This window comes from Artemia franciscana, chromosome 18 (assembly GCF_032884065.1).
Source record: "Artemia franciscana chromosome 18, ASM3288406v1, whole genome shotgun sequence".
Classification (NCBI taxonomy): Eukaryota; Metazoa; Arthropoda; class Branchiopoda; order Anostraca; family Artemiidae; genus Artemia; species Artemia franciscana.
In genome coordinates, this window is record NC_088880.1 from 31745521 (window position 1) to 31817609 (window position 72089).

Below are 72089 nucleotides of genomic sequence, written 5' to 3' on the forward strand. Positions count from 1 at the left end.
CAACCCTATCCCCCCAAATAATTATGTGTCTTCCTTTAAATTACGTGGGGTTATAATTTCCTCTAATTTAAATTGGGATATACACGTTAAAGATATTGTATATAAATCTAGTACATCCATGTCTCTTCTTAAGCTCTTGAATAAAATTAACGTTTCTCTTTCCCATTCTTTAAGGATCTATACTTTCTTTGTACACCCGCATCTTGAATATGCTTGTCCAGTTTGGTATCCTGGCATCACCCGTGATGAATCAGAAAAAAATGAATCCATTCAAAAAAGAGCTATTTTTCATAATTTTATAAGAAGCTAAGGTAACATAGTCGCTGCTTATAAAAAAGGCCAAGCTAGAAACTCTCAAGCACAGGAGAGCACAGGCAATATACAATGACAAATTTTAAAGACTTTAGGTTTATACCATCAAAGCCTGCCAAATCTGACTTGATCGTTTTGGCCAATTTTTGAACTTTTCCAGTGGCACATGGCTAAAATTTGCATTCACCAACATTTCCTGATCGGAAATGGTCAGCTATTGGAAACTCATCATTCATAATCTTGCCCTGCATTGACAAAGATTCGGTTTGTGATTGTTTTTTTTTTCTGATAATATCATTACTCACTATCCATATCTCTTTTGAATATCTTTTCACCATGTGATCAATTTTATAACCAAAACATACTGGACTTACGACTGGCAAGTCGTAACATAGCACATCAGCATAGATATGATTAAAAAAATGAAAGTGACAAAAATAATACCAATCAAGATTACTGAATGGCTAGTTATATGCGCAGGCAGAAAAGCTAAAAAAAAAAGATCAACAAATAAAATCGAGTCATGAACGAGACACCCCGCACATTAGCTCCTTAAAAACTTGCCAAAATTCATCCAAATAGCACATGGAGGTTTGTACACAACAGAAAAGATCCTCATATTGTGTTTTGCACTTCATTATCAGATGGTGCATTTTGATTAGCAACAGTGACGTCTATGTCCTTTTGCGTTGACAAGGTAATTTGGTCATTGGAGGTTTGCTAAGGGTCACAAGGGCGGATTTCGATAGCCACCGAGAGTTCTTATTTCAGCTTGCTATAAAGAAATCTTTAACCTCCAAATAGCCTGTCAACACTTTAATTTGATCGTTCTTTTCCTCTATTTCTGAGAGAAAAGTTGAGTGCCTTGTTCGGATTTCTAGATTTTCTGCTTGACATACCGATAAAATTGCTTCCAGGGTCTTAATTTACTCACTTAGACGGATTGTTTCGGATTCATAGTTTGGAATTTCTACACTTATCGCAAACGGCTTAATCCCTTTCTTCATGTTCAGAGTTAGTTTTAGGTCCCCTAGTAATTTGTGGTGAAGAGGTGCTGATTCCGCTTCCTCTTATAGGTCTCTTCGCACTAGGCTTTTGTGGGGCTTGAGAAGCTTGCGACTTCGGAGTCACGAGAATTCTTTTGCAAGACAGCCCAAGCATAACCATTTGCCGAAATGATCGTTTAGCCCGATTTGGGCGCATTTATTAACGCTTATGTGGTGCCAGCGGCCGCATCCTGACACACATTTGACGGAATTTGTGGTTACCATCAGTCATATCCGACATATCACAATAGTTGCTTTGGGACTCGAGTGAAACAGTGGTAACACTGAACAGCACTAGTAATGGTAGTTAATTGTACACAAATTTCAATTCAAATTCAGCTACGGTTGCCAGAAGTTCAGTCAAATTCAATCCTCTAAGTTATTTAAATCTCTTAGTCCAAGTCTTTGCAGTTAATAAACCACTAAACCCCGAGGGAATTTATAATAAGTAGCAAAATGTCAATAGCAAGTAAATAAGTAATCCGATCATAAATGTTTCCGGGGAAATCACGCAAGTTGAACATTACTTTATTAAAAGGTTAATATAAAAAACAAGGTCTTCACGCAACGAAATCTCAATCAATACTACTAGAATTCAGTTGTGAAATCTCTAAGACCAGTGATTATTTTGCTCTTTAGAAACTGCTACCAGTGTCTCATTAAACTCTGATCTGCAAAGTGAAAACTATTTTCCTTCTCGTGAGTCTTCTCATAAAGTATTTTGCCCAAAGAGAATAAGTAATCAGTTTTGAAATTAAATCGTTCTGTCGAGTAAATTGAACTCCTCTGAGACTAATTTTGCTTGGCTAAAATATCAAGTGTACATCGTTGGGTTTTACATTTGGGTGAGAATTTTAGCATAACTTGAGGAGACAATTCCCTAAATTTATACTTGGTTCATTTATGCTTCTTGCTCCTAATTCAGTTACAATAGTTTTTTTGCGCACTTTCAGTATTTTTCGTCACAGATTAGACAAATAATCATCATGGACAAGAATTGATTATCTGAAAATAGAAGAGCTGGAATCAGAATTGTTAGGAGAGTCCTCAAAGAGAAGGGACGAAAAAGAGAATATTAAGTATTTGACAAACCAAATCTTTTCCTGCTCTAAAAAAAACTTAAAAAGGAGAAGTTTCAGAAAAAGAATAAGAAATGAAAGTCTTTCAAAACTTGTAGAAGTTGACAATGGGAAAAAAAGAACATAAGACTGACAAAGAATATGTGAGCAATTTAGAAAGCAATAAAAACAAACTTGAATTAAAGTTGGCTGAAAGAATCCTAGAAAAGGGTTAAATAACAAACGTTAAGAATATGACACGTTAAATATCATTCTGCTCCAGAACAATCATAATTTACCTAGAATTAAGTTCTTGCACTTGAAATCCACTTCTATACAGATTGTTGATTATCAGCCTTTAAATCAGTTTCAAGTGAAGGTGTCTGAGAACAATTACAATTAGGAACTAGCCTCACATCATAGCTTTAATTCCTCTGTAATAATGATAAAAGTAAGATAATACTTCGTTAATATCTACTATAATAAAAAAAACAGCCTTTTAACTATAAAATAACCGAAATAACCTCAAAATGATAGTCATTTACATTGAAACAGATTGAACTAATTTGCAAAAGAAAGATAAGTCAGTGATATGAAAAAAATAGCTATGGTTTGTTTGTGCTTAAGTATTCCCAGGAGCATCAAAATCAACTAAATTACTGAATAAAAACTGGCAGTTGGTTGTTTTTATGTTAGCAACAGTTCATGTTAAATTATTATATTATTAGGATCCTTTTATCAGAAATTAACTTTGGTAAACTATTCTACTCGACACATGGCACCAATTTAACCTTAAAGAGTTAAATGTCAACTTTGCAATACTAGATTAGAAGCGATCTTAAGTTTCGCCTTCATGTTGTAATAGAAGAATGGCGTTTTTATAGATTAAGTATAGTTTAAAACAGAAATTGGAATTGTCAGTGCAAATAAAGATTTTTATAAAACTGATTGTTCTTTACTAGCGCACTTGTTGGAATCTTAATCTAGATTATAAATTCAAGATCTCCATTGTCAATGGAACAATAATTTCGTAATACTGACTTTCAGTCGAACGCCAAAATTACTATCCAGATTGCTGTTTGTCAATGTACAAGGCCTGAAATAAGCCGTGTACCCGGATAAAAGTTTTTTTTTGGCTACGCCGCTTTTTTTTATAAGAGGAAAGAGATAATGCATAGGCTATGTAAACAAAATCATAAATAAACAAGGAAAAACACATACAGGCTAAACATGAGACCTGAAGAGGAACTTACTGAGCCTTTGATAGAATATGACAAGTATACCTTTTATTATTATTTTTCCACAATTTAATTAAAAGCTTATTTGATTCAAAGTCTAGGCCTAGGCTAGCCTATATATTTTTTAGGTATTACTGCACATAAAACTAATAAATTAGATTGCCAGTGCAGGGGCTCTTCTGAGGTAAAAAGGTTAGGCTAGGTAAAATAGGAAATTTAGTAGTTTCAAATTTAAAGGTATATGCAGTGTAGTGGATCTCTAGAAGTACATATGCTTGAAAGAAGTGATGTATTTTCAGATTGCTAATTCTAGGCCCTCTTTTGATAGTGAAGTAATGTTTGGACCATTTCACCTACTTTCTGATGTTCTAATATCACCTATAGGCTGGGTATAGGCACATAGACTATATATATCAAATTAAAAGAAAACAATTAAAAGGTGGTAGTTTTGTGGTTACCCTCTTAGAGCAAAACGCTAGGTGGTAAATTTTTTGCAGTTCATATAATTATTATAAGTAATCTTGGCACTGAGAAAACATAGTATTATTTTGTTAAAGACAACCAAGAAATCAGCACTGAGAAAACATAATATTATTTTATTGAAAATAAGCAATAACTCATACTTTAATTGAAAATTTGTCATTTTTAAGAGCTCAAAAAGTGCTTAAATTTGAATTTTTGATAGAAGTGGTTATAATATTTATAAAGAACATAAAAAGTCATTGAGTGGTAGGCCTATGTTGACTTTATTGGTAAATCCATTATATGAACTGCAAAAATTTTACCCACTAGCCAACAAAATTCTTAAAACAGCTATGAAAATTTCTGGACATCATTCATAGATATAATTCACTTTACATTAAAATTGCACAATAGCAGCTCTCTAGAAGGAGACAAGCTAGAACAAAAGAGGATTCTTTAATCACTAATTTTAAGCTCACTTTCATGGTTTTTGTCATGCTGTTGACAATCTATCCCCAGCAACCCGTCCCCCCCACCTCCCCATTGCTCTCTTATAGGCTATAGTCTTTGGCTATATAATTCTGTTGCTTTTCTGCATTATTTATAGATAGGACTGTCTTGGAACATTGGGTAAGACAACCAGTACTGGGACACTTTGATAACTCTGCCTATCCTGGGACACCCAAACCAAGTATTGGACAGACCCAATCCATCCAAGATTAAAGTCTTTTGTCCCAATATTGGACATGTTGCAATCCAATCAAAGCTTCTGTCCCAGAATAGGCAGAGTTATCAAAGTGTCCCAGTACCAGTCATCTTACCCCTCTTTTCTAAAACAGATAGGCCCAAGTCAGAACTTTGCTCAGTTTTCTTTTATTTTGCAAAGTATCTTCCATATTTCCCACCCATGGACTCATAAACTCTTATCTTGTAAGAAAATTTAGCTTAGCAGACTATGTTATATCTGCCGAAAAGCATTTCTCTGTATATAATATGCATCTTTTGAAACTAAACCACCTTGGTCTCTAATGCTATCATAGTGATTTTTAGAAGTGTTTGGTGTGCTCTGCATTTGTTTATGTTCAGTTTTTTTTTAATACTCTATCTTTCTTTTTTTGTATGACAGGTTTACAAATAAATCATAATAATAAAAACAATGAAATTTTTACTTTATAATGTGCTATAAGTGTTAATTGGCCATTTCCTTCTTTTCCCATTTTCATCCTTTTCAATTATCACTATAAGCTTTTGGATTGTCACTATTTTTGGGGTTGTGAATTCTTTGCAGAATTTGAAACTTAATATAAGGCAATTGTGAGACCTGTTCTTGACTTTGGAGCCTGCCCTGTTGTTTCTTTTTACAAAAGTGATATGCAGCTGTTTAAGGTGTGCAAAAGCAGGGCCAAGTGCATCTCTTGACTTAGTGAGAAACCATCTACTGAAAGGCTATCTACACTAAAACTCTCTTCTCAGACCATCCAACACAGGTGCAGTGACATGCTACTCACATATAAATATGTTGACCAACCTCAAAATAAGCTCTTTACTCAGCCCTGAGTTTGTGTGAGAATCAGACAAAACTTTTTTAGACAAAAATATCCTCAATGATAGGAACTATTTGAGTGAAGAGAAACTATTTGAGTGATTACATATGTACATATATATATATATATATATATATATATATATATATATATATATATATATATATATATATACACTACAGCTGGGAGTAATCTAAGGATTTTTCATTATACAGCTCTGGAAGATGACTTGAGTTGTATACAAGGTTCATTTGTGACCAGGTACTATTTCAAGTTCAGTAGCATACAAATTGAGTTCACACTCTCTAGAGGACCACTCAGCATTTAGCCTTAGTTTTAAAACGTCAATGGATTCAGCAGTAATTATTTCATAAGCTAGTTTTTTCCAACTGTTGACAATATATGATGAAAAGAATTGAGTGTGGACACTATATATTGTAGACTTCTTGACAACTTTCAGGTGATGACCTCTAGTTCTTGAGTTGGTACCTACAGTAGGGAATAATAGAGGGAGAGTGTTAGTCCTCAATAACTTATAGACTAAAATGGCCTTGAGGCCAAAGTGGAGCTCCTTAAGAAACTCTACTCAGAACATCTTTAGAGGAAGAAAGGATACTATTACCAGAATCATCAAATAACTGAACACATTAAGATTGCAAATAAAGAAGCTCAAGGATCTAGAGCAGGGATTTCTCTTCAAGTTTGACTGCACATACTTTAATTGCGAGTTGCTTGTGACACACTTTGTCAAAAGCTTCAGAAAAGTCAAGTGGAACCATGCCATGCAAATTCAACAAAAACCAATTGACTGCCTAGAAAACGATTTATTGTATAGACCCTTACAAAACATAATTTTTGGTCTAAAGCTGTGTTATAAAATATTTCCATCAGTAAGCCAAGTAATTCCAGTGGATCTACTGAGAAAGAAATTGTTGGGAAATCATGGTCTTTTTTTCCAAAATGTCTGAAGCAGCTGAAATATGTTGTTAATACATGTTTCCATGAAATTGCAAGTTTGTACTAAGCTTATTTAAAACTAGACCTCTTTGTCTTATTCTCAAAACCCCTGTAACAATTCATAAAACCAAGGATATGAAGGAATGAAACAATTTTTAATACTAGATTTGAACACTTTGCTGCTTTGCAACATGTACTTTTAATATACAAACTTTTTGTATTTCTTACCTAATTTAATTTTATTTTTGTAAGCTACAGGGCAGTCCTGGTAAGTGGTCATCCTTTACAAGGCTGGAATATTGAAGTGTCACACGTTTTAGAGATATTAGACTTAACTTAAATATGCATATTGCATAGCAGTATTACTATGCTGCTGATCTCTACACATTTTAGCTTGCTGTCTACTTTTGGGTTCTTTACTCTCTTTCTGTTGTAGTACATTTTCAAATGGAACTCAACTGGATCAAAGCATACCAAATTGCCTCCAAAAAGCAAGAACAACATAGTTTTGAAATTAACTTTCAAGTTGAATAGGTTTTAGACAGGTTTCCATATAAAAGACTTCAAATTTGGTCCCAGCTTTTTATTTTTTTCCAAATACATGAAATAAATACAGACAAACAACTCTGGTATAATCAAAGTAATAGTTCAGACATCTCTTAAGGAAGTTTGTCTTGTTCCATTCTTCATAAATATCATATTCTCAATAGAAGAAGATGCAATGGAAAAAATCAAAGGTCTCCTCAGATCTGATAGTGTGCAATCTCACAGAAGAAAAAAAGCACTGGGCAAAGTCCACTGTTCAGAAACTGATCACAAAGAAACAATAGAAATCAGCAACATCTTTGCTCTTCTTTCTTGTATTGTTGGCTATACCAAGATAGCAATAAAACTGATGGTTGAAGTTAACTTAAATTCTTTCACTAACAAATTAGATGCTGCAATACCAGCCCTAGATATAGGGTTATCAAACAGCAAATGTAGAACTAGACTTTTTAGCCAACTGGAGAAATTAATTTCTAAGAAAGTGAATGAAACAGAAAGAGTAGAATACAAAGTCAAAAGTTCACTGCAAGCTAGAATTATAAGTGTCAAGTATAACCATGAACTCAGGGAAGAAAAACTTTCAGACTCAAAAGCTGAAGCAAATTGAACTAGGGTCATTTCAGGCAAAAATCAATTTTACAATAAGGGTCATTCCATGTCAAATCACCCAGCAAATAATTAATTTGAAACCCACCTCTTTAGATTTTGATGAAACTTGGCACAATTATTGCATTTGCTATCCTATTGATAAATACCAAATTTTACTTCTCTATCTCTTATAGTTTTTTTTCTACAAATTCTTTAATTTTCTTAATTTAACGTGATTTTAGGCCTTGAATTTTGCATCTTGCAATGTAACTTGTAGCTTAAAAAATTAATATCTTGAAAACTATTTGAGATATCACCATGAAACTTTGCATAATATTTAATTAATATATTTAAAATAAAGAAAAAATACATTCACTAACCTATCTCAACTCCAAAAAATAATAAAAATATTATAATCAGAATTTTTTTTTTATTTGTAAACCATTGTTAGGATTTACTAAAATTGCAATATCTCAGGTCTCAGACCTGGTAGAGTGTTCATATTTTTTTTTAGATGCTCCTAGATACATAGGCTAACAGATAAACAAAAAAGATGTATGGCTTTTTCAGATTATTATTCGATCTTTTTCAAAAATTATTTGATTCTTTTATTATCTACTATTTTCTCAGGTATGGAACTCTTTTCCGACCTGTCGGCATATATCCCATTTGTGGAACTCCTTTCCACCATGTCAGCCCTTAACTCCCCTTCCAAAAAACCTTACACCTTCCAAAAAATTACGATCTGTATCAGAATTAACCGAGGAAGAAAAAGAATTAATTCAACTTAGATCTGGAATCGATTTAATTGAATTTAAAAATGTTTGTTCCCATCACAGCTACTACTTTCTGAGTGTGTTTGAAAAATATCAAACAGTATGCATAGATCCATTAAAAAAACACAAAAAGCCAATAAAAAGTCACTAAGAAATGTATCTTTAAGTTTTTCAAAACAATTGTGTGAAAAAAATATTTTTATTAAACCTGGACAAAAGATATGCCCTTCATGTCGAAACTTATGTGAAGAAAAAACTAAAATCACTGAAAATGAATCTGATAACGAACTAATGATTGAATTGGATTCGTTTGAATCTAGAAATGTCTCCCTTTCACAAACAAATGCAGCCTTAGATGATTTGGGTTTAACTCCAATTAAACTTCATAATTTGCCATCACATAGTAAGGGATTGTATTGCAAAAGAAAAGTTGAAAAAGTAACAAAAGGAGTAAAGAAAAAAATCTCCAAAGCTCTAGATTATGACATTGAAATATCAGAAGATGAAAAAGAAGACGAAAGAAATTTTATCGAAAAAGCAGAAGATTTTGATAGGCTCGTGGGCCTTTTAAAAGAAAAACTTATGTTTGTTGGGAGATCCCAAAAAGTCCAGATTCTCACTTTGGAGCCAGAAAAAAGTTGCTACAGAATTTCAGGTGACTGAATATATGGTAAAACAAGCAAGAAAACTTAAACGAGAGAAAGGTATCCTAGCTATCCCTGACCCTAAAAAAGGTAACACACTCTCCGAAACACAGTTAAACCTGTCACAGACTTTTACCAAAGTGATGAGAATTCCAGAGTTTTACCTGGAGCAAAAGATAAAATGAGCATTAAAAAAAAAATATTTATAGGCAAAAAAGACTTATTCTCAGTAATTTGATAGAGCTTTACTCTTGTTTTAAATGGGAATGCCCCGACTTGAAAATAGGATTCTCGAAATTTTGCAGTTTAAGACCAAAGTGGTGTGTCCTTGCTGGGTCAGCAGGTACCCATACGGTATGTGTATGCAGCATAAAGGTACAAAGATTTGATCAAGATGTTGGTTTGTAATGTTGAAAACAGTGAGTGTATGCTACGCCATTGTGACAACTGTCCATCTGATGATGCCCTGATTGAATACTTAACTGCAAAATTGAGTGAAGATTATGATTTAGAAGAAAAAATAATCATAAGCCAATGGGTTAATACTGACAGGACAGAAATAGTTAAGCAATCAATCAGCGTTGAAGGCTTTATTAATTTACTGAACAAATCTGTAGAAAACCTAATCCCACATTCATATATTACAAAATCAAAGTCTAAAACTTTCAAAAAAATGAAAAAAGATCCGCCTTTGAATACAGCAATTGTAGTAATGGATGTTAGTGAAAATTATTCTTACACCATTCAAAATGAAATTCAAAGTTATCACTAGAACAGAGGTGGATGCACAATTCATCCAGCTTGACTCTGCTTGAGAAAGGATGATAAAGTTTTAATTTCCAACCATTGTTCTTGGTCACTAAACCAAGTTCATTATTTCACTGACGGCTGTGCTGGTCAATACAAAAATAGAAATAGTTTCAAAAACCTAACAAACCAACATGAAGAATTTGGAAGGAAAGCTGAACATTCATTCTTTGCAACAAGCCACTGGAAATCAATATGTGATGGCTTGGGAGGAACTGTAAAGAGAATTTTGAGAAAAGCCAGCCTTCAACTTTCAGATGAAAATCAAATCAAGACAGCAACTGCAGTTTATGACTTCTGTAAAGTCAACATTGAAAGAATAAACTTTCACTTTATTGACAAAAAATGCTGAAGCTTTCAGATTGGAGTCAGCGTCACGATGAACTTAGATTTCCTTGTTTATAAACAAGGAAATCTAAGTTCATAGTTTCAAACTAAAATTGTAGTTTAGAACTGGTAAAACAAGTATCCACACATAGAATATAATTTTGAGAAGGATTTAGCTTACTCCCTTACCTGTCTGTAGTTTCCAATTGGACCTGGCCATAAATATAGAAACAAAAATAACAGGAACTAGAAACTGGCACAAAATACAAAGCAATGCTTGAATGTTCATCACCAACTTTCAATCAAATGGTCACAGAGCTTCTGTTGGTGATCTTAATTGTTCTGTAGAGAGAGGAAAATTATTACTAAGCCTGGTTATCAAGGAGAAAGTACTGAAAAATATGGAGTCTAAAAAAGAAGGGAAGAGATGGTGTTGCAATATATACATATGTCATTTTCTGGGTCCTGTCCAGTTTTTTTGTAATGGGTTATAAATAAAATGATGCTATAAAAGAAAACATCAGTTTTCTATAGGGTATAAATCTACAATAGTGTCAACTATGTTGGCCAACATGAGAACCAAATGGTATTTAACTTTTTTTAAACCTCAACCTTATTTCAATTCAAATTCTACTTTAGAATAGTTTACTTGTAAATCCTAATTGTAGTAATTCACTAACTTTCTTTAATGCCTCAGAGAAGTTGTGAAATTCTAAATCCTTTTTGTAGTAATAAAGTGGCCAACAAGATTGGAGTCCTTTGCATTTGTTTGTGATTTTTATGGCACTTGGTATTAACCAAGTGACAGATAGCAATTGCAAAATCTGTTGGTCTGTTGGTCTGTCAGTCCTGGTTTTGCTACTTTAGGCACTTCCAGGTAAGCTAGGACAATGAAATTGGACAGGCTTATCAGGGACCTGACCAGATTAAATTGGAAATAGTCGTTTTCCCGACTTGACCATCTGGGGGGGGGGAGTGGGGGGCCTGTTAATTCTGAAAAAATAGAAAAATTGAAGTATTTTTAACTTACAAATGGTTGATCAGATCTTTATGAGATTTGATGTTTGGAATGATATCGTGTCTCAGAGCTCTTATTTTAAATCCCGACCGGATCTGGTGACATTGGGGGGGGGGGGGGGGGGGGTTGGGGGGACCTAAAATCTTGGAAAACACTTAGAGTAGAGGGATTGGGATGAAACTTGGTGGGAAAAATAAGCAAAAGTCCTAGATACATGATTGACATAACCGGAACGGATCCGCTCTCTTTGGGGTAGTTGGGGGGGGGTTAGTTCTGAAAAATTAGAAAAAATGAGGTATTTTTAACTTATGAACAGGTGATCGGATCTCAATGAAATTTGATATTTAGAAGGATATTGTGTCTCACAGCTTTTTTTAAGTCCCGACCGGATCTGGTGACATTGGGGGGAGTTTGGGGTGGGGAACCCCAAACTTGGTATTAAAAACTTGGTATTAACCAAGTGACATATAGCAATTGCAAATTCTGTTGGTCTGTTGGTCTGTCAGTCCTGGTTTTGCTACTTTAGGCACTTCCAGGTAAGCTAGGACAATGAAATTGGGCAGGCGTATCAGGGACCTGACCAGATTAAATTAGAATCTATTTTAAATCCCGTACAGATCTGGTGACATTGTGGGGGGGGGAGTTGGGAGGGGGAAACCTAAAACCTGGAAAACACTTAGAGTTGAGGGATCAGGATGAAACTTGGTGGGGAAAATAAGCACAAGTCCTAGATACATGATTGACATAACCGGAACAGATCCGCTCTCTTTGAGGTGGGGAGGGGGGGGGGGGTAATTCCGAAAAACTAGAAAAAATGAGGAATATTTAACTTACAAATGGGTGATTGAATCTCAATGAAATTTGATATTTAGAAGGATATCGTGTCTCAGAGCTATTATTTTAAATCCCGACCAGGTCTGGTGACATAAGGGGGGAGTTGGGAGGGGGAAACCTAAAATCTTGGAAAACACTTAGAGTAGAGGGATCAGGATTAAACTTGGTGGGAAAAATAAGCACAAGTCCTAGATACATGATTGACATAACCGGAATGGACCTGATCTCTTTCGGGTAGTTGGGGGGGAGGGGGGTTAATTCTGAAAAATTAGAAAACATTAGGTATTTTTAACTTATGAACTGGTGATTGAATCTCAATGAAATTTGATATTTAGAAGGATGTCGTGTCTCAGAGCTCTTATTTTAAATCCCGAACAGATGTGGTGACATTGGGGGGGGGAGGGGGAAACCTAAAACTTGGAAAACACTTAGAGTGGAGGGATTGGGATGAAACTTGGTGGGAAAAATAAGCACAAGTCCTAGATACATGATTGACATAACCTGAACGGATTCGTTCTTTTGGGGTAGTTGGGGGGCGGGGTTAATTCAGAAAAATTAAAAAAATGAAGTACTTTTAACTTACAAAGGAGTGATTGGATCTTCATGAAGCTTCACATTTAGAAGGACCTCGTGACTCAATTCTCTTATTTTAAATCTCAACTGGATCCAGCGTAATTGGGGGGGGGGCAGTTGAGGGGAACCGAAAATCTTAGAAAATACTTAAAGCAGTGAGATCAGGATGAAACTGGATGGGAAGAATAAGAACCTGTCTAAGACACTTGACTGACCTAGTAGGACCGGATCTGCTCTCTTTGGTTGAGTTGGGGAGGTTAATTCTGAAAATTGAGGTATTTTCAACTTATGAAAGGGCGACTAGATCTTAATGAAATTTGATATTTAGAAGGGTCTTGCGCTTTAAAGCTCTAATTTTAAATCCCGACCAGATCCTGTGACATTGGCGGGAGTTGGAGGCAGAAACTGGAAATCTTGGAAAACGTGAAAATTGGAGTATTTTTATTTTACGAATAGGTGATCGGATCTAAATGAAATTTGATATTTAGAAGGAATTCATGTCTCAGAGCTCCTATTTCAAATCCCGACGAGATCTTTTGACATTGGGGGGAGTTGGAGGGGGAAATATTGGAAAACACTTGGAGTGGAGGAATCAGGATGAAGCTTGGTGGATAGAATAAGCAAATGTCCTTGATAAATGATTGACGGAATCGTACTGGATTCGCTCTCTTTGGGGGAATTGAGGGGAGGGTTCAGTGATTTGGCGAGTTTGGTGCTTCTGGACGTGCTAAGACAATGAAAATTGGTAGGCGTGTCAGGGAGCTGCACAAATTGACTTGATAAAGTCGTTTTCCCAGATTCAACCATATGGGGGGCTAAAGGGAGAGGTAAAATTAGAAAAATTAGGTGTTTATAACATACGAATGGGTGATCGGATCTTAATGAATTTTGATATTTAGAAGGACATTGTGACTCAGAGCTCTTATTTTAAATCCTGACCGGCATTAAGCCTCTTATTTTCGTTTTAAATCAATCTATTGATTCATAGAATTTTGCTAGAGCTCATACCATATGATCTCTTGGCTCTTAGCTCTTCTTGCCTCGTCACAAGTGCCATATGCGCTCTTAGCTCTTGTTCTTCATTGTGAATTTATTTTTTGACTTGTTAAAAATATTAGACTACAGATGGCTGTGAAAGAATTTCAGAATTGTTGAATATCCATTATTATTTAAAAATGATTTATGTAGGTAAGCACAATGTGATTAATGGACATGCTACATGTTACAAGGTAAAAATCCCATTGTTCAAGTTAATTTTTTTCATTTTTGTATAAACCTATATATTGGACTATATATAGCCAGATAGACTTATTGAGCTTCTATTTCCTTTATAGTTAAATGGTAGAAAAACTGTTTTATTAGCCTCATTTCCTGCCTTAACTGTACCAATGTTGTTCTTGTGCATAGCACTAATCCCTTTATTATATGTGTCTGGTAGGTTATACCATATAAGGATAGAATCTTCACTTCAGCTATTCTGTTGGCTGAATCAAGCACACGTTCATAATTTATGGGTGTAAGGACTAAAGGGTTCTGATGACTCAGGATTTTTCAACTATTAGCCTTAGAGTGAAAATTTTGCCATTGCATCATCTACCTTTTCTAAAATCACCCTGTTTTTCTCTTTACAATTTATCCCTCAACTAGTTTTTGCTGTAGGATATTAGATCTTTTGCAAAGAATAAAAAAAAATAACAAAGTGACATAATACTCACATATAAATTTGCCAACCAACCCCAAAATAAACTCTTTACTCAGATACCCAACAAAAGACAAACACAAGATCATTCTAAGGAGCTTCACAAGCCCAGAGTTAACTGTAGAATTAGGCAAGATCTCTTAAGCCAGAGGTTTATTAATGATTGGAACTGTTTTAAGTGAGGAGACAGCACCTTCTGCATCAGCCAAAGTTTTCAAAAGGGGATTTAACAAGCAATGGAAAGCCAAACCTTCAGGATTAGCTGCCCATCATCTGTGTCTCATACATAGTGATTAATATGTATGTGTATACAAAAGAGTTGGGCTAGTATGCTGATGCTGCTTGTTATACCCAGCCAACTTGCATACTGTATCAGAAATTGACGTTGTGTGGTGTTGTCAACTCTTAATTACAGGAGAATGGTCCCCTTGATCATATCTATCTGTGGCCACTGTTACCAAGTGGGCCTTAGTTGCATCTATCCTAGCAAACTCTTAATCGAAAGGCGTTTCACTATAAACACAGTCAAAACCCCATTTTTTATATTGTTTGTAAAATATTTTAACTGCCATCTCAACAATGGAGCCAAACAGTTCCAAGATTGGACCTGATTTTCCTCCAAAGTGCGAATTCAGGTAATTAAAGTAAGGTAAAGAAGCTGAAGTCATGCCTCCATTATTCTAAAGAAAAGAGTAGATTTTGTTTTATGATAGCATGTTTTATTAATCAAGATTTGATAGTTAATGCTAATTGTATTTTAAGCAACTTTGGCAAGAAATTGAGACATATCAGAGCACAAGGAGAATGGTATAATTGCATTAGAGCTGCTCTTCTAAAGGAAACACAATGATAAGAAAATTAGAGCCATACTTAACTCTTTAAATGATGGTCTTTTTAAATATAATATTTATTTCTCTTGCAATATCCTCCCCCCCCCCTTTAAAGGTGCTAGAAATAGCCCCATGCTATATAGTTTGAAAATATAATTCGGAATTGAATGTAATTTAAAAACTGTATGAAGCTGAATTGGTTTTGACTATTCTTGCTGTATCTCACAGAAACCAATGTAGTACAAAGAGATGCAAGCTTTATAGGGTAACATGAGACTTTCTACTCATTGGCAAGAGAGGCATGAATACAAAGTATGCCGTATTTGGCTAAAATTTTTCAGTTATGTCAGGGAAAAGCACTTGAATTGATAATGGGAGCTTCTGTGTCTGCAGGCACATAAGAGCCAAATGTCTTGAATTTGTATTGATTTGTTTTATTTAATTTTTCTTTGGTTGAATTGTGAGTTTTTTTTTACTATTAAGAATAATAGTGGCCACCAAAACACCAGACTAGTCTTAACTTTGTTTCTTTTTACTGCAGCCTAGTGGATCTCAAGTAAGTTCAAACTAGTAGATACTTTATATTTTAGTTGCTAATTAATTTGTACATTAGCACATATTAACCATGTATGCAGGTACTTATAAGTTTATAGAATATGGAGGTACTAACAGTAGTAGTTAATGGAGGAATGCTCCTTCTTGAGGTCAACAGATTTTCTGGAGATTCATAGCACCTACTTAAGATGGTTTAACTCCTCATATAGGAAGATACCAATTGTAAAGCAACATATTTTTTTCTGCACATGCCAATTAGATTAAAAAAAGAATACAACACTGGACTTTTAAAGTCACTACTGGCAGTGCTGATCTTTGTTTTATGGCCTTTCAGCCAGGAAGTTTAACAGGAGGTTGGGCCAGTCATTGTATGCTTTTGCACACCCTTCCTGTTTAGTAAACAGTGTTTACCTTCTTCAGGTATCTATTTAGAACTGGGTCAACTCTGGCTGAGTTTACAGAGCCAAGTAAGTGATCCAATTCAAATAACCAGCAACACCATGACTTGAACCCTGTCCACATGGACAAGAGATCTCAAGTCTAGTGTGCTTGTTGTCATGATGGCGACTAATGAAGTCTAGTGTGCTTGTTGTCATGATGGCGACTAATGAACTTGTTTACTTTTCACGGGTAAATATACGTTAATTTCATTATCAAGAATATATTTGACTACACGTAACTCTTTGGGTGTGTTTTTGGTTGAGATCCAATAGAAATTAACTATAGGGTTTATTAGTAACTTGAAAATATGCCGAGGATAAAAATCCCAGTTCACCCGGATATATTTGCTTGTTTAAAGTTATAAGAGAACTTATTAGTGAGGATATAGTAAGTACAATTCAAAGCAAGTGTTTTCGTACATTTGCCCTGATGAATGAGATTATGAAGAACAACCGTTATGGAAATTTTTTTTATGACGAGACCAGACCGTAAATAACTAACATCTCTTGAGACCATTCTTCAATGGATTCAGCTAAGTCATCGGTAATCAACCGCGAGTTTGATGCAATAATATTCAGCACATCAAGTCCCCGTATGAATTTTATGTCGTTTGCAATAGTCTTTATTTTATCATTGGACTTTTGCCACACACTATAGCAATAATAGATATTTTTATGATTTTCTAAAAACATTTGGTTACGATTTTGTATTATTTTTGTTAAAAGTGTATTTTTGCCAGAGATTAATGGTCTGCAAAGAAATAATCTGAATTGAGTTTTATACTGATAGTTACTTCCCCATTGTCAAAATACAACTAACCAAACCTGACCTCAATCTACTAACCAAACCTGACCTCAATCTATTGAATAAATACTCAAAAAATAGAATACATGGTTTCTTCAATACATAAATAAATGCACTATAAATTTACATAAATATATTTAAAAAACAACATGAAACATTAAAAAACAACATTAAATTAGCGCATGAGTATATTTACAGACATTTAAAAAGGCGCTGACATAGTGCCAGTTCGCCCTGGCCCGCAGTTGGTGCTGCGCTTGCCGGCCTGGCCCAGCCACCCCACCCTTCTTTTGCTTGGTCTTAATTTTTGATAATTCATCGGGATTTCTAGGGTCTGGTCATGATTTGTGTGTATTGGTCTTGATTTCTAAGCATTGTTCTGGATTTATAGATGTTGATCTCTCGAATTTTGTGAGTTCGTCTGGATTTCTATGCATTGGTTATGATTTCTATGGGGTTGCTCTAGATTTTTATTCTAGATTTTTATTATTTTTATTATATATGATTTTTATTATTCATGTGGATTTTTATGCATTGATTAGGATTTCTATGTATTGGTCTGTATTTTAGAGGTTGTTCTCGATTTCTACAGTTTAGTTATTTTCTATGAGTTTGCTTGGTTTTCTATGGCTTGGTCATGATGTCTGATTTAGTCTGAGTTTCCGCAAGCTGTGGTAATAAGGAAAAGGCTTATTCAAGAAAATGATACAAAGTATATGTCCGTTTTAATAATAAAGGGGAATTTTTTGACAAAATCACTGGAAAACAAGGAGAGGGGGGGGGGGAAATATAAGGAAACATTGCTATCTAACAATGAAATCGTAAGTTTCCACTGTTCAAATAAATACAATAATCTTGTTTAGTTTATAAAGTTACTTTTGCAAGAACAAGGTTGAAAACCCTTGCATATGATAAGGTGTATCACAGGGATGTCACAGGTCTTCACCTGTTACCATGTTTCAGTGAATTGTCACAAGTCATCAGGAGAAGCGCTATTAGGGATTGATTTTAATTAAGATTTCATATAGTAAGTACAATTCAAAGCAAGTGTTCTCATACATTTGCCCTGATGAATGCAATTATGACGAACAACCGTTATGGAAATTTTTTTATGACGAGACCAGACCGTAAATAACTAACATCTCTTGAGACCATTCTTCAATGGATTCAGCTAAGTCATCGGTAATCAACCGCGAGTTTGATGCAATAATATTCAGCACATCAAGTCCCCGTATGAATTTTATGTCGTTTGCAATAGTCTTTATTTTATCATTGGACTCTTGCCACACACTATAGCAATAATAGATATTTTTATGATTTTCTAAAAACATTTGATTACGATTTTGTATTATTTTTGTTAAAAGTATATTTTTGCCAGAGATTAATGGTCTGCAAAGAAATGATCTGAATTGAGTTTTATACTGATAGTTACTTCCCCATTGTCAAAATACAACTAACCAAACCTGACCTCAATCTATTGAATAAATACTCAAAAAATAGAATACATGGTTTCTTCAATACATAAATAAATGCACTATAAATTTACATAAATATATTTAAAAAACAACATGAAACATTAAAAAACAACATTAAATTAGCGCATGAGTATATTTACAGACATTTAAAAAGGCGCTGACATAGTGCCAGCTCGCCCTGGCCCGCAGTTGGTGCTGCGCTTGCCGGCCTGGCCCAGCCACCCCACCCTTCTTTTGCTTGGTCTTAATTTTTGATAATTCATCGGGATTTCTAAGGTCTGGTCATGATTTGTGTGTATTGGTCTTGATTTCTAAGCATTGTTCTGGATTTATAGATGTTGATCTCTCGAATTTTGTGAGTTCGTCTGGATTTCTATGCATTGGTTATGGTTTCTATGGGGTTGCTCTAGATTTTTACATATTTGTCTCTGGATTTCTTCTAATTGATCTTGATTTTTAGAGGTTGGCTATGATTTTTACAGTTTGGTTTTGATTTGTATGTATTTTGTGATTTTTACAGTTTGGTTTTTGATTTGTATGTCTTGATTTCTACAGTTTAGTCTTGATTTCTAGAGTTTGGTCTTGATTTCTATGTATTGGTATTCATTTTTAAGGATTGTTCTGGATTTTTTACATATTGATCTTTCGATTTTTGTGAGTTTATCTGGATTTCCATGGGTTGGTCATGATTTCTATGGAGTTGCCCTAGATTTCTACATATTGATCACTTGATTTCTTTGGCTTGGTCTTGATTTTCAGAGGTTGTCCTTGATTTCCTTGGTTCACTCTTGATTTTTTTGAATTCGTCTCGATTTTTAGGGTCTGATCATGATTTGTATGTGTAGATCTTGATTTTTAGATGTTGCCCTTGATTTCTTCGGAGTGGTCTTGATTTAGAGGCTGACCTTGATTTCTAGAGTTTGCTGTTGGTTTTTCTGGTCTGGTCTGGGTTTCTATGTTCTGATTATGTTTTCTACGTTTTGGTCTTGATTTCTATGCATTGGTTCTGATTTCTAAGCACTGGTCTGGATTTCTACATATTGATCTCATTAATACTTTGGATTGGTCTTGATGTCTATGTTTGTTCTGAATTTCTAGGGCTGACCTTGATTTTTTATAATTCATGTGAATTTTTATGCATTGATTAGGATTTCTATGTATTGGTCTGTATTTTAGAGGTTGTTCTCGATTTCTACAGTTTGATTATTTTCTATGAGTTTGCTTGGTTTTCCTCGGCTTGGTCATGATGTCTGATTTAGTCTGAGTTTCCGCAAGCTGTGGTAATAAGGAAAAGGCTTATTCAAGAAAATTATACAAAGTATATGTCCGTTTTAATAATAAAGGGGAATTTTTTGACAAAATCACTGGAAAACAAGGAGAGGGGGGGGGGGGGAAATATAAGGAAACATTGCTATCTAACAATGAAATCGTAAGTTTCTACTGTTCAAATAAATACAATGATCTTGTTTAGTTTATAAAGTTACTTTTGCAAGAACAAGGTTGAAAACCCTTGCATATGATAAGGTGTATCACAGGGATGTCACAGGTCTTCACATGTTACCATGTTTCAGTGAATTGTCACAAGTCATCAGGAGAAGCGCTATTAGGGATTGATTTTAATTAAGATTTCATTAAGTTTAAGTAATCGATTTTAGTGTTAACGGATATTTTTATATGAAAATGTTTGAAAAACCTTTAGTTGTCATAATTTGTGCCATTTGTAGTTTGCCTCAATGGCGTGAATTGCCACGGGAGAATTATATTTGGGGGGTTGAATTGCTAAAACATGAACCATTGGATTTAATGCATGAATTTTAATAAGAAAATATCTAAACAGGCTGAATAGTGGAGTAAGAATAATGAGGTGGTGTTAGAGGGTTGCAAGAAGGCCAGCCATGGTATGCCACGGGGACGTGAATTGCCATGGGGGTCACGTTGGGTGGTGCCTTGCAAACAAATAAACCAAGGGATGTAATTTTTTTCTTTTTTTCTCCAAGTCAAAAGAAAGCTATAAGTTATCCCATTCAGGGTAAAATTTGTTCCCTTTTTAGCATATAATTTTGAGTTTCTCAATATCAATGATGTGGCTACCCCTCCCGTGAACACTGTCCCTGCACGAAAAATGGAAATAACTCTAGGTCACCTTATGGCCAACTAAACCAAATTTTAACAAGAAAACATCTGGAAAATGTCTTAGGAATGATAATATGTATCATTGGAATGCCACTGGCCAGCTACATATTGCCATGAGTGGTGAGAGTTGTGACGGTATATCATGTTAAGGAGTGGTTTGCAAAAACACGAATAAGTGGATTTAAATCATAATCTTATCAAAAACATTTTTGAATTAAAAGACAGTGAAATCAAGTAAAATCCCTTAAAGTATTATGTAACATCTCACATGTGTGTCCTCGTTTAAAAGCGTGGATCCCCCACGGTCCCCAAAGAAACAAGTCACGTTAGAATGCGTCATTCTTAACATAAGTAACCATTTTCTATTACGCAAGAACTAAAGAAGTCTTCAAAAATGTCTCGAAGAAAAATGTTTTCAAAACGTCCTGAAATGTCTTGAAGAAAAATGTATTGAAATTGTCTTGAAAAACGTCTTGAAGAAAAATATCTTAATAAAATGCCCCCGCTTGACTATTGGAATCTGACACGTCCTAATGCATAACAGCCAAAGCCCTATTATGCAACAATCAAAGTAAACCCTCCCAATTACATAATATGCACCTAAAAAAATATTCCCTATCATGTAACATGCACCTGCGTCTAGGACTTTTAAAGAATCAAAGAAACTATTAGGTAAAACCCAAAGCCTATTACGTAACATGCACCTGTGTTTTGAAGAATTTCAAAAAAAGTGTCGGGATCGGGACTCGAAGTGATAGCACTCTCATAGGACGTATTATGCTGTCACTACTGACTTATGATAATTAATTCAATTAATTCAGTAGGTTTCAATAAGCGCAATTGAACGCAATTTAATAATTGTAATTGCTTTTTGAACGCTAAAAATTATATTAATCTTTCCAGTGCAATCGATTGCATTTTCCTAAAATAATAATATGGCACTTTGTGCACTAATTTCTCTAAATAATAACGTAATTATTACGTTATTATTCATTATTATTACGTTATTATTATTACGTTAGACAAAGGTAAAGCATAATTATTTGTATTAGGCTATTGAATAAGCATAAATATTTTTGTCTAATTTCATATAGGCTATAAGAAATATATTTTCCTGTCAGTTTTACGGTTTCTATTGGTCCATCCTGGGGATTTCTTATTCTGAAAACTTATTTCCTGCATCTTAAACTTTATTAGTATGTATCACACAGTTGGAATCTAAGAAAGAAACAACCACAGTGAGTCTGGCATTAGAATCTCTTAAATTAGACACCAGACCTCAGAAAAGCAACTATTCAAAGACAAGTTCACAATATAATATCTTGTCAAAAGATATGTATGAAGATGCAGTATTTTTGGTCAAAGTTTGCATTTATTACATTATTCTGTTTTTTTTTTAAGCAATGTTGGCAATGGATATCAGACCTTCTGTCAAATGACTCTTTAAACAACGCTCCATGTTGTTCCAGTGCCCCACCAGCAGTGAAAAGAAAAAAAAAACACAAGGAAAGAAGAAAGCCATCTGTGCTACCCATGCAAGAAAGTGATTTTTTGTTCTTCAAGCCTGGGGGCTGTAACTTACCTATGTGTGGTTTTCGACTGTGGTGATTTTAATGGGGCAGTTTTTGTTTCGGTCCGACACCTTTTTCGATGGTTTTTAGTCTATTTTTCAAAATTTCCATGAATCTGGTTTCAGAATAAATTTTTTTCATCAAGATTAAACGAAATCAAGTGTTTATTTTTTCAAAAGTTGTTTTGAAATTTTTGGCTACTATGGGTCGTTGTTCGTTCTTTAGTAGGCTGCGGCTATTGCTGCGACAATAATAGTAGACATGTATTAGGATGCAGTTGATAAATAGCCTTGTACAAGTGTCTTGTGCTTGTATGAAATTTTAACCACGATTGTTGTGTTTTCAACTCTTATTCTCAATTCCACTCTCTTTGGATACTGCTTATTTAAAAAAATATTGAATTTTTACTGATGGTATGAATTTCCAGGCTAAGAGAATCAGCTCTAGACATGAAAAAACACGAATCAAACTCAGGACAAAGTTCTAACTCTTCCGATGAATCATGCCTTCTACTAGATCCTCACAAGCCTACTCATCCTACTTCGTGAGTACTTATTTACCCTTTCTGTCTTGCACCTGTACAAAACATTTCATGTCTAAAAATAGGGTTTCCAAAAAAGGTGTATATATTAAGATGATATTTAACAAGTTTAGAAAACATAACAACTAAATTTTTGCCTTGAAAATTCAATTTTATTTTTTTTTCAAATTAAATTCAATAAATGTTTGAAATATTTGAGGCAAGAAGCGAACTTTATTAGGCTATATATTATGTTATATAATGTATTATATAAGGCTATGTAATTAATTAAGCTTGGAATCCTTCTGTTAAATGTTGTCCTTAGTTTTGTAACACAGTAGAAAATATCTTTTTTTCAACGGAAAAAATAGGATAGACAAATATAGAAAAAAAATTCGCCTTGACAACTCTGCCATCACTTTTTGGAAAAACTACCCAATAAGTGATTTAACACATTGAGCCTTTCAACATGCTTTGGAAACATGACTAATTGCCACCCTCAGAAAAACAAAAGAAATAATGATCCAAAGCCCCTTGATAGAAAAAAATAAAACGAATTCATAGCAATGATAGATTGCTATAAATAACTACAGATTAAACTCTAACTCTCACTATTCTGCATGCTGCTACCTGTGGAACTTGAACCCAGAGCCTCCTGCATTCTAGGCAAGGTGGCATGCAGACATGCCGAAAACCCTGGAGCCTAGTCTCACTAATTGCTGATATTTCTTCCACTGATGGCAGATGCTTTGAACCTTAAGCTTGAGTCGAGTAAATTTTCTATATTTGAATGAAGGTTTGAGTCTTGCCCAGGCTTGAGTCTTGCTCAGGCTTGAGTCTTGCAAAGATTGCCCAGGCACAGTTACTCCAGGCACAGAAATTTCATAGGCGCAAAATTTCAAATAAATAATCTAACGGTTATAATCATTTTGTAACCTTTGAAATTTTATTTTTATTAAAATGAAGTAGACGGTGCAGTGAATAAATGAAAATAGTTAATAAAATTAAATTAACCGATTAATAAAATAAAATCCAATTGAAAATAGTTTAATAATAATAATAATAATAACAAAACCTTGGTTTAATAACAAAACCTTGGTGTCACCAGAGTGGTGGTTTCTGGTCTGTCTTGCGCCGATGCTAAATCTTAATTAGCGCCTCTCTGTCCCCCAAAAAACTTCTTGGCCAAATTTTAGCAAAATTTTCGTTTATTGAGAACGTTCTTTTCAGTTTATTAAGTAGTTAATAATTTGTTTTTTAGTTTTTATAATCTTATTTCAGTTATTATTACTTCTAGTTATTTTAATTTCTTTTTGTTTGTTCTTATTTTATTAATTATTTAATAATTTTGTTTTTTAATTATTATCATAATTTAATTATTATTTAATTATGTTATTAATTAATCAATGATTTAATAATTAATTTATTTATTAACTCCCCCTCCACTTTATTTTAATAAAAATTAGATTTCAAAAATTATAAAACGATTATCATCCTTAGATTATTTACTTGAAATTATGCGCCCCCTAAAATTTCTCTGCTCGGGTAGGTACACCCCCCCCTAAAACCACCACTTTGTCTGAAGGAGTTTGCCTAGTAGACGGAGATAAACTTTGAAAATGAATCTTTTGGTTTCAGTCGTGGATGGTGCTCTTTTTGCCTCATAACGCTATACAATCAGTTTTCAATTTTCCTGGCTTTTGTTTTCAGTTTTTGACTTTGGTTGCACGTCACCCTGAATATGCTGATTCAGGGTGAATCAGCATATTCAGAATGCTGAATTTTCAGCATTGAAATGCTGAAAAATGCCGCTGAATTTTCAGCGGTATTTTTTCTTCTTTATCTTTTTTGTCTTTATTGTCTGTAATTAGTAGGGTAATCTAAGCTGATTAAAGGCTCGAAACTATACTATTGTTTGTTGCCGAAAAAAACTTTGATTTATTATTTTGCACAGCAAATAACGTTTCTTATTAATTTTTTGATTTAGAGTAAGCTAATTAAACCTATTTGCATGTCAGTCATGTGCACACTATAATACTAGAAATATTTCAAATACTTGGCTAGTCACTTACCATTGCAATATTGTCGTGTTTCAGTGTGTACACTATTGGGATTTTTTTTTTGCCAAAATTTGTTCAAAATTGGGTTTTCAAAAACTGACAGGAAGAATAGATTTTGGAAATTAATAACGTTGATCAATGTGTATTGCAAGACTAATGAGCTAGCACAAATAATTATATAGAAAGCAGTGTTGATCGAGAGCCAAATCGTAATTTTTGTGTAAATTGTGTATTCTTTTTTTAAGTTGTAAATGCTCCTAAAGGAGAAATAATTTATTTACTTAGTGTCTGGTAATCTATTACTATCTAGGTAAATATCAGTGATCTATTTATTTATCAAATCTATTTATAGATTAGATAAATCCTAAGTTTATAGATAAGATAAAAAATCTTTTGAAATAAATCAATTTTGGGTTTTCTTTTTGGGTGTTCTAAGTCATGGCTGTTTCCTAAGTTTTTCAAAAAAGAAGGAAATTTGAAAATATTATTATTATTGAAATAATAATATTTAAATAATAATTTGAAATAATAATTAATTAGTAATAAAAAGAAATAAGAAATTAGAAATAAATTAGAATTGAAATAATAATATAAATTTAATAATTTGAAATAATAAAAATATTATTTGAAAAGCAACAAGCTGTCAACATCATTCAGTGACCAAATTTTGAAAGTGGAGAAAAATTAAAGGGCTTAACCTTTTTCTTAATTTATAGAAAAATTTGACTTTGGAAATTGTTTACATTTATTCAAACATTAGTAATACTTGCATATAATTGACATATCGGTGGCAGTAATACACGTGGTAGATGTATTAAAATACTACTACTAGCAACAACTCATCGTAACAAAAAATCACTTGAGGCAAACACAGCGCAAGGCAATGTAAGTTTCTTGGCTATAATAACAAAATTAATACAAATTTATTTGTACCAAAGCCAACTAGAGCCATGGTAAAACGGACAAGAAATAAACCAACAAACGACAGCACTTTATATCAAACACAAATACGTAAATACAATCTATCGTATACCTACAGATGATATATATATATATATATATATATATATATATATATAAATACAATGTTATTAATTTTAAATCTATTTTATAATTATCAGATTATATAACTATAATGAAAAGAGAAATCACCAAGGCAACAGCACAAACACAATAAAAAAAAAGGAGACAGAAGGAGAAAAGGAAGGCTGTTTTCCTACATTAGTGATGATTATAGACCAGCACTTGAATGAGGCCTTAACCCTACTCATCCATACAATCACATAGGTCAAACAGCATAGCCATACACAATCAACCATAAATAATAATCCATGGACAGGCAGTCGTCTCGTCAATAAGTATAAGTCGTCATTTACCAAACAATAAAAACAGTAAAGACAAATAATTCAGAGGCAACAACCCAACACAAGGGCTCATCAGGAGAATACACACTTGCCTATAGGGTTTCGGCACTTTAAATTCTCTACCCAGATAAGTGCCTACCTAATATTACCTATGGTATCCCCGTGTTAGGTATCACCCTCAAAATACATGCCTATGAAAAAACAAGCAAATGTAGAACAACCAAGTAACATCAAAACAAGCTTATCCTACCCTAGTTCTGGCTCTCATGTATTTAAGTTACCAATTCACAATCTATATTAAAACTATACAATTATTCTAAGTTTTTCATTATGTCAAAATTTCTCTATTAATGTAAATGTGATCTATATAAAAACCAAGGAAATGAATGTAAAATAAGACCATCTGAAACGACAACATATGCAAAATCCTCCAGAAATCCACTGTCAAAAATTAAGGACACGCCAAACTCAGTAACAAGGAAAATCAAAATTAACCAAAGATTTCTCTAAGTATATCCAGATAATTCTTTTGGTATTTATTTAAAAGTTCGTTAGAATGAAAACTAAATTTTTTAAATTGCCAAGTTAATTTATTTGCAGAAAAACCTCTTAAAATCAATTTTTGGCTTAAGATTTTACATCTATTTTTAAAATAAATATAATTACTACAAATCCTTGGTCCTCTAAATTTACCTTTTCGTAAACATTAGTTGTGCGTAACTCCCTTTTTAAGATATCACAATACAGCTTCTGACAAATTATGGCAAAATTATTATTAGCTTTATCCACTGGCACAATTACAAATTCATTCTTTAGATTAGCAACTGCTTGTTTAATCTTCGCATTATAAAATAATGATTTAGTGTTACTATTTTTTAAGTTAGAATATATTTTATTTCGTATTCTACTAATAATTAATTTCTTCCAACTTTGAAAACTCTCTTTATTTTTATTCTCTTTCTTACACCACTTATCAATAAATAAATCAAAATCATTTTCCAAGCCATCAAGAACACTCGATGGTTTCAGATGATGAGAAAGACGGAAATTAGCCCCTTTATTCATTATAATTTGAAGATCATCTTGCTTATTTATTGACAAGTCCCCTGTTATAACATGTTTGTGAGTGGGATTTACAAATGGGCCAAGTTGCTTACAGTTACAAACAGGTTTCCAATTTATATCACTATCTAATCTTTTAAGTATTAAATTATAATTAAAAATCATTTGCCCAATAGTTTTTGAAAATTTATAAGTTAAAACTGGACTATCCTTATAATTCAAATTACTAGGAAAAGCCTGTTTCACATCCCGCTGATTTAAAATTTCCGGTAAATTAATATCTTCAATCTGCTTACAAGTAAAATTAGTAGGTAAATATAATCTGTTGTCCTTATTACCAATCTTATCAAACTTTTTCTTTTTTGAAATAAATTTCGTTTTAGTTAGAATGCAAATTGTATCGCATATTACTTTAAAATTATATTCATGAGCTGTATTATTCTTAACAATCCAGAAAAGTTTGATTAAATTCCTCTTGGATAAATTATTTAGACATTTTATTACAGAAATCATACCCCTAGATTCAAGTAGCTGGCATAGATCTATAGAAAACATATGTAAATCTAATTCATTTTTTCTATAATTTTTCCTATGTCCTCTCGATCTTTTTTACGTTTAGTAGGACAAGTAAAAGAAGAATGGTCCATAAAACCATCAATACATTTGACTATACAATACATAGACATGTCACCATATTTTGCTACACAATCATTTAGCCCAAAAGGATAAGCTGTACCAAGAATATGGATCCAGAAATCCTCCTGTTTACGTAGTCTATTATTCTTCTCTTCTTTATTTAAATTTTCTAACTCTAAATTTTCTAAAATTGTGACAGTTATATCTCATATGGAACACATACCATTATTACAATGTTGTACTAGATAGTTATTTGTTTTCTCTTTATTAACTGTTGTCTTTTGTCCAGAAAATCTTTTCTATATATATTATTAGTGGTTTCCCCCACATATTGTGGGCAGCATTTATTACATTCTAATAGGTAAATTACATCAGTTGTTTTACAATTAACGTTACCACGTGACTTGCATGCAAAATTTTTATTATACAATATACTCTTAACAGAAGTCCGTGGGATGAAATAATCTTGGGAAAGAAAACAACGGCTCTTACACTTACACTAAAATAAGCTTTTCAACAATTGTGGCTCGATCAGAATTCCATGGACCACAATGGACCACCCTTCAAGGATGAGAGGTTTTAAAAAACACATATTTTGGTGATTTATCTGTGGCAAAAGTGTGAAGATGGTGGGGTGAATGAGAAGGGGTCGTAAGAAAAGAATCAGAATGAATTGAAAGTTCGGGGAGAGATTAAAGAGTAACTTTTTTCATATTTTTTTTTATTGGAGGGGATGTTGGCCTAAGGTGACTTAATGCTCTAATGAGTTGTTAACAGTAGTATTGGTATTATAACGTCTTTTCTAGGAATTTGGACACTTTGATTCACCTACTTAAAGGAAACATTGGGACAGGAATTTTAGCAATGCCTGATGCTCTGAAAAATGCAGGTCTAGTTCTTGGAACTGTAGCCCTGCCGATTCTTGGATTAATAACCACCCACTGTATGCACATGCTGGTAAGTTTAACGAACAACAATCACTGATTCAGTGCAACAAAAATAATGAAGAATAATTAATAAGCGAACATCTTATCAGTATAAATAGATTTTTATAATAACTACCCTTAAATGCCCGTTGATTTTCAATGTGCTCTTTACTTATATCTAGGATTCTCCTCAGCTGTATTTTTTTGTATTGTTAGTTTTACTTCGCTTTATAAATTGATAGGGGAGCTATTTTACCTATAGTATCCACATTACATACTTATTGTAAATGTATTGATCCTAGAGGTTGTATCGTCTCCATATTGATCAAAAAGGACCTCACACGAAACTTTGAAAATATTATCCCTAAAAATTCACTTCTTGACGATTCATATCACACCCACTCCCCTATAAACTACCCACGTAAATTCTACCCTCTCGTACCTTCAATAACTTATGAGAAATAAATCAATACCAATATGAATATTAGTAGTACTGTATATAGCCTACCTTCTATCTAATAGCCCTTCATTTTTTTGGATTATTTCATCAGAATTTGTTTACAACAATGTATGCATCAAATGAATCTTCTTTCTATTGGTGATACTAATTAAGGTCCATCGAGATCAAAGTATCACATTAAAACTTGCGAGTCTGATAGTCTGATTTTTCTGATTTTCTGATTGTCTGATTTTTGAAAAAGGGGGAGACCCCCCTAAAGGGCCAAGTGATGTTAATGAAACTTACACGGTCATGTTCAGTACATCAAACCAAGTCTGCTGTAGAGGTGTCACACTCTCATCTATAATTTCAATCTAAAGAAGGTAAAGTTGCTTTCAATTGCAAATTCTGAAACAGCCAGTCAATTTAAAACTATTGAAAAACTTCGTATTGAGCTTCCCAGTTGCAGAAGGAGTAATGCTGTATGGTGGTGCATTCTTTCTAGTCCATATAAAATAAACGGTTAATATTTTTTTGGCTTTATTTTACCAAGTTGACTCACTTGATATCTGGTAAAACTGCATACACTGGTGCATAAATTTGCATCCACTATTATGAAGCAGGACAGGTAGGTCATTGTGTAGTATTTTTTTTTTTGGGGGGGGGGTGCCTGATGCCCCAAGGAGTGCATTTTTACATCCGAATTTTAGGACTCCATGAGTATTCACGTAATAAATATATTAATATTCCTTAATCTCTAAGGGGTGATAGCTCCCTTGTTATTGCAGAAGAATGTTTTCTTCTTGAGAGATGGAGGGTCATCTTGAGGCTCCTCAGGGAATTTCTCAGGGGGGGGAGGGCAAGTGCTACGAGGAATGTCTTTTTATCGACATTTAAGTTAAGATATTGAGTTTTTATGTTCATTTTTTTAGATATATTTTAAACAGTTATGTGGCAACGAACTGTAATTGTAAGTAAGGAGTGACTCGTATTTACAGTAATCATAACTTAAAAAAAAGAAGTTTAATTGTGACATGTACATAAAAAAAGGAAATTTATTTTTAGCAACTATGATTTGAGAATTAGGCTCAGTTTCAAATACGTCCTAGCGATACTTTTGGTCGTGTATGACGCCATTTACTTATCATCATGTATATGAAGATGCTGTTTGGTAGTGCATGACGTCATTGCCATTCGTTATCTATATGTATGGAGATTCTGTTTTTTGTAAAAAAAAAAAAAAAAAAGTTTTTTAATATTGGTGATAGTGGAACCTATAATGATACTCGTCAGGCCTTATATTCTGGCATTCATTTTTTTTTCAAATGCATGCGATAGCTTTAATAATTATTACAATACAAATCGATTAAGTGCCAGAGAAATCGCGTTAACCCTAAGTCAAGTTTTTATGCTACCAATCTGGAACGCTACGAAGCAATTTACAAACATTGATATTTACAGTTTAACGATCAGCTATTGGGGTTTATGGGGTGGTAGCCCTATCATATTTGGGTAGGTCTGGGCATGTTTGGAAAGCAATCAGCAATTGAATTTTAAAAATAACAAGTTTTTTTTAGATTAAAATAAGCAGTGACTTTAAATGTAAAACGAATATAAATTATTTCGTATATAAGGGGTATTTCCCCCTTCTGAACCTCAGCGCTAAAGTTTTATTGTGGTTTAACATAATTTTTATTCCGATCCAGGCATAAATTGCAAATTCAATGCAAAGAGTGGGGGGAGGGTCAGGAGAGGGACGCCATCTCCCCTTGCACACGAAATTATTTCTGTTCGCTTTGAGTTTTATTTTCGCTCCGTACTTTCATTTGAAAGAAAACTTTTTGTTATTTAATATACCCAGGAACGAGTGTGGCCCCATTTGGCTGAATGACCTTTGGAATTTAAGTATATTTACATTCTTAACAATCTCAGAGTTTTTACTGGATAAAATTTTAGCTTTTGAAAAAATTTAACTTTTGATTTATAGCACAAAACGGCAAAAATCAGCACTTCTCTGCAGTATTATCTCTTTTCTTGCTCAAAAAGTGTACGATAAATTTTAATTTCTCTCTGATTGAGCCCTCTGTCGATATTCTACCACTACCTTTAATATGAACTCCTCTGAAAAATGAAAAATAAAAACGCACCTGTTATTAGATTTCTTTGCAAAACGCCAAATTGTAGTTATAATCTTGAAACCTCTGCAACAGGGTTCTTGGCCATACTGAATACGATGCTGCAGTATTTACAGTACGTTACCATGAATTATATGACACTATACTACTGAACTGGTCAATGATAAAAGAACTTTAGTTGGGGGGTCTACCAAAAGATTGAAGAAGGAGTTGGCCTCTTGCTGAAGTTTTCTAATGCTCTTAATAAGTTGTTTTTTTTTATTACATTTTCAACATCAGTTTACCAGTTGCAGAAACATTTTTTTTTTCTGGTGAAATAGTTTTACCTGTATTTTTTAAGACCAATTACAAGTCAGAGAAATATTTGCGCGGGGGGGATGAGGTATCACAAACAGGTCAAACCTCTTTCTTCTCCCCTTTATACAATCCTGACAATCCTGATTATATATATATATATATATATATATATATATATATATATATATATATATATATATATATATATATATATATATATATATATATATATATATGCTTTACTATTTCAGATTGATACGGCACAACTCTTACGCGAGAGATTCAATACCGGTCCGCTTGGTTATGCTGATGTTGTCGAAGCGGCATTTCAAGCTGGACCAGCTCCCTTAAAACGATTTTCAACTTTTGCTAGGTATCTATTACTGTTAATATTTACTTTATTTTTTTTTTATTTTGGGTTTGAAATGTACCGTCTCATTTATTTTGTCATTATTGTTATTCATTGTTGCTTGTTTATTTATTCTGTTGTTTTTGTTATTTTATTTATGGTTATTTATTTACTATTTGTTCTGTGGTAGACAGAATGGTAGACTGTGGTAGAGAGAATAATAATTATTATTATTCTGTGGCAGCCGGTGGATTGATCTCTTCTTGTCTTTAGGGGGCCCAGGGTTTACACAAAATTTGTGTTCTGTTCCAGCTGCTCATGAGAAATCTGCAAGCTGATGCAAATGAAATACGGGTGTTGCCAGAAATACGGGTATCTTGCACAAATTTGCCATACCCTGTGATGCGCAGAAAAAGCCGCTATACTCCTTATACCTATGCGTCGGGGTGTCAAGAGGCATTGATCCAGTAATTTGAGCCTAGTTGAAGCTTGGAGAAAATTCAATTTTAGTACCATTTGTGGCTCGAGTGTGACCGCCCTCGCTCTGGCCGGGTTTCTGACATTCGACTTTCTACCGAAAGAAAGTTTGCAAAAAAACTATCTATCCACATGAACCAGATAGTTCAAGAGACATCCCAGCAAGTTTCTCTGTCTCAACCTACCTTCTGGAGAATTGTACCAAGAAATCCTCCTACCGCCCGCCTATCTGCTCAAGATATTCCAGATTCCGAGTGGAATTCGTACTTCTCTGCTGAATTTTCTCCGCCTGATGCCCCCCTACAGTCCAAATATGAAGATAATCTTGATAAATTTCTGTCTAGCTATCTTAACGACAATTTTTATTGTTTCGGTTGATTCTGTACTGCGAGCCATCCCATGCCTAAAACGCAAGGAATCTTCTGGTATCGACAAAGTGAGCGCTCTTCACATTCTGCATGGAACCGAGCTGCTGGTAAACCGCATTGCTCTTTAAATGCTGATGATTGTTATCCAAAAAGTTGTACCTCCTTCGTTCTTGATTGGATATCTCACTCCAATTTCAAAGAAAGATAAGCTCGCCACCCAGTGCTCGTCTTTCCGCCCTATAACGGTGGCTACTACCATCTATAAGCTTCTTGAACTTCTGTTTATCGACCATCTGAACGTGAAATGCAATGTTCCACCCTGCCAATTTGGATTCCAGCCATGTTTTGGTTGTGCCCACGCTTTGTCGGTTGTCGTGAACGCATTGACCGATGGTGATGCATCAGGTGAAACTCTCGTGTTAGCCGGGCACGATGTTCGTAAAGCGTTCAATTCTCTCAATCACGCCGCTATGCTACTCTATGCTGCAAAATGTGGAGTGAGCCCTTCATATATCAGACAATTCCGACACATGTATTCTTGTCTTAAAGTTTGCCTAATACTTCACCCATTATCTAAAGCTGACGGCTCTCCCGTGTACGCACCAAACCCTGATATTTTTGTCAGCGTCGAAGAAGGTACCCGTCAAGGTGCTTTTTCTTCCCCTTCACTCTTCAATAATGGACTTATTGATGCACAGTCAGCAGTTACAATATCTTTCATCTTTGCTGGTCTTGATTTATCTCTCGTATGTTATGCAGACGACATTATGAATTTGAGCCGCATTATCCGTTGTGAAAATGCCACTAGTGGGATTTTCACAACGCTACAATCTGAGTATGCAAAACTAGGTCGTCAGTTCAATGCTGAAAAGTCCGAAGTTGCATTATTCAACTGGAAGCAAGCGTCGCCTGGGAATATTCCGCTTGGAAATAGTAGGATTAAGCCAGTAGATAAAATCACCTATCTCGGTTTTCCCATTGGTTCGTCAATAATTCACACGTGACAACTATTAATTGCTCACATTGAACGTAAAGTTGGGTCATATGCTTCTTTTGTAATGAATAAGTTACGCTTCAACCACCATCTTCATTCGAAACTTTTCAACTCTGTCGCTCTGCCACATTATCTGTACATACTGCCGTTTTGGAAAATGCTCACAAGTCAAAAATTCGTTCAGTTTTCTTTCGGTTCGAAAATATCTTTTACGTTTTCCCCCTTTGACCCGCTACTCTTATCTAGTTAGAAAATTCAGCAGTAATTAAGATGTATTCGTTGTGTTTTTAAGGGTTTTTTTCGGTTTTAGTGTTATTTCTTTTTTTTCGTTTATTTCTCTGTCTTTTCCTTTCTTTGTATGACGGGTTTTCCAATAAGTAATAATAATACATAATTTGCTTGCGTGATTCAATTTCACTTTTTCGTCTTGAATATATTCAGCATAGTTTGTTTTTTTTCAATGGCACCATAGGTAAAGGACACAGTACTGGACTTAGCCCCTACTGGCGGTGCTCATCTCTGCCCAGGAAGAGAAATCAGGGGAGCATGGAAGGCTGCCTTCCTAACTTTCTCACATCCTTTCTGTTTATCTTCCCCAGATTTCTGCAGGTACCCATTTGGAGCTGGGTCAACTCTGGCTGAGTTAACAGAGTCACACCACTGACCCCAGTTTCAGACCAAATGACGGGTGACACCAGGGATTGAACCGCTATGCTCATCGACAAAATATATCATGCTAGCATGCGCCACCTGCCTAGTCTCGAAATAGAAAAAAAAAACAATGGAAAATTTGACCGTTGAAAGAGTAAAACCCGTTAACTTTGGATTAGAAACCCGATGCGCTATCAACTGCGCTAAGCAGGATGATTTTGACATAGCTAAAAAAAAAAAATAGTAAGGAGGCTAGACAAATTTTTTTCAAAAGCACAATGCTTTATGATTACCAAATTATAACGATTCAGAATATGATAGATTAAAAATATTTTGATCCAGATATTCCCTCAACCGTCCTCAGTGCTGATTTAAGAATTTGAAATACAGATGAATGTCGACAGGACAGTATAAAAAGACAAATTAAGAACAAATACCTAGATAAAAGGGCCTTTTCCAAGCAATGATGAAAAGGCAGATAAAAAAGACGCTTTCTAAGCAATGATGTAAAGGTAGCTGATATTCTCTTATGGACTTTTATCTGTGCTTTTATATTTATTTGCCTTGTTTTATTGTTTGTCTTTCTATATTGTTTTGTTGGCTTTTGTTTTTAATTATTATTCTTAGTTCTGCACTGAGGACGGTTAAGCGGTGGTGCATTATGTTATCTTTTTCATCGGCTGACATTATTTTAATTATTTTACTTCTTTACGATTTTTGTCTGTCATGCTTAGCCAGTGTGGTTTCAGAAATTATTTAGCAAGGGAGTAAGAAAATATTTTAGCTACTTTTTTCCCTTTATTATATTGTAAGTATAGTAAGGGTTTAAACTGGGTAATTTTTTTATACCAAAGTGGTTATTTCAATTTTGTATGCCGTTTTAACATTTTAAAAATGACATTTTTTTAAATATTTATATTTTCACTTTGGAGGCTATTCAACAACTAACTCTATTTTTGTATTCAAAACTCTTTCTTCTAAAAATGTGATTAGAAATCTCTGGAATTTGAAATTTGGTTCATCTCTAAATGCTTTTATTCGACTTTGTCTATTTTGTTAAAAGAAGTATCGAATTTTGAAACAAGAAGATAATAATTTTTTCAGGTAACTGTAGTTGGTTGCAGGTTGAGGATCAGGGCTTAGAGGCCCATTACATGCACGCCCCCTCCCAAAAAAATAACTATTTGCTGGGGAACCCAAAATGAATTTGATTCCCCACTCTTGCTATATACTTTGCCAGCTGTTGGACCCTTCTTCCCCCCACAATACCCTAAACACTTGACATTTGGAAAATGGAAAAGCTTCAGCTGGTGTCTACTCCTATCTGGATAATCTTCTATCCAATGTCTCCTCGTCTTATGGCTCACATTACTCTTTTGACATAAAGGAGAATCAACCCTCTCGGTTCACGCATGGTGCTTGCTAAAATTTATTATTCCTACTGTGGCTTCAGTTAAAATTCTTGTCTCCGACCGTAGTATATACGTATATCTTAATCGTAATATATAGCGCGTTAGAGGTTCCTTGAAGGAACTTCCTTGAAGGATATATATATATATATAAAAAGAGACAGAAGGAGAAAAGGAAGACTGTCTTCCTAAATTAATGACTAATACAGACCAGCACTTGAATGAGGCCTTAACCCTACTCATCCATACAATCACATAGGTCAAACAGCTTAGCCATACACAATCAACCATAAAGAATAATCCATGGACAGGCAGTCATGTCGTCAATAAATATAAGTCGTCATTTACCAAACAATAAAAACAATAAAGACAAATAATTCAGAGGCAACAACCCAACACAAGGGCTCATCAGGAGAATACACTTGCCTATAGGGTTTTGGCACTTTAAATTCTCTACCCAGTCAAGTGTTGTGCCTACCATAGAATACCCATGGTATCCCCGTGTCAGGTATCACCCCAAAATATATGCCTATGAAAAAAAAACTAACAAATGTAGAACAACCATATACCACCAAAACAAGCTTACCCTGTTAATATATTCCTCTGTTTAGCAGCAGTAGGTGAACTAATGTGATAAATTTTACCAAATCACAAAATTAACTCTTTGCGAAAAACCTGAATGAACTAAAACAATTAAAGATTTCATCAATACCATGTGGCTATTTTTGAAAAATCCACTCATTTAGATATAAAATTCACAAAATAGATGGCGGTGCATCAACTTTTCGCGAACCTACAAAATTAGCCAAAAATTTCCCTAAGTATTTCCAGATAATTCTTTTGGTAGTTATTTAAAAGTTCGTTATAATGAAAACTAAATTTTTTAAATTGTCAAGCTAATTTATTTGCAGAAAAACAAATATCAATATAAAAAAAACAAACATCTTAATATCAATTTTTGGCTTAAGATTTTACATCTATTTTGAAAATCAATATAATTACTACAAATGCTTGCATATCGAAGTAACTGTGAGAAAAACGCCGAATATGTGATATTTGAGTGTATATTACTTTCATGGAATGGGAAATTAATCACTTCATCGAAATCATCCGTTTTATTATACATTTTAAAACTTAATTTAGTATTACCAGAAATATTAATATTTAAATGTAAGAAATGATCTTCAAGACCAGCGCCATGACTAGGTTCAAGAGTAAGCTCTGATGGATATATATTTTTAGAAATATCAATGAAATCCTTACAATTTAAGACCAAAATATTATCTAAATATCTTTTATTATTTGACAAAACATGTTTTAAATTATTGGGATTATTCTTATCCATCATATAATTATATTCTAGCTGACTTAAAAACAAGTCAGCTATAAATGGGCTGGCATTCCCCCCATGGGAATTCCCACGATTTGCTTGTATAAATTACCTTTAAATCTTATATAAGTATTATATAAAACAAATTCCAATAACTCAAAAATCATATCCAAGCTGTAACATCTCAAGTCAACTGTAGTCTTAAAGCAATTTGTCCATATAGCTTTTTTATTATAAGTGTCTATTTTAAGAACCTCTTACTAGATAAGAGGAAAGATTTCTTGATAACCGTTTTTAAATTATCTAACACTACATTGAGTGATAAATTAGTATACATTGTCGCAAAATCGAAAGACTCAATTCTTTTGGCTTAAACCATTGTTAAAGAATCTATCACCTGCAGTGAATTATTAACACTCCAATATGGATTAAAATTCAAAAACTTTTTTATACCAGAAAAATAGGTTTTAAGTTTATTTATAATTTCCTTTAAAATTAAAGAGAGGTCAGTAGCAGCAATGCGGGTTGGACATTTAGCTGCTCCAGCAAAAAACCGTAGTTTAGGGGATTCTTATGAAATTTTACAGTCCAATATAGGAAAGGGAACTTTTTATCATTGTCATTTATTTTAATATTAAAATAGTCTTTTCAATTAAATTCTCATCCTCTAAATTTACCTTTTCGTAAACATTAGTTGTGCATAACTCCCTTTTCAAGATATTACAATACAGCTTCTGACAAATTATGGCAAAATTATTATTAGCTTTATCCACCGGCACAATTACAAATTCATTCTGTAGATTAGCAATTGCTTGTTTTATCTTTGCATTATAAAATAATGATTTAGTGTTACTATTTTTTAAGTTAGAATATATTTTATTTCGTATTCTACTAATAATTAAATTCTTCCAACTTCGAAAACTCTTTATTTTTATTCTCTTTCTTACACCACTTATCAATAAATAAATCAAAATCATTTTCCAAGCTATCAAGAACACTCGATGGTTTCAGATGATGAGAAAGACGGAAATTAGCCCCTTTATTCATTATAATTTGAAGATCATCTTGTTTTATTATTGACAAGTCCCCTGTTATAACACGTTTGTAAGTGAGATTTACAAATGGGCCAACTTGCTTACAGTTACAAACCGGTTTCCAATTTATATCACTATCTAGTCTTTTAAGTATTAAATTATAATTATAAATCATTTGCCCAATAGTTTTTGAAAATTTATAAGTTAAAACTGGACTTTCATTATAATTCAAATTACTAGGAAGGGCCTGTTTTACATCCCGCTGATTTAAAATTTCCGGTAAATTAATATCTTCAATCTGCTTACAAGTAAAATTAATACAAATTTAGCTAAATGGTTTTGCTTCATTTGTTTTCACGCTTGAACTTGGCAACACTGATGAAAATACGATACTGCTCAAAAAACCATAATTTTAGTAACTAAATGTAGAAAATCACAATTTTCAGGTATGTCTAGACCTAAAATCAGTCAAGGAGTAAAAAGTATTTTTATGTTTGTCTCTTCGGCACTTCAAGAATTTTAAATTCTTCGCCTTCATATGTACTTTCTCTTTTAGGAGAATATTGAACATATTCCTTTGCATAACTCAATTAGGATTCTGTTGTGTGTATTTTGTGTTCGTCGGAACAAGTAATAAACAGGTAATAATTACTTTATTAATCCATTATTACTTACGTAGTATTTATTTCATTTATATATTATTGTATATATATACATGCACACACACACACACACACACACATATATATATATATATATATATATATATATATATATATATATATATATATATATATATATATATATATATATATATATATATATATATATATATATATATATATATATATATATATATATATATATTTACTTTATTGTATGCATGTATACTTTTACTTGATTTATTGTTAGTTTTGGTATGTTATCATATTAGCATTTCTGGGATGATGGCCTTTACTAACCAAAACTGGACTCTGGGTAAAAAAAATAACAGGGCACTAGGCATAAATGTTTTGTAACTACGTCTAAAAAAATATCTTCGTAGCACTAAACATTAGTTGTCCTAGGTATTAGTAGCCAAGCACTCTCAAGAGCTTATGTTTAGAATACAAACCTAGTTCCCTCCAACGAGCATAAATTTATCTATGATTAGAAGTATTCAATTAAGGGCACGCACTAAGGATTTTGAAAATTGACAACTTCTCAGTATAACCACCTAACCTTTAATCACTAGGAAATAGATGCCACTACTGAGCCTTTCCTGGTAACAGCCATATAACTGCTGAAATAATGCTTGCAGCTCTAGCTGGTGGCAGTGTTGGTACCGCTGTACAGTTGTACCGTTGAAGGTCCAGGTATAGTGCGGTACACTTGGACGTTTCATGGTACAGTCCAAAATTTTTGGTACATTTAAGAAAATTAACATCTTCAAGACGCCTATTAGGGATTTAAGAAAAAGAAAACATTTTCTTGGACGTGACACAAAAAGAAACCTATGAATTTCAAACCAATCATCGCATGAGAAATAGTACTCATAATTGGTGTCTCAGGGAGGGTACAATTCGATCAGAAAAGTAGTACAATTTATCTCGAAGCGCTGGCAATACTGGTTGGTGGATAGCGTCGATAAGATAATGCTCGTGGAACAACAGCCTAGCGGTTATAGGTGAAATGATAGCCTACTTAAAGTGCATTCAGTGTGAACTGAGGAGTAAAGAGTAGAGAGGAGTATCGTAGTACAGAGGAGTTAAGTTAGATTAGAATATATTGGTTAAGAAAAAAAAATATTTTACTCCAGATTAAGAGAGGTCAAAGCACCGAAATCTCGAGATTGATTTTTTCAGTCAAATTTCTATTATTTCATTTTATTATTTATTAAATTTATTTTTTCTTATTAAAAAAAATCATTTTTATAATAATTTTTTTATTATATTATTTTTTTTATTATTATTGTCTTATTTTAAATAATGAATTATGTTATCACTATTTTTCTTATATACGAGGTGCGGCTATAAAATAACGAAACTATTGCTGCAAAACTTTTATTTTGAATTGATACATGTTTAGTTATTAACACCTTCAATATACATCCCTCCTCTATTCCTACAACACCTCCATGCAAATTTCCCATTGTTAGAAACAGTACTAGAAGTAATTTCTGATAGCTTCTCATAAAACGTGTCGCTTTTTTCTTTCATAGCTTCAAAGGACTGAAATCCTGTTCCTTTTAATGCAAATTTGACCTTGGAAAACAGGTAAAAATCGCATGGTGCAAGGTCTGGCGAAAAAGGCGGATGGTCTCACACTGGGATGCTCTACCTGGCTGGAAACTGTCTTGATAGATAATGCAGAATGAGTCAGTACATGGTTTTGACGAAGAACAAGTGACTTGTTCTTGCACAACTTTGGTTGTTTGTTTTCTTATTCCTTCACGGAGTTGTGCAAGAATCTCAAGATATAGATAAATTCGAAGACCACACTGCCTTTCCATGACTAAAGTAAAACAGTTCAAAATAGGGATGATACCTTTTTATTGACAGTGAATAGATATAAGGTAAAGGATACGGCATTGGACTTTACAGTCCGTACCGGCGGTGCTGATCTCCGTTTCTTGGCCCTTCAGCCAGGAAGTGCAATGGGGGGTTGGGGGCCAGCCATCCTGTGCTTTCGCACACCCTTCCTGTTTACCTTCCCCAGATTTCTCCAGGTACCCATTTAGAGCTGGGTCGACTCTGGCTAAGCTTACAGAGTCACGCCACTGACCCCCGTCTCAAACTGAAGAATTGAGTACACTGGAATTCGAACCCGCGTCCTCTCAGACAAGGGATCCCGAATCCAGCGCACCAACCCACTCGGCCAGGACGGCTCTAAAAAAATTACGATTATGAAATAAGAATGCACTTCCTTGCGACGCGAGGGATTGAACCGCTGACCCGTCGATCATAAGATCAGCGTTTATCCACCACGCTATGACAAGGTATATAAAATTCTAAAAATATCTAAAAATAGATATAAAATTATTTAACTGGATATTTCGAACACATATACTGTGTTCATCATCAGCAGTAAAACTAAACGACATGAATAAAAATAAACAAAATTTATACCTAATAAACTAATTACATATAGTTTATTGCTCTTATTTTTTTCAATGCAACAGCCGAGGCAAATCTCTTTGACCTTTTTGGTTCCGGTTCATTAGAATTATCTCTAAAATGATACGATTGCTAACAACTCTGGTTAGTACGTCCCACATAAGAACTTCCACAAGTACATGGGATTTTATAAACCCCACTTTGTTGCTCTACTGAAGTCCGATCCTTTCCAGAATTTAAAAAACTAGCCAAAGTATTGACCAGAATTTAAAAACGAGATTGCTACAACATCATAATTCTATTTCATCGTCTTTAAAGCAAAATACCAAACCTGAAAATTTCACGTCGGCCCTCTCGGAGCATATCTTTAATTTTCCAAATCATTCTATTTTGTTTGAAAATGTTTCTTTGATTTCTAGGGACCAAGGTTTAAAGCAAACTTTCAGGGAAACAATCGAAATTAAAAAAAATTCTATTCAAGAATATTTCCATAAACAGAGATACAGGTGAATTTGGATTGAACTCAATTTATGATAATTTCCTGAGGTCAAATAAAGGAAATATCACCTCACCTAAGAGCTATGACCTCTGTCCACGTAATATGTCAGATAATTCTAATGAACCGGAACCAAAAAGGTCAAAGAGATTTGCCTCGGCTGTTGCATTGAAAAAAATAAGAGCAATAAACTATATGTAATTAGTTTATTAGGTATAAATTTTGTTTATTTTTATTCATGTCGTTTAGTTTTACTGCTGATGATGAACACTGTATATGTGTTCGAAATATCCAGTTAAATAATTTTATATCTATTCACTGTCAATAAAAAGGTATCATCCCTATTTTGAACTGTTTTACTTTAATCTCAAGATAGTAATGCTGATTAATAGTTTGACCTTCTGGAACCCAGTAAAGGTTTGGCTAAGTGGTTGGCGCGCTGGTGTGAGAATAATTTGTCCAAGGGACACGGGTTCAGTTCCAATTGTGACCAGTTATTTGGTTTGGGATGGGGGCCAGTGGCGTGGCTCTGTAAGCTTAGCCAGAGTCGTCCCAGCTCTAAATGGTTACATGGAGAAATCTGGGAAGGGTAAGCATTAAGGGTGTGTGAAAGCACAGGATCATCGGCCCCTAGCCCCCCAATGCACATCCTCGCTGAAGGGTCAGGAAACGGAGATCAGCACCGCCAGTTTGGACCCTAATGGTCTAGTGCCGTATTAATTACTTTACTTTGTTTGACCCAGTAAAGGTACACAGTCTCATAAAAAGAAAATTGTACCAAAGATGTGATCGCTTTGAATCTTGATTTGCTCATTCGAGCTTTTTTCCTCTCGGTGGAGTAGGGCCCTTCTATTGCATGAATTAATGTTTAGTTTCAGGATCATAAGTGAAAAACCAAGATTTGTCATATGTTATCAGTCTTTGCAGGAAAAAAAAAAAAAAAAAAAAAAAATCAGCTCTTATACATACGAAGACCGTAAGAAAGTAAGAATAAGAAAGAAAGTAAGAATACTAAATCTTAAACGAACAGAAATTATTCCGTATGTGAGGTGGGCTGCCCCTTCCTCAACCCTAGCTCTTTACTCTGAAGTTTCAAAGTTCTTAAAATATACTTGTCATTCAAATTCAAAGGTTCTTGTGTTTAAACATTCTTTCTTAAGGAATCTTGAGAAAAATCAAACTTTAGTGTAAAGAGCGAAGGTTGAGGTAGGGACAGCCCCCTTATATACCAAATAATTGATGTTCTGAGTTTTAATGTTAACCATATAAAGAGAGGTTTTGTTTGTTTTACCACATTATCCTAAGTGTATCAGAGAAACGCTGTTTAAAGGAAGCAATATTTTTGTCAGAAAAATTCCCTAAAGATTCCCTAAAATTCCCTAAAAATTTTCCTAAGGGAAACCTTAAAAATAACTGCCCGACCACCATTTTTAGGCTATTTTACTCTCTAGGGAATATCACTTGCTAGTATTTACGTTCAAATCTTGAAAATCAGGCTTCTACATTTCGTAAATCGTATGTTTAGGGGCTATTACATGAATCGCTTCTTCTCGTTTTGGTATTATTAGGAAAGTTAGCTGAAAGGCTATCGTTAAAAGTTGTGAAATGCGCACAGTATAATCCTTATAAATAAATTTAGACTCCTGGGTGCCCCTTCTCCCATGAATGCTAAAAATATATAGAAATCAAGATATTATATAAGTTTAAATGATATGATCATGCCTTATGCAGTACGGAATACTACTAACAATTCACTGCAGCACCAAGCCGCCCGAGGTCAACACAGCTATGCACGCTCCTCCTCCGATCCAATCGATTTGAAGCTTCCCTCTTTAAACCCTCCCAAGAAGTTCCTATTTCCTTAAGATCATTTATTACGACATCTTCCCACCGCATTTGGGGATTACCTACTTTTCGTTTGGCTCTAGCTAGATAGATGGTGATAAGGACGATGTTTGGCGATCTGTCATGCTTCATCCGCAAAATGCTGGGATATATAACTTTATATAGGAATTAGAAATGGATGTTTCTTCTATGAGGATAATGGTCATTAAAATGATTAGCATAGTTTGTGTTTATAAGTAAGAGCTAAATCATGCTCCTATGTTTATGAAATGTAGATTTATATACATGTTTAAACGTATATGTTTTGAAAGCAAATGGGATATAAACGTGACGAGATGTTTCACCCTAGAAAAGTATAATTTTAAATTGTCGATATTAACAAAATTACAAAAAAAACTGTAAACCTTAATTTTTTTTAGAGTTTTTTGTATAGTGTTCGTGTGTTTTTATTAGTGTTCTTTCTTAATATGTTTTATTTAGGCTGTTTTTTTTTTCGTGGATAAAGGCTTCCGAATATGTGGCCGAAAGGTTTGGAATTTTATTCTTATTCTTGTATTTAATGTTTTTTATGTTTCACTGTCTTAAAGAACTTTTACTCGTTTTTGAGATATTTTAGTTTCAATGAGAAAATCTTTGTCATACTCTGAAGACTTTTGAATAGTTCTTCTTCATTGGTAGGCTTTTATTATTATTATTATTATTCTCTTTTCAATGTCCTTTGCTAAAAAAAATGAAATATATGAGCCAAATTGAAAACTTTTAATGCAACTGTTTTGACGCAAAGTAGAAAGGGAAAAAGGTGAAATTATGCGCTGCTGGGCTAGGTAATGTTTTAGGGGAAATTGAAAGATATTTCTTCTAAAATCTGGGCAGTGTTCATTAAAACATGACTTAACATATCAACTGTTAATGTGTTAACATCTTAATTAATTAACAGTCTTAATTAATAGACACATTAATTTTGACTAATTAATTAAATTTATATTTTTGTTTAATTAATTAATTAAAATCAATACTTATATTCAACTATTCATTTAATTAGTTTAATTTAATTTAACTAATGAAAATAAAAATCTAGGTGGTGTTCATTAATGCTCGTTTTTGCAAATTAGTTTTAACAATTTTTTGTAGTTTAGTTAACTAGATCAACCAATTAAATCTAGCAATCTTATCTAATTGATTGTATTTGATTCGTTTATTTTACATCAAGGAATTAAATTAAATTAGTTCATTAATAGTCCTTATTAAACCTCCATTTTCCAGGTGTGCGATCGTTACTTAATTGACATAGATTTGCATTGGCACATGGCAATTTTACTTCTTCCAATGATCTTTCTGAATCTAGTCAGGAAATTGAAATATTTGGCCCCAATATCTCTGTTTGCAAATTTTCTGCAATTTGGTGCATTGGCTGTTATATTTGTATATTTGGTCAAAGATCTACCAGACGTTTCGGAACGTAAATCGTTTGCTTCTTGGTCAACACTTCCACTGTATTTTGGTACAGCTATTTATGCTTTCGAAGGTATTGGCATGGTGAGTGAGCTTTTTTTGCATTTTTTTTTGTCTTTCTCCACATTTTTGGAGTGCCAACTGCTCTCCTTGCTCCTACCCCCAAATGAAGCTCCTACCAGATACTAAACATTGGTAACATTACATTGAGACGACTTAGATCCCCTTTGTGGCGAATCGTTGAGTGTTCTCTCGACCTTTAAGTCAAACTTCAACTACTTTTGCAAACTAGTTCATATTCTGCCTGCACAGAAAATACGTATGAAAGCTACTTAACTAGTGTTTTAAGATACATTAATTTAAGATCTATTGTTTAAGATCATTTAATGGTATTAATAGCAAATTAAATCAAAAGGCATTTCTGTCACTACTTCACATCTTGTTCTGCATTGCGAGATTAAGAATTTAGAAAAATTCAAATACTTGGGTAACTGGATGGTTGTGGTAGGGAAATAATAACCGAGAGAAAAACCTTTTACCACTCAGCTTGATCATCCCACTTTTGCATCAGACCCATCGCCAAGTATGGATCCCCCCTGTATGATGGTATTCCAAAAACTCTGTTGGCACCCCTCCAAACGATCCAGAATAGACTATAAGAAATATAAAGAAAGAAAAACCATCAAAGTGACCTTATTGACCGAACACTTTCATTAAGCGATGGTGGGAGGACGATCGCTTATCAAATCGATAACCTTTAGAGTCCTTCCTCCCCAGTCTTATAGTTTTTTTCAATTTTAATAATTTTTGTATAAGCTTTATTTTATTATTATTAGTTTTTATTACTTACATATATTATTAAATATTATTATACATATATATATATATATATATATATATATATATATATATATATATATATATATATATATATATATATATATATATATATATATATATATATATGTGTATATATATATATATATATATATATATATATATATATATATATATATATATATATATATATATATATATATGTATATATATATATATATATATATATATATATATATATATATATATATATATATATATATATATATATACATATATATATATATATATATACATATATATATATATATATATATATATATATATATATATATATATATATATATATATATATATATATATATACTGGTACGGTTCACTGTATCTAGGAACCGACAGTTTGGGAAAAATGGACAGCGTTGACTAATACGCTATTATGTATTACCGATTCTGACATTGACCAATAAAGAATAACATTCAACTATATAATTATATGTAAATATATAATTATTTCTATAATTATTAATTTATTTAATTATTATTAATTAATTCCGAAACCCCAGCTCATGGTTCAATTCTAGCGTCGCAAACGTGTCTTTCAAAAATGTTCAGCTACTTCTCTGTTGTCAACTATCCTATGAAGCTATCCACCCTGATCCTTTGTGTAAAATCTTTTGATTTGTCCTTTCAGCGTATTTCAGCTTCTGACGAAGAATCGATTAATCAAGTTAAACCAAGACTTACTGGTACGGTTCACTGTATCTAGGAACCGACAGTTTGGGAAAAATGGACAGCGTTGACTAATACGCTATTATGTATTACCGATTCTGACATTGACCAATAAAGAATAACATTCAATTTTTTTTTTAGGTAAGTGCAATATGTATTTTTAAGACAATTCATTGCTTTATGTTTTTTTCAGGTTTTGCCACTTCAAAACAATATGAAAAGCCCCAGTGACTTTGGAGGATGTAGTGGAGTGTTAAATACGGGCATGGTAATAGTGACATGTCTCTACACTGCCGTTGGATTTTTTGGTTATCTTCGATACGGAGATGAGGTTATGGGTAGTATAACTCTAAATCTGCCATCGGGAGACCTGTAAGTTCACCTTTTATGCTAATTTTGTCATCATCATCATCATCATCATCATCTCTCTCTCTCTCTCTCTCCCCCCCCCCCCCCCCCCTCTCTCTCTCTCTCTCTCTCTCTCTCTCTCTCTCTCTCTCTCTCTTTCGAGCTTCTGCGAGGTGTATTCTGTTTATCAGACCAGGGGTATACTAGAGGCATTAGTCTTGGGTGACCATGACCATTCGGGTTGGATTTATTATGCATTGAGGTTTGAGAAGTGAGCCAAGTAGCTCTGCCGTAGGATTCTTTTGGGGTGTCCTCTTCTTCTTGTACCACTTTGCAGCTACTAATGGACGCCATTTTGTAGTCGAGTTTCGGGCATACGGCTCACATGACCGTGGTATCTCCACTTAGTGACTTTGCAAGTTATCTTTGATTTTCCTTTTTTATATCATTGATATGGTAAAGAAATAGAACGAATCCCTGTATTTTATCTTGGATAATGCCCATTTGAGACTATTTTTCGCCAACCAAGTCCCCTTTCAGGGTCAAGTATGGTGATAGACCCCTTTTGATGTTCAAAAATTAATCACTCATTCGTGTTTGTAGAAAACTACATTTTTTATTTAATGCAATCTAAGATCGAATACAACTTAAAATTAAAAAAAGAAAAAGTTTATTTTGGACCACAATTATTCAATTTGCCAAAAGGGGAGAGGGAGAGGTTCTTTACACAAGGGACTTTTGAGGCAATTTTTCGGTCAGTCTTCTATTGGGAACTTTATGAAAAGCTTTGGTGTTGTTTAAGAAGTAAGTAAGTAGAAAGTGAAAAATTATGACGGCGCTACACCTTCAAGGTCCGAACCGACGGTGATGATCTCTGTTTAGTAGCTTTTCAGCCAGGAACTGCAATGGGGGACTGGAGGCCAGCCATCTTTGCTTTCGCAAACCTTTCCTGCTTACCTTCTTCAGATTTCTCCAGGTACCCATTTAGACCGGGTTTGACTCTGCTTAGCTTATAGAGTCACGCCACTGACCCCCTCCCAAGACAAATAGCCGCCCACGCCAGGAATTGAACCCGTGCCCCTCGGACAAAGGATTCCCAGCCACACGAGCCAATTACTTAGCCAAGATGGCTTTCAAGAAAACCTTTCATGACCATTTTAGCGTGTTAAAAGTCAGAGGGAAGAGTCTAAACGTCTCTTTCTCGTTGTGGCATGCTCAAAACGTCTCGTTTTTTTTTATTCTTATTTTTTCAGACTAGCGGAATCTGTGAAGTTGATAATGGCTGCGGCAATTTTCCTTAGCTATCCACTTCAACTGTATGTTCCGGTGGATTTGATATGGCCCCAATTTAAACGAAGATTTGATGATGAATCTGCCGAAAAGTTTGCGGAACTTTCTCTCCGGACATCCCTTGTTATACTTACTTGTAAGTTGTAAATCTTTAAGTACCAAGGACAGTGACAACAAAGTGTGGTCATTTGGTTAAATGTAAATTCACACAAACATATATCTTAAGAAAATAAAAATCGAGAATTCAATTTTTAATAAAAATGAGCCCCGTATGCAGCTTTTGGTAGTAGCAACGACACATTTAAAACAAAGACACGTGCCTGAAAAATGAGCAAAAAATGAGCTAAAAATATATGACATCAAACAACTTACGAAGGTGTAGATTTCCTTTGAAGATGTAGTTGTCTTTGGGAATGAAAAAATTTTTAATGTTGAATTTTTAAGGACGAAAGGGCTATTGAATCAAGCTAATTAGTTTTGGTTATTTAGCTTCACGATTCAACGTGGAAACACTGACGAAAAATGACCTATAGTTGGCATTTAATTAGGCTTTGGAATAGGTTCACGAATAAGAATGATGTACTGTCCTTGGCGTGGTGTATCACATACGATTTACTTTGTACTATAGGTGTAGCTTTTTTAAGTTAGCTAACAATTAAATTTTTAGATTAGCTTTTTCTTAAATCTCACCAAAATAAAAATAAAAACCAAACTTTAGTTGGTTTTTCACTCTAAATGACCAAAACTTTGCAATCCATTTAACATCTGTTACAAATGAGCCCCGTATGCAGTTTTTGGTAGTAGTGGCGACGCATTTAAGACAAAGACACGTGGGTGAAAATGGGCAAAAAGTAAGCTAAAACTATATGACATCAACCAACTTAAGAAGGTGTAGCAATCCTTTAAAGATGTATTTGTCTTTGGGAATCAGTAAATTTTTAATGTCGAATTTTTAAGGACGAAAGGGCTATTGAATCAAACTAATTAGTTTTGCTTTTTTGACTTCATCTTTCAACGAGGAAACACTGACGAAAAATGACCTATTCCTTTCCCCAAAGGCTTACTGTCGACCCAAGTTGGCATTTAATTAGGCTTTGGAATAGGTTCACGAATAAGAACGATGAACTATCCACGGCGTGGTGTACCAAATACTGTTTACTTTGTACTATAGGTTTGGCTTTTTAAGTTAGTTAAAAAATAAATTTTTAAATTAGCTTTTCCTCAAATCTCACCAAAATAGAAATAAGTCAAACATTGGTTAATTTTTCTGCATAAATTACCAAAACCATGCTATCCATTAACAGATTACCGGAAATTGCCCACATACGAAAGATGTACAGTGCACTACCTGGTGTAGCGGATACTTTTTTCTGTTTATAATGTGTTTTTTTATTTTAAACTGTAGTTGTGTTTATTTTTAACTTTTAACCAATATTTAAATTAATCAGAACTGGATAAAGTTTCTTGTCATAAATTACCAGGAACCTTCTAGTCATTTATAAAATACCCCGCGTGTGGATGATGCATCATGAACTTCGCCCATTTTGGGTGAGAAAACTACAATGTATGTATGTTTTCATTAAATGTTTAATATATAGAGGTGGTCAGGGGTGGGTTACAATGGGTTAGGTAAGGTTAGACATTTAATATAATGCGGTCTGGACGGCCTGCTTTCCACAATTCTTTGTCGTAGTTACCATAATTTTGTTTCTAAAGAATTATATTATCATCATGTTTTGGTATATTTCATTAAGATTAACCTAACTTCACTTATTGGATGTGTTTTGTTTAACATACAATTGCCACAGATGATGGATGTGAATGATCCTTTGTGTGGTGTGGCGGTTTACCTTAACTGTTCACAAGGGTATTTAAAAGTCTAGTTTTTTTTTTAAATCTTTAACAAAAATTAAAAATTAACACAAACAATAGCAAATTTTTCATCGTAAGTTACCGAGAAGCTTACTAGAATCAACTACAAATTATCCCCTGTGTTGAATAACAATTGGACCACAATTATTCAACTTGTCGTAAGGGGAGTGGGAGAGGTTCGTCACACAAGGGACTTTTGAGGCAACTTTTCGGTCAGTCTTCTATTGGGAACTTTATGAAAAGCTTTGACGTTGCTCAAGAACTAAGTAAGTTGTAAATAAATAAGTATGACGGCACTAGACTCTCAAGGTCCAATCCGGTAGTGCTGATCTCCGTTGAGTAGCTGTTCAGCCATGAGGTGCAATGAGGGACTGGAGGCCAACCATCATTTGCTTTCGCAAATTCTTCCTGCTTACCTTCCCCCGATTTCTCCAGGTACCCAATTAGAGCTTGATTGACTCTGCTGAGCTTACTGAGTCACACCACTGACCCCCTCCCAAAAGAAATAGGTGGCAACCAAAGGATTGAACCCGTGCCCCTCGGACAAAGGAGTCTCAATCCAAAGAGCCAACCACTTTGCCAAATGGCTTTAGGAAAACTTTCCATGACCATGTGCAATAACAATACCGTTACTCTTTGTGCGGAATTTTAAACTGTAGCTTTCATCAAATCTTTAATCAAAATTAAAAAAAACTAACTAAAACTTGAGTAAGTATTTTGTCATAAATTACCGAAAACTTCGCTAGTCAACTAAAAATTACTATAAATTACCCCATGCATGAATGAGGTACAGATGACTGTGTAATGTACCGGTTACTCTTTACTGCTCACAGTGGTTTTTAAAACTAATGCTTTTTTAATCGTTTAATCACAATTAAGAAATCAATTTAGCTAACATTTTTTTTCAACGGCACTTTGTCCAAAAATACCCTAGCTTTTACCGTTTTTTTATTTCAGCAACCTTAAAAGCTTTTCTTTTATAAATTGTAAGTTAGAAATGCTCAAAGTATCAAACATACTAAAATAAATAAAATTTTCGCCCCTGGGCCCAGCTTAGGCAAATTTAATTTAAAAATAGCGATTTTCTAAAATTTTAATTCGGTTTTTCCAAAAATATAAAGTTTTTACCAAGTTATTTTTCCCTTGGCTTTACAATTTCATAATCTGTCAGTTTAAAAATTTTAACTTGCGTTTATCATGTATGTTTCTTTATTAGTTATTATCTCTTTTACAGTTGTCTTTGCAATGTCCATTCCAAATATTGGATTATTCATTTCGCTTGTTGGTGCTGTCAGCAGCTCATTTCTGGCTCTCATTTTCCCGCCAATCGTGGAGACACTTGCAAATTGGCCATCTGGCGGACGATTTTATTGGAAATTTTTTAAAAACTTTATCATTTTAATTTTTGGTATTATTGGCTTTTTAACTGGGACGTATGCTAGTTTAGTCGCTATTAGGGACCATTTTCGCGCAACTTAGGCTGGTGAAGTAAGGCCGTATCCAGGGGGAGGGTTAGGGAGTTTGAACACCACCACCACCCACATAAATATTTGTCCGACTCGTAAAATCATGACAAAAATGAATATAAACAAATTTTTGACGCGTTTTTCAAAGCTTTTTTGTACCCCCCCCCTCGGAAAAAAAATCCTGGGTACAGCCCTGCGGTCAAGTATATTACTCTGGAACGGCAGTACTTATGGTTTTCTTGGGGAAGGGGTATTTTGATAAAGTAGTAAAGAATTTTATTTGAAGGATTGCGTGCAAGCAAAGCTGTAAGCGCAAATAAAATTTCATTTAAGTGTAGTAGATTTAGTGCCGGCCTTACGCTTCGAAAATTTTATTTTCGGCACAAAATTTGAGATCTTTGTGTGTGTTAACATGTTTTTCTCGATTTTTTTTTTGTAAAAAGAGGATGTGGCTGTTATTGAAGCCTAGAATTTAATTACTGTCCCCCACCACCTGTTCTTGGATGTGATAATATCTACTGTAGTTTTACCTTTTTAGGAATCTTAAAATGTGAAATTTTAACGTCTAAATTAAAATGATGAAAAAAAAGCGGAATTCAGTAAGGTAATAACGAGCAAAGTTGAAAGCGCAAATTAAATTTTGAAGCGTTGGCCCTCAGCATAGGTGGTCATATAACTGTAATAAAGATTAGATTTTGTGACGGCTTTAAACTTTAGGAAAATTTTATTTTCGGCTCAAACTTTGAGGCGTTTATGTGTTTTAAGGTGTTTTTCTCCATAGGCTTGTAAAAAAGGATCTTGATTATTACTTAAACTTAGAATTTGACGATCTTCTTCCCCCTGTTTGTATATTTAATAATGCTAACATAATTTTCAAACGTGACGTTTCAAGGTTTGCTAAAAATGTTAAAAGTGACTTTAACATTTAAGTTGAAAAAATAACAATAAAAAGATGACGGCCAAAATAATTTCTGAGAACACATTGGCTATTCATGATAAATCATAAAGTCATGAAGAAATGAAGAAAACGAGGACAATAAACAGCCGGTGAAAAAGTTTCAGACAAAATTAAAATAATTAAGAGCAGACTCGTCAAACGCTCCCCGTAAGCTAGACGTAAATAATTTCTGAGACCACACTGGCTTATCATGATAAATCATAAAATCATGAAGAAAAGAAAAAGACGAGGACAATAAACAGCCAGTTAAAAAGTTTTAGAAAAATCAAAAAAATTAAGAACAGACTTGGTCAAATGCTTCAAGTAAGCTAGACGTAAAGAATTTCCAAGACCACACTGGCTAATCATGATAAAACATAAAATCGCGAAGGAACTTTTCCAGTGGCTGTTTATTGTCATCGTTTTCTTCTTCTTTTGGCAGTTTTATGGCTTAAGATGATAGTCATTACTATCATCATACTATCGTCATTAATATGATGATAATGACTATGATGATAGTCATTACTTAGACTTGAATAGTAACTTGAACTATTTGCGATTATTTTTCTAGTTTCAAGGTCAACCTCTTACTTATGTCGCACAAACTTCTTTTCCTACTTTAGAGCATGGCTGTGTCAAACTGAAACCTTATTGGGTATAGTTGAGACATTCACATGTACATAGCGCAAATTCTTTTTAAGCGCAAAATTCTGACGTACAAAGCGCAAAATTCTTTTTACTGTAGTTTAGATCCCAAAAATAATTAGATTAATATTGATTTTAGTATTTTAGCTCGGAATCCATTTGTTATTGGAATAAGAAATGCTAATCCAATTTTGTACAAAATGCCCAAAAAAAGTTTTCGCAAAACAAAGTTCGTATAGAATGAATGGCGTTTCTAGTTATTTCTAATTCTTAGGCACTCGTTTATACGTAAGTGAAATTATGTCAGTCTGTATTAAACATATCTGAAGTGTTAACTATGTATGCACAGGGTTAAGTTCTTATTCTCTCGAAGGTGTTATTCAACTTGTCCAAAACCAAAAAATTTGACAATAAAATCGTATAAATTTTACTCTCCCACATTTTGAAAAATACACTTTTCGGTAATACATAGAAAAAAAAAATCAAATTCATAGAAAAAAAAATCAAATTCATAAAAAAAATCAAAAGACTACTTAGATAACTTCGAAGACTACACTGCCTTTCCATGACGAAAGTAAAACAGTTCAAAATAGGGATGAAACCTTTTTATTGACAGTGAATAGATATGTGTTCGAACACTGTATATAGTGTTTTTAATGAACACTGTATATGTGTTCGAAATATCCAGTTAAATAATTTTATATCTATTTACTGTCAATAAAAAGGTTTCATCCCTATTTTGAACTGTTTTACTTTCGTAAAAGACTACTTAAATTTCCCTCCTCTCTTCTAGAGTCTGAAAAGTGAAGTGAAGAAAAATCCATGCCCCCCTACATTTTTGTGATTTAAGGCCCCTGTTAAAATCTTTCATAGGATTTTTCAGATTAGAGTGGAGAGACAATTGGCCATCTCCGGAGCATTTCACCTGATCTTTCAACACCACCACGGCTAGTGTGTGTTAATTCTTAAGTTCTTATGTGGAAGATGAATACGTACACCATTTAAGAGACGATTTTATACGTTTTCCTTTTGCTCTCGAAACTTTTGCTAAATTTTTAATATGAATAATGTTAATATGAATGATTTTTTAAAAAAAAAAATGTGTTTTTTCTCTTAAAAAAGAGCAAATTATGGTAGTTATAACGTTGCTTCCAAGGATTGAGGGAGGCTTGATTTCCTCTTTTCATTAAGAACTTGGATTATTCTGAATTAAAAAAATCGATTATTTTGGAAAGAAAATAAATTATTCTGAAAATAATTCTTATTGCGATTAACTCTTGTGAGGAATCTGGATATTTACAAAATGGTATACTCTAAATTACACCAAAGACGCACATCTTTTGTGATTAGCATTTAAGCCCTTTAATGACTTCCGTTTCCTACCAATTAAGAAAAAGAATTGTAGCAAGCTTAATACAGTCTCGTCTTAATTTGTACCATAAGGGTCATAAGGATCCTACACGTTAAGAAGCTTATTCACAACTGTCGGAGATCAGATTTTAGCCTGTATTAATTCATTTATAAGACGATTAGAAGACACGACACCTTTATCCACTTTATTAGTCTCCTGATTAGTAGATATAAGACGACTAAAAGAACCCACGCCTTCCTCTCCTTCTGAAACAGTAGCCTTTCCGAATATGTAGCTGGGTATTGCTTCAATATTACTAGTAGTGAGAAAAAGGATCTGCGATCTATTAGCTATAATTGCCAGACTCAATCTATTGCCCGAAATGCTTTATTACCGTTATCCCCAATTACCGTTATTGCCCAATTGAGGCACAACTACCCAAATTAAGATGGGGATTTACGGCCCTTCGGCCTGTACTCGTTATAGCAGTTGTTTATTCAAGTCTATAAGGACAAAATGGATGGAGGAACGGGGGGAGGGGGGTACTCTTTACCATCTTATTCTGGATTATTATGGAAAGAATATAAATCATTCTGCTAAAAAAAATTCTTACTCTGATTAAACCGTTGCTAGAATTAACGCTACTAGAATCTATTATTATTAACGCTATTCCCCTTATTAAAAAATAAGTATTAAAAAATAAGACAAGTCGCTACACGAATTAAGATGGGACTTTGCGGCCTTTCGGCCCCTTATTAAAAAATAAATATTAAAAAATAAGACAAGTCGCTACACGAATTAAGATGGGACTTTGCGGCCTTTCGGCCCCTTATTAAAAAATAAATATTAAAAATAAGACAAGTCGCTACACCAATTAAGATGGGACTTTGCGGCCTTTCGGCCCCTTATTAAAAAATAAATATTAAAAAATAAGACAAGTCGCTACACCAATTAAGATGGGACTTTGCGGCCTTTCGGCCCTTTATTAAAAAATAAATATTAAAAAATAAGACAAGTCGCTACACCAATTAAGATGGGACTTTGCGGCCTTTCGGCCCCTTATTAAAAAATAAGACAAGTCGCTACACCAATTAAGATGGGACTTTGCGGCCTTTCGGTCTGTACTCATCAGTGGAAGTGCTAATCATATCTATCGGGACAAAAATTGATTGGGACCAAGCTCGACACTTTTAATTTCCGTTCAAATGAGCCCTCTCACGATATTCTAGGATCACTGGGTCGATACGATCACTCCTGGGAAAAAAACAAACAAATATTTTTACAAAAATTACAAACAACAAAAAATGACGATAAAAAAAACAATCCACATTTTTGCAGATAGGAGCTTGAAACCTCTACAGTAACGTTCTCTGATACTCTGAATCTGATGGTGTGATTTTCATTGGGGGATGGGGGATTACGCTTTACGCCCACCCTCCCTTTCTGAAACAAGGCCTTCCTCTCCTTCTGAAACAGAAGCAATCCTAAACCTACTACTGGGTATTCATTCAAATCTAGCATGAATAAGAAAAATATAACGGCGCTCCACTTTAATATTATTATCATTATTTGCCTGATTCTCCAAAATGAAGGATTCTCATTACCGTTATTACTCAAATAAGACAAGCCGCTACACCAATTAAGATGGGGCTTTACGGCCCTTTGGCCTACACTTATTATTGTAGTTGCTATTCAAATTTATTGCGACAAAATAAGACTGGGACCAATATTGATGGGAGAATGAAGGATTCCTCTTTACCCCTTCCTTTCCTTCTAAATCAAGGCCTTTACTGGCCTTGAACAATAGCAATATTCAACCTGTAGCTGGGCATTGGTTTAAAAATTAAATGATGAAGAAGAAAAAGCGGTGTCGTAATTTGCTATTATTACCGCTATTGCCTTATTCACGCTATTGTCCAAACTGAAGGATCCTTATTACCGTTATTACCTGATTAAGACAAGCCACTTCACCAATTAAGATACGGCCTGTCCTCGTTATTGCAGGCTTTATCCAAGTGTATTGGGACAGAGCAGTATACTTGCGCAATTAAGGTCTCATTTTGTTATTTCCATTTCAGTATGTCACTAATCTAATTGCTTCCTTGTTGTTTTATTTTGCAACGTCATTGTGCTAATAGTGATTTATTACCCCTTTTCGTTTTGTTTAATTTTCTTCTTCTTTGTTTTGTTTTCTTCTTTCTCATTTGTTTAATTTTCTTCTTTGTTTTTTTTTCTTCTTTGTTTCTTCTTTCTCATTGTTTAATTTTCTTCTTCCTCCTCTTTGTTTTATTTTCTTCATTGTTTTTTTTCTCATTTGTTTTATCTTTTTTTTGTTTTCTTCTTTATTTCTTCTTTCTCACTTGTTTTAATTTCTTCTGTGCCTCTTCTTTCTCGTTCGTTTATTTTCTTCTTTTTCAGTGCATATTAGTCATTTATTTCGTGAGGTATCAGTTAGAATCGTAATAGTATTTTATTTACTCTTTTTCGTAAATATAGGAGTGTATTATTTTATTTACTTTTTTCAGTACGTTCATAGTTCTGTCCTTTCATAATGGCTATATTTGGTTATATAGCTGTCCTAATAGCGTTTTATTTAGTCCTATGTGTAATTGTTGTAGTCCTTCATTCTCTCTCCGCTTTTAAGCTTCATTCTAAGTTAGATTTTACTTCTGTTTGGGTAATAGTGTGCTGTCTGCTTCTGCTGTGAACACAGTGGGGTCTGTTTCATTAAGGTTTTTATCCTAGGCCAATCTTTTTTGGGAGGGGCGGGGATTTGTCCCTCTCCTAAATCATGAAAATACATTTTTTGAGGGTTATTTTTCATTGAAAAATACCTTTATTGTAATTTCATTGAAAACTTAGAAAAAAACAAAATTACGTGCATGCCTCTAGATGTTAAGAAAAAACATTTCGCCCTTCCCCTCCTTATGTTTCCTATATTTGACAGAATCTTTTTCTTTTCATACTTTCTACCAGAAGGTTAGCTATTAAAAGGTCGACTCTTAAAGATCCTCAAAAATAATGCAATGAAACACTGTACATTCATGTTAAATGTACTAAGAGCTATATTTTAATCATTTGCATTTTATGGCGTCTTATGCCATCTTATGCATATTATGCCATCAATAAAACCGAAAATTGTGCTTAAGAATCATACTTTAAACACACTTGAAAATTTGAGCTTAAAAGGAAATTGATGCATATTTTAATCGACTGAATAAATGAAAAAAAATAATAAATAAAATGAATAAGTAAATAATGATAAATAAATGTAAATATGGTAGTATCAACACATCTGAAAAGTAAAATTGAGAGCTGTTTTAACAGCTCAAATTTTGTTCAATTGGATATGCCATCATTAAACAAAGTGTAAATCTGATGACATAAATAAAAAGAAAAATTATGCTTGAAAACCATTTTATTCCATCATCAAATAGTGTGTAAATCTGATAGTATGAACACGTGTAAAAATTATACTATTTAGCTCTATTTTAACACATCTGAATATTAAGCTAGAGAGCCGTATTTTATTCAACTGAATATGATGCCATCATTAGAAACAAAACTGAATATGATACCATGAAGAAACAAAACTGCTGCAAAATTGTAGTTGGTACAGAAAATTGTTTATTTAGGAGTACACCTAAAAAGGGTAAATTGGAGCTAAGTCTTAGGCATCAAACTGTCTTCTACGAAAACCTTGTATCTCGATTTAGAGGCAAGGATGGACTATCCCTTAACTTGACACAGCGAATACAGTGGCGTAGTCACGATTTTCTATCTGCTTTACTTTCTGAGATGCGACCTAGTATCCACGGGGTAAAAACTGATTTTATCGATATTCCATAGGCCAAACATAAATCATATAATTATAAAACTTCATATCTACATCCATCAGGAAACTAACAGTGGCGTAGCTAGGAGGAGGGTGGCAAGGTGGATGGATCCCCAAAGAGGCAGTCTTTGGGAGGGTGTCAAACGGAGGTCTTCTTCTCTTTTTGATACTATGATCTTCTTATGCTTTCTGGGGGGAGGTAGAAAAACCAAACCGCAGAAGTAGAGAATATTAACATTGAATGAAGAAGTGCCTCAGTTTGATCTTTTTTTTTATTCTTCTTTGATTTTAGATTTTTTCTCTTCTTTTGTAAGTTATTATGTTTTCAATTCTTTTTTTCTCGACCCGTTTTTTGTATACAGATGAAATATTCAAGTGATTATTTCTTCTTTGATTTCGAAATGAAATTTTGAAGAAGTGATAGAATTATTAACTCGTATGGTGTGTGACTTTACATCAATCTGTGTTCTACTCCATTTGTGGTTTTAACCGTTCCAGTAACTAGGTCGGTGTAGTGAACATAAACTTTTTAATGTGTTTATACTCTTTTCTTCTAACGCCACCCATCCTTTCATATCGATTTTTCGATTCTACAGTTTCTCATTTGAATGGTATCACGAGTGGAATGAGGACTACTTATTAATCGTTTTGAATAAAAAAAAACGTCAATTTTTCAAAAAGAGGTAGATATTTATAAAATCTTGGGATTTAAAGGGTTAATTGTTTTCTTCTTCTTATAAAGTGAGAACTTGGGACCTCTCTCGGAGCTCCCTTCGGTGTCTGTTGTAATACGCGAAAATGCCGCAACTTTTTATTTTCACCATTTCTGTGTATATTTTTTTTTATTTTTTTTCGTTCATTTTTAACTGAATAAGTCTTGAGAATATCTGATGTCTTTCTTATTGTGTGCTAAATTTTTATCTTTAAGACTGATTTTGCGTTTTTGCTTCGTACGTCTTTCCTTTTCTAGTGGACATAATTTTGTGAGGATATGTTTGTTTATGTTCGAAAAATCTATTCATTGTTAAATAAAATATTTGGTACAAAATTTTGTGATAATTAACGTATTCAGCAATGGGGCATGGAGAAGAAAAGATAGAGGGGAGGGGGCAAATATACCGTTTTGCTGACTTGCAGTTTCATAATATTGCATGAGAGTGAAATGGAGGTTAATAAAATTTTTCAGGGGGGGGGGGTTGTTTGTGAGGATTTGAAAGGTGAATAATCTAAAAGTAAGTCTGCAGTTGAATAAAGGGCATTTTTAAAGTTTATTGTTTATGCTTAGAAAAACTAAAAATGAAGAAAAATTAGTTTCTAAAAATAAAATTTTTCTAATGGGAGTACAGAGCGAAGTTGAAACTTTGAGCGAATAAAAATCGTTGTTTCGGAGGTAGGCTAGATGTATCTACAAAACCTGCTTAAATAAATTGACTCGTGATACTTCCCAATATTTGTAGAACTCCCAAAAACAGCACTTTCATGGGTGCAGGCAGGGGAGGGGCATGCCCCCTCTGGAAATTTGGAACTATAAAGTAATTATAAGGAAATCAAAGGAAAGAGAGCAGAACAGGGGAAAACCATGGACAAAATGTGTGCTACCCCGTGGTTGGCTGCCTGCCAGTAGATTTTGACCCTTAATAAGGAAAAATATAAGCTCATCTTTGTGGCTGAATGACCCCTTTCCAGTTTTCCACAAACATTTTTTTTCTACATGATTGGGCTGGAATAAAAAAAAAAAAAAAAATCAAATTCTTCATAGTAATGAATGGTAAGTAAATAAAGATTCTTGCAAATAACGAGGGGGACAATTGTCCTGTTACGAAAGAGGTGCATTTTACATGGTCATTATAAAATCAAAACGTGGCATCTATGTAGGCAGAATGATTTTTGTGTATCTCTGCTCTTTCTGTAAACTATTCTAAAGCCTAGGAATTGCATAAGGACAAGTCTACACCTGTTATAATCTACGGAAGCAGTAAATTTTTCTGTAATTTTGGTTTGAATTTGATTTTCTTTTAAGACTAAATGCATAATACTCAGATATATTATTGATTAGATAAATTGATCTCTTTGCCAGGAATTCTTGTCGCTTAAAATTTATTGTATTTTGTTTCATTTTGCATGTAATTTAATTGCTCTTTTTATTTGAGAGTTTTCCCTAAAACTATTTAAAAACCAACTCATTCTTACAAAAAAAATTCCTGAAGTATATATTCCCTGTCACCCAGCCACCACTACTATTTTGGCATCTGCCCACCCCCCCCCCAAAAAAAAAAATTCTGTCTGTGCCCCTGAGCACTTTACTGAAATTTGAGCTTGCTTGGTTTTTAAGAGAATTGTAATTATTTACTAAAAGTTTCCAATACCATGGCTAGTGAAAGTTATTGATATCTTTATACATTAGGCTTTTATTTTCTGCTGGCTATCTTTTTTTGCTCCTAAGTGAGCATCCCATTGTACTGCGTCGACTTTGTGTTTTCAGTAAAGTGCTAGTTTTAAAAATTCCACAAATATGAGAAAACACCACAATTCAGTTTATTTGAGCAAGTTTATTATGCACAATGCGAAGCAATAGTTTTTATTAAGTTTTAACTTTGCTCTTTACCTTCGTAAGAAAAACTTCTTTTTTTCTACTAACAAAAGAAGAAACAATTTTTTTTTAATGAAAGTAAAAAAAAAAAACAATATTAAAAATTCAAACAGAAATCATCTTTTATATCAGAAAAGATACAACACCCGCCCGCCTCAACCCCAGGAAAAAAAATACTCGCTCTTTACACTGAGTTTCAACTAATACTCTAATAAAAGTCTTATGGCTGCAAACGAATGAAACAGTTTGTATAGCTGCAAGTGTTTTATTTACTTATTGTTTTCAAAAGGTTTGAACTGGAAAACTATCGCTTAAAAGAAATCTCTTTACATGGCCATACGTTGGATTTTGGGGGGGGGGGGGTTGGTACTAAAAGAACTTTTGTGTCGGGGGTAAGGTTTTTCTTCGCCTCTATTTTTAAGAAAACTTACGATTTGGAGAAATATTTCAGGGTATGGGTTTTTAAACCGGAATGAATTCCGTCTTTGGTGTGAAGGAGGACATGACTTGAATTTTAATTTTCTAATGCTCCTACTTAGCTTAAGTCATATGATTCAATTGGACTACGTCTTGATTCAATTTGACTAATTCTACATCTCTCTGAATAGTCTATCCGACTGCAAAATAGTAGCCTACGGCTTCCTGTCTCCAGTTTACCCTTCTTCTTCCATTAGGGTTTTAAGTATTCGGCCAAAACTATTTATCCCTCTCTTTATTTTTCCGTCCTGCTGCAGAAAATTACGGTGAAACTCCTTGCTACATTGTTAAATATCTTATTGGGTCCCACGTCGTCATAGGGACTGGAAAATACGTTGAAAAATTACAGTTCTACCCTCTTTCTTGGCTGGTGGGGGGGGGGGGGTGACCAGGATTTTATTGAAGGGGGCTGCTTGTTAGACTTGAAGTAGTTTAATATATTATTGAAACCGGCAATGGTCAATGGCGTGCTGAATTGGAAAGGACAGTGAAATTTAGGCTAGTAGCACCTGCTTGAATTCTGGGATGTACTTTGGAATCTGGTCTGGATAAGGACTGATTGTTTTCTTTTTTAGAAGTTTTCTTTTAGTTAGCATTTATTTTATTTATACCTTAAGATAGATATATCTTTCTTGGGAGAGATTTTCCCACTTGAGGTGTCAATTTTCAAAAGGTTTTTTGAATTTTCATCCGCATGGGGATTGCCCCTAATGGGTGTTTTGTACTGTACCATTTAGATGAGGCAAAGGTGGGCTAGGGAGGTAAGGGTTGGCAGGGGGGTAAGGTGGGGTTGGGAGGAATGAAAGGGGGCAGGGAGAATATGTGTATTAATGAGTAAGAGAGATTGGATTTTTTATTATAGGTAAGTAGATATGTGGACTTTCGCGCGAATACAAACCCTCATAGGTTTTCCCCAGCGTGAAAGTGTTGTATTTTATTTATTTATTTGTGAAAAAAAAATGGTAAAACGGTTGTATATCGTTGAAAAAACTGCGAAACCTATGCATAGCAATGGCCAGGAAATTATAAAACTATTGTGTACTGATGAAAAAGAAAGAATAAAACAATTATTTACTACTAGCCTAAAAATGGTGAAACCGTTATATACCTTTGACAACAATTTCGTTTACCGTTGGCAAAACTGGCAAAACTGATATATACCGATTTACAGAAACTGCGAAACTATTATATTACTGTTGGCAAACAGGCAAATTCCGTATGTACCGTCGAAAAAAAAATGGCAAAACGAGCGTGTGCCAATGGCAAGAAAATGTAAATTTATTGTAAACTGGTGATTAATGAAGTGAAAATAAAAGAAGAACGTACTCTTAGCAAAAAAAATTGAGAAACTAATATGCAGCTTTGGCAATAGTGACAAAACTGATGGTAATATGAAGGGCAAACCCAATATATACTGTTGGTAAAAAAGGAAAAGAGTTCAGTGCCGCTGATAAAAATGGCAAAACCGATGTGTTGCAATGGGAAAAGTTTCAAAGCTATTACGTACCGTTAACAAAAAGAAAATAAAAGAAGTATGTACTACTAGCAACAAAAATGGAGAAACCATTATGTACCGTTGGCAAAAAAAAAGAAAAATTACCAAGTGCCGTTTGAAGAATTGACAAAACCGATATGTAACGATGGGAAAACGTTCCAAAACTTTTATATACTATTGACAAAAAGAATATAAAACATGTATTTACTACTAGCAACAAAATATGGCGAAACCATTAAGTGCTGTTGGCAAAAAAGAATAACTGTAAAGTGCCGTCGACGAAAACGGTGAAACCAATGTATAACAATGGCAAAAATTACAAACATAGTGTGTACCGGTGACAAAAAAAAGATACGACAGGTATTTACTATTAGAAAAAAATGGCAAGACCGTTATGTTCTATTGGTAAAAAATGGAAAAATTTTTACGGCACCTACCGTTGTCAAAAATGGAGAATGGTGAGTACCGAGGACAAACAATAGCAGAGCTTTATGTACAGTTGAGAAAAATGACAAACCGACTTGTAGTGACAGCAAAAATTGCAAAACTATTATGTACCGTTGACAAAAAGAGAAGATAAACAGGTGTATACTATTAGCAGCAAAAATTATGAAACTTATATGCTGTTGGCAAAAACAGTAAAGCCGTTGTGTGCTGTTGGCAAAAATAACAAGAATGACAAAAAAATAAGGATAGATGTATACTGTTAGCAGAAAAAAAATTTATGAAACTATTATATAGTGTTGGCAAAAAATGGAAAACCGTTGTATGCTGTTGGCAAAAATAGCAAATCCGACGTGTAAAGATGGCAAAACCATTATATGCTGTTGACAAAAAAAAATTTAGTAAAACCTTTATAGATTATCGAAAAAATGGCCAACCATTTGTGTACTGAAAACACAAAAAATCCAAAAATAATTGTTTACCGGTGACGAAAAGAAGATAACAAGAGCTAAATGATATGGCACTTGTAACGAGGTCGGAAAAGCCAAGAGCTCATATGGCATAAGTTCTAGCAAAATTCTAAGAATCAATAGATTGATTTAAAAGGAAAATCAGAGGCTTAATGCCGGTCGGGATTTAAAATAAGAGCTCTGACACACAAGGTCCTTCTAAATATCAAAATTAATCAGGTTCCGATCACCCACTCGTAAGTTGAAAACACCTCATTTTTTCTAAGCTTTCCTCTCCTTTCAGCCCCCCAGATGGTCGAATCGGGAAAAAAAACTTTACCAAGTCAATTTGTGCAGTCCCTGACACGCTTACCAATTTTCATCGTCCTAGCACATCCAGAAGCACCAAACTCGCAAAAGCACCGGACCCTCCGTCTAACTCCCCCAAAGAGAGCGGATCCAGTCCGGTTACGTCAATCATTTATCTATGATACGTGCTTATTCTACCCACCAATTTTCATCCTAATCTCTCCACTCTAAGCGTTTTCCAAGATTTCTGGTTTCCCCTCCAACTTCCCCCAATGTCACCAGATCTGATCAAGATTTAAAATAAGTGCTCTGAGACATGAGTTCCTTCTAAATATCACATTTCATTAAGATCTGGTCACCCGTTCTTAAGTTAAAAATACCAAAATTTTTCTAATTTTTCCAAATTAACACCACCACCCCCAACTTCCCCAAAGAAAGTGGATCCGTTCCAATTCTGTCAATCACGTATCTAGAACTTCTACTTATTCTTCCCATCAAGTTTCATCTCGATCTCTCAACTCTAAGCTTTTTCCAAGATTTCCGGTTTCCAAGATTTCTGTTTCCCCCCTCCCACCTCCTACGTCCCCGGATCCGCTTCGAATTGAAAATGATGCATCTGAGACATAAGATCTTTTTATATATATCAAATTTCATTAAGATCCGATTACCCATCCGTAAGATAAAGATACCTCAATTTTCACGTTTTCCCCTTAAACTCCCCCCAATGTTACTGGATCTGGTTGGGATTTAATATGAGAGCTCTGAAGCACAAGATCCTTCTAAATATAAAATCACATTAAGATCTGATTACTTGTTCGTAAGTTACAAATACCTCATTTTTTCTAATTTTTCCGAATCATCCCCCCCAACTCCCCCAAAGAGACCGGATCCGGTCTAGTTTTGCCAAACACGTATCTTGGACTTGTGCTTATTTTTCCCACCAAGTTTCATCCTGATCTCTCCACTCTAAGCCTTTTCCAAGATTTCCGGCTCCCCCTGCCCTAACTCCCCCCAATGACACTGGGCCCGGTCAGGATTTATAATAAGAGATCTCAGTTACGAGGTCCTTCTAAATATAAATTTCATTAAGATCCGATCACTCCTTTGTAAGTTAAAAATACCTCATTTTTTCTAATTTTTCAGAATTAACCCTCCCTTAAACTCTCCGAAAAAGAGCGGATCCGTTCCGGTTACGTCAATCACGTATCTAGGACTTGTACTCAGTTTTTCCACCAAGTTTCATCCCGATCCCTCCACTCAAAGTGTTTTCCAAGATTTTAAGTTTCCCCGTCGAACTCCTCCCACTGTCACCGGATCCGGTCGGGATTTAAAACAGCATCTTTGAGAAACGATATCCTTCTAAATATCAAATTTCATTAAGATCCGATGACCCGTTCGTAAGATAAAAACATCTCATTTTTATAATTTTTCCAAATTAACCGTCCCCCCACTCCCCCCACCAGATGGTCGAGTCGGGAAAACGACCATTTTTAATTTATTGTGGTCTGGTCCCTGATACGCCTGCCAAATTTCATCGTCCTAGCTTATCTGGAAGTGCCTAAACTAGCAAATCCAGGACAGACAGACCGACCGACAGAATTTACGATCGCTATATGTCACTTGGTTCATACCAAGTGCCATAAAAATAGGTATATGCTTATACCAAAAAAGAAATGACAAAAGCATTACGTATTGTTGATGAAAAAAAAAACAGAAAACTATTGTGAAAAAATAATGAAATTCGTTCTACAGCGTAAAAAAGAGAATCATTGATTGGTATTAGTCGTTACATATACTATAATTACGTAGATATACAATAAATAGTAAAATAACATAAATGTCATGTGCTGACAGGGCCATCTCTTATTACGAATCGTTGATAACTTTTTCAATCCAGTCTAAGTAGTAGGATACTCGCTGATAAACGCCTGGGTAGTCTTTAAATGCGCAACCGTTACCAAAAGATACAATACCAACTTGAACAACCTTGCCACCCTTATTGTCAATCATCAACGGTCCACCAGAGTCTCCCTAAAGAAGGAAAATGATTCTGATTGGTTAAATAGCTGAGCACTAATAAACACATTTTCGTAGGGGAGGGGGGAGAGCTTTAAATTCGACCCCATGCATACCTCTAAATGTTTGACATATTATTTAATTACAATTTCTTATGCTGTCTGTATAATCTACCTATTTTAGTGCCTTTTCAAAGACTCTCCGCCTTGCAGTAAATTTCTCTGTACCTGTCTGACTTCAAACCTGATTATGTCGATAGTTAGGTTGTCGAAGGGTATCCTTTTCGATGTGTCAATAGTTTTGCAAATCATTGGTTTGGCAGCTTTTGTGTTGACTAGTTATGACAATTACATGATTTAACAACTAAAAGATTTAGTTTGAAAAACAAGTGAGTTGCTTACATAATTCAAACTTTAATTACTAGACCATCAAAATTCGCAAAGGGGGACGTTTTTGGAATTGTATCCCTTCTCTTTCTATTTCCTTGCATTTCACCACCAATACCTGCCATAACCTCCAACTAAGTTTCCTTTTCCCTAGTCAATTTCCCCCTTTGATCTTGCCTCCTTTGTTCTGCTTGAACAAAAATCTTCCTTCATATCCCCAATAAAATGTTCCACTGAAAGATATACAAGAGCTTTCATCACGTACATACTTAATATATTAAGTAAGTGAATCTCCTCCTACCTCCCTCCCTCCCAAATTCACTTTATCTTACAACTATTTAATGGTTATTTTGCAAATTTGAACTTTTTTTTTATTGTCTAAATGTGTTTTTAACTTTTTTTCACTAAATTGTGTTTTATATTTTTTGGGTTTTATTTGGTGTATCCTGTTCTAATTTTGCGAGTTTTTATCGTTTTGACATTTTCAACAACCTTTTCAAACAATTTTTTTTTCTGTCAACCCCAATTATATTTGCTTGTTATTTTGTGTTTATGTTTATTGACTCTAAAATGCAAATTTGGCTCAACTGAACTTGTTTTAGCCATTTTCAAAAATAAATTTTATCTTGCTAAAAATCTATAGACTAATCAACATTGTTGTAGTTTTTCATATTACCCGAAAATTTGCATAATACGCACCACAGCATACATAATTTGAACAACAAACTCAGTTTTTTTGTTTTGTTTCTTTAAACATAACAGCAAAACTCCTGTCAGAAATATTTCAATCCGTTTCTTATTCCAAAGAATAAATTTTCTTTAGTTTTTTTTTTTAAAGAAAATGTTTAATAAAAGAATTCCAAAGTAGTATTCCAAATATTTTAATAATAATAAATAATAATATTTTATTATTAATAATAATAAATAATAAATTTATTTTATAAATTTAATTTTATAAATAATAAATAATAATAAATTTTATTATTTATAATAATTAATAATAAAATAATAATATTTTAATAATATTCTTGAAGTCAATATGCACCTATGCCACCAATAGCAAAATTACGCCTTAAAAGATCACTGAAAGCGTTTTGAGTCCAGTCGCAAACGCAGTGACAGCCCGTAAGCAGCGAAGTAAACTGTTTTCTGACCCTTAGTGGAGATTCTTCTCATTGAACCATTGGAAATTCGCTCTGTTTTTTTTTGTTGGTTCACTAACAGTTCATTAGCTTGTAGTAGGGTATTATGCCCTTTATATTATTTAAACGTATTTATATGCACAGGAATAATTTGAGGGATATATTGGGGAAAAGGGGCTTAAAAATTAAAATAAAAGTTAAGTTTATCTGTTATGTTTATTTCATTACTATTTTTTCTCCTGAAACTGTTTATTGTTAAAAATTATGTGCATATTGCTGTTTTGATATATTATTACTATAATATATTACATATATATACAACTATTACTATGATATATTATTACTATATAAGTGATTGTAGTTACTTTTAAATTGGTATCTAATTGGGCTCCTCAACGCCCAGCTCTTTACGCTAAATTTTTACTGTTTTAAAGAGTAGAATTGAGAGAAAGAGTCAAACTTTAGCGTAAAGAGCGAGGCGTTGAGGATTATTACTATATAAGTGATTTACTTATTAATTACTATTTTTATATAAGTAAATTTAGTTACTTCTAAATTGTTGCTGGCAATTATGAGAATATTTTCGCTTAAAACCTTAATTAATTCGTTATTTTTGATTTGCAGAAAGTATAAGAAATGTTTACATAAATCCAGCATCGAGTTAAGGCAGAGATTCCTTAAGATTTTTCTCATGTCCAAAATTCCTTTGTTTCTGCTTGGATTCAATTAGTCTTCCGATTCAGCTTTTTCAGTCTTATGCAAGCTATGATGGTAAAAGTTAAAGTTACTTTAGGTTACGTTAACTTTAGTTATAGGTATCAGAAATGGGTAGCCTAAGCTAACCAAACTTAATCTAACCTAGTCTGTCATCATCAAGCCTTGCAATAAATTGAAAAAGTTGACTGACAACGCTTACTACATCCAAGAAAAAAAAAAGAAGTATTTCCGACATTCACCAGTGAATACCGGCATTCACGAATTTCTTACAGACACGGTATCATATATTAGGCATTATCCTAAAACTTTTGTCATTAATTCTGCAAATTTTATTAACCTTGAATTGTTGGCAAGTTCTTAGTGGCAACTATGTGCTGAATAGTATATTACTGTAATAAGGTCTGAATTCATTAAGTGAGCTTCCAAAGTGCCAAAAAAATAAAAACACCTAGTGGGCCAAACTGTGGCCTATTCATACTTGAAAACAGCGATTTTCTAAGATTTCATTTAACATTTACTTTTTAGAATAAATAGTATTTATTAATAGTTTTAACAGGAGGGGCAACCAAGATTCCATCCCCCCCCCCATCGTGATAAGACTTTAAAAAGCAAATGTTGAAGTTTAAATTGTTACTTATATTCATTGGGGCTTTCCTAGTCTTGTATTGTAAATCTTGTTCAAGCACCATCAGTTTAATATAAAAGGTTCTAGTATCCTTTTATTCCTCAGAACGTACCTGACAAGTTCCCTGATCCCCTTCTGGATAGCCAGCACAAATGTGAACCGTGTTGTTAAACTTGACTCCGGCCTCACCGTAGTTCTTGCATGATTCTTGAGGTAGGATTGGAACTCTTAGATGCTTGAGTACTTCAGAAGGAGGCTTGTTTACGGATATATTTTTATTATACGGCGTTACTGTGCTTCTGTATAGTAAGTCTGTCGTGACATTACTGGAATTTGTTTCATTATTTGGCCTCAGTGGTGGACGATAGCCTTCTCGTGCTTTTGTTATCCCCCACCCTGTAAATAATTTATCGTTAAACGGATTGTACTTGTGTTATTCAAGTACCAAGGACATCAAAATGAAAATGCTTTTGCTCTTTTGCATCTTAGCAAAAGTTATACTTATTATTTATTATTAAATAATTATTATTAATTATTATTAATAATTATTATAAATAATATAATAATTATTAATTATTTATTATTAGTTATAAATTATTTATAACTAAAATCACGATTTACTATGACTGTCCGTTGTTTGAGAATTACGAAGTTGTTTGGATAGTACCACGTTTTTTTCAGGGTTGTCACGTTGAGAATAAATAAGCAAAACTAATCAGTTAAGTTTGACTACCATCTCAGTCTGTAAAAATTCTAACATAAACAACCAGTTGATTCCTAAAGACAACTGACAATGATACATAATCATACAGAATGATACAAATAAAAACTTTTGCTCTTGATCCATCTTAGGTCTATTTATAACTAAAACAACGATTTTCGAAGATTGTCCATCATTTGAAAAGTTGTTAGGACAGTACCACATTTTCGTCAGGGTTGTCAATTTGAGAATGAATAAGCAAAACTAATTAGATAATTTTGACTACCATTTCAGTCTGTAAAAATTTTAACGTAAACAACCTGTTGATTCCTAATAGCGCGTTTACACGGACGAGAATTCCCGTCGCGGACAAAGGAATTCTGGTCCACTTGAAAGGATTCCGTTCGTGAATCCGGGTAGAAAAAAAGTCTAGCGACCAGCAAGGATTCCTTTCACCGAGACCGTTTTTGACCAATTCTGCTTGATGTGTAGGCAAGAAGAACGAGAATATTTACAGTTTTGTTGAAATTGAGCAGCAAAATAGTGTCTAAACAATAAACTTACCTACTTTTTCAAGCATATAGACATAAAACTGAGGATGCTTTTTGTACAGAATGGTAATTACGTAAGCCTGGAGTTCTATTTACGGAGATTTTACATGAATTTAATTTTTATTTTCAGACATTTGAATTTACCGCTCAAAAAATAGACAAAAAATAGACAAAATTTTCAAATTTTCTGCCAAAAGGACAAGAATCTTTTCCCACTTTTCCCTCTGTGTGTAAACATAAATCCTGTCTCCGAGACAGGATTCCCGTCAAGTTTTTCTCTCCGGGTAAACGCGCTATAAAACAAATGAGACTTCAAAGGAAAGCAACTCCTTTTAAGCTGTTTGGCGGCTTAATTTTTCCGCTCATTTTTGCTGATTCTTTGCACAGTGTCTTTTTTTAGTTTGGCACTTGCTAGTAACAATAGCTGTATTATGGAGATCTTTTTCGTCATAAATTGATTTCTTGATTCTTCCCAATTTTCGAGGTATATATGATTTTCTAAATTCCCACTTAACTAATTTGAACCTTCAGATTACATTTTCACTGTTCGTGGTACTTCAGTCGTTCAAAAATAAATTTGAAAAATGAATGCAGAGATTGGTTTTTTAAGGCCAACGGAAATAATAACCAAAAAATCGAATATTTTGGGAGGATAACCGTCTACCTTCTTCAGTGCTATTAGAGAAATTAAAAGAAAATGCCAAAAAGTGTGGACGAGACAACTTGGATAAAACCAAAGAAAGCGAAAACCAACAGGAAAAATAACAAATAAAAAGCAAAATTGGAAGAATCCCAAATATAAAAACCAAACAACGCGGAAAACTTACAGAAATTGCAAACAAATTAAATCCAAATACAGCAAAATTAAAAGTCTAAAAACTGAAAATCTAATTCCAAGAGCAGGCTTCTTGCCAATATCAATGAATAGCAAAATCCAAAGCTCTCATCAGTCACTAGTGCCAGACGAGAGTTTTCGGTGAGTGGCTCGCTTTTTGAATAAGAATTTTGGCTTTTAAATTTTCAATTCTGCTATCTTGTATTTTATCTGTTTACCATTTTTGTTGTTTTTTTCGCGTTGTTTGGTTTTAGATTTTTAATTTTTCCAACTTTGTTCTTTTTCAGTTGGTATTCCTAGCTCTTTGGTATCATCAGATTGGTTTTATTTGTGGTGTCTCATCCACATTTTTTTTTCTATTTTCTTCTAATTTCTCTGATACCGCTGAAGAAGAGAGGTCGTTTTCCTCCCGAAATATTCGTTTTTTAGGTCAGTGTTTTGGTTGGCCCTAAAAATAAACCATTCTCGATCTTTGCTTCTTCATTTTTTTTCGTCATGGCAGGCCAGTGTGGGTTAAAAGAATTATCAATACCGTAGTTGTTTTGGGATAGCTACCCATACTATATAAATCCATATTAAGTTACATATAATATCATACTATGTAAGTGAACCATACTCTTTGGGCCAAAAGAATGTTTTTTTTTTGTTTTTTTTTTGTTTTGTTCTTTTTTATAATTGGTTACGTGTTGACTCAGACCACCCTATGTGTCTTAAAAGATAAGTAAAAACCAAGAGATTGAAGTTTTTGATAAGAAACACCTTCATATTAGTCAAGCAGTAATTAAAAAATAAAAAATAAATAAGAAATGCAGGTGAAAGACCAGCAAAAATAAGCTGATAATGCATGACACTACCCAGCTGAAGAA

General features: G+C 33.8%; 2 protein-coding genes across 3 annotated transcripts in view; one reads left to right on the forward strand and one right to left on the reverse strand.

Annotated features, from left to right (window-relative positions):
• Positions 1 to 3541: 3541 nt before the first annotated feature.
• Positions 3542 to 53844, forward strand: LOC136038873 (neutral amino acid uniporter 4-like). Of its 2 annotated transcripts, XM_065722335.1 has the most exons (10): positions 3587 to 3693; positions 15801 to 15815; positions 22666 to 22782; positions 28687 to 28837; positions 31929 to 32050; positions 38846 to 38930; positions 44989 to 45261; positions 46937 to 47115; positions 48345 to 48517; positions 51488 to 53844. In XM_065722335.1, the coding sequence occupies exons 1-10, from the start codon at positions 3647 to 3649 to the stop codon at positions 51730 to 51732; spliced, it is 1407 nt and encodes a 468-aa protein (XP_065578407.1). In that variant the 5' UTR covers positions 3587 to 3646; the 3' UTR covers positions 51733 to 53844. The 2 variants fall into 2 exon arrangements, with proteins under 2 accessions (XP_065578408.1, XP_065578407.1); XM_065722336.1 differs by lacking the exon at positions 15801 to 15815 and having other exon boundaries at positions 3542 to 3693.
• A 12186-nt stretch (positions 53845 to 66030) lies between these two features.
• Positions 66031 to 72089, reverse strand: part of LOC136038874 (transmembrane protease serine 4-like) — a 36194-nt gene continuing 30135 nt past the window's right edge. The window contains exons 7-8 of the mRNA XM_065722337.1: positions 69250 to 69533; positions 66031 to 66282 (exon numbers count right to left, since the gene is read on the reverse strand). Coding sequence (XP_065578409.1) covers positions 66118 to 66282; positions 69250 to 69533 — 449 coding nt within the window. The 3' untranslated portion in view covers positions 66031 to 66117. The remainder of the gene's footprint in view (positions 66283 to 69249; positions 69534 to 72089) is intronic.

Coding starts and splice junctions, on each gene's coding strand:
- LOC136038873 (XM_065722335.1), top strand. CDS start 3,647: ATGAGACCTGAAGAGGAACTTACTGAGCCTTTGATAGAATATGACAA. Junction 45,262..46,936: donor CTTTCGAAGGTATTGGCATG/GTGAGTGAGCTT, acceptor TGTTTTTTTCAG/GTTTTGCCACTTCAAAACAA. Junction 48,518..51,487: donor ATCCCTTGTTATACTTACTT/GTAAGTTGTAAA, acceptor TCTCTTTTACAG/TTGTCTTTGCAATGTCCATT.